The following is a 72,089-nucleotide window of genomic DNA, read 5'->3' on the forward strand; positions in this document are numbered from 1 at the left end:
TCATTGTTCCTCGACGTGTTAGTTAAGTTAGCCCACTCTCTGTCTGTTTCCTCAGGAAGAGGCTTGGAGGATGGAATCCTTTCCGCATGGAGCCTGATGAAGTGGAGGGTGTGACACAGATGGAGGAAAATCATGTCAGTGAGCTGATGGATTTGATTTACACAGCATCTGGCGTTTGAGAAGTGAACGAGCTGCAACCATGTTGGGTAGTTAAAGTCAACGTTAAATTAAAGGTACTGTAATAATCTTATTTGGGATGTGGAAAGTGAGAATGCGCTATCAAGTCTTTGCTTGTATTCTGGATCCTGTTCAAAGTTGCAATCACATCACTAGAGGTTAACTATGTAGACTGACTGCTATCTGGTGGTGAGCAGAAGCAATTGCGATTCCATTATTTGAAAGAATAATGTGTTGTGGCCTCTTGGCAGTTGTACAGAAGATGAATCATACTTTTTCCTGCCCAAGAAGGTTTGGCGCCTGCCTGTGGTCCTGTGATATAGAAACATTTGTGGTGCAAATTTAGCATGCGCGTTTGGACAGTTTTGCCAAGTGTGACGAAAGAGCTGTTCTAGTGCCCTAGTTTATTCACCACAGGTGGTCAAAATCTCAACGGCCCACGTGTTTGTTCAGTCGATATAATGTGAACTTTGTGTGTATATATCAAACTTCAGGTTAAATCATAATCTAGGTTTGAGAAAAGTAGCTTGAAAAGATTCAGCGGTTGTTTGTAAAGTGGCCGGAGTGGGTTGGAAATTAACTACTGCTTTTTAAAATCACCAAATGTGACAAAATTATCTTTTATGGTTCTAGAATTGATACAAATATTGTACGGTTTTAAGCGAAACTTTAATTTCTGACACTGGGACTGCTTCATATTTAGGTTAAAGCATAGATAAGTCATAGGAAACCCTTTTACCTGTTATCCAGCATATTCATGAATAGGGGAAAATAGAAAATTGTATGCTAAAAATATCTGAATAATGAGAATGGTGATTAGAGGGGAGTACTGATGGATGGTGCTTCATTAAATATTTTGCCATGTGGTTGGGGTGCAGTGGTGTGTGGTCCTGAGCTATTTTTAGCTTGGTGGGACAAAAATGGCTGACAAAATTTCCAGATGATCATCTAAATCTGTCCTCCTTATGGCACTTACCAAAAAAGAAACAAAAATTACGAAGGGGAATCGTCATATAGGCATGAATGTGGTAGTGATTAGCATGGCAACGCCAATCATTCCACCATGTTACATATTACCTTTTATTAAGGATTGTTTATAAATAATCTAAATTATGTTTTAATACTTGTAATAAAATGTCTGTGCTAATTAAAATTTAGCAAGAGTAGAAATCTATAGGATGTCTTCACAAGTGTTGTGTATGAATCAGCTGTGTCTAATGAATCTTTTAGGTGAGCAAATCATTCTTGACTCTCATTCAGGTTTGCCAGGTTTTCACAACAAAACCTGCCCAATTGCTACTCAAAAATAAACAAATCGCATTTCGAGGGGTTCCCCTGTTAAAAACTCCCTTGTATTCCAGGGAGTAAAATACACATTTTTGGTGGGGTTCCCCTGGTAAAATTTCCCTGATAGCACACGTACATCACGGAGACGTCCATGTGATGTCTGCATTTACATCTGCAAGATGTATTTTTTAGTGCTTGCTAAAAAGCGTTTCCTATAAGATGTCAAATAGATGTTTATTGGATGTCTTTAAGATGTTTTTGATTTAGAATGTATGTAAAATTAACATTTTAAATAAATCTGTCAGAGGTTTGTTCACAGCAGATGCTTTCCAGATCAAGTGATCTTTAACAGACCCTTGACAGCACATGTACATCATGGGGGCGTCTATTTGACGTCTGCATTTACATCTGCAAGATGTATTTTTTTGTGTTTGCGCATCTGCAATGTGTTTATAGGACGTTTCCTATCAGATGTCAAATATACATTTACTAGATGTCTTTGAGATGTTTCTGATTTAGAATGTATGTAAAACTGACATCTTACAGATGTCTGTCAGATGTTTGTACACAGCAGATGCTTTCCAGATCAAGTGATCTTTAACAGACCCCTGATAACACAAATACATCATGGAGATGTCTATTTGACGTCTGCATTTACATCTGCAAGACGTATTTTTTTTTGTGTTTGCGCATCTGCAATATGTTTACAGGACATTTCCTATCAGATGTCAAATAGATGTTTATTAGATGTCTTTAAGATGTTTATGATTTAGAATGTATGTAAAATTGACATCTTAAAGACATCTGTCAGATGTCTGTACACAGCAGATGCTTTCCAGATCAAGCAATCTTTAACAGACCCCTGATAGCACAAATACATCATGGAGACATCTATTTGACATCTGCATTTACATCTGCAAGACGTATTTTTTTGTGTTTGCTCATTTGCAGTATGTTTACAGGACATTTCCTATCAGATGTCAAATAGATGTTTATTAGATGTCTTTAAGATGTTTATGATTTAAAATTAATGTAAAACTGCTTTCCAGCTCAAGCAATCTTTAACGACCGCATTCCAGAGGCTAAATATCACTATCAGTAGTGGACTTGGCAACACTGCTCTCACTGAGGTGCTTGACTGTTTTTCTGACTGACTGTAGCAAAAGCCAATAGCATTAGAGAGTGGACTGTGAGAGATGCTCTTCATTGGTTCATTAAACAAACACGCCCCTTTCATTTTACCAGTCAATGTTGTGAAGGAGACCTTAGAGATAAACAAACAAAAGAATCACATTTGATGATTTCTATAGTGGTTTTATTATCATATATATATATATATATATATATAATTTACTCAAATGAACTAGAATCTCAGTCAAGAAGAGAAAGGGAATGAAGAATTATGAATGTGTACACATGACACATCTTATGACTGTGTTGCCAAGTCTGTGGATTTCCCACTTAACTGGGCTACTTTTACACTGTTGCTGCAGGGTTTTTTAGTCTGTGGGCTAAAGTGAAAATTATCTGAATAAAAAAACACTGAAAAAAATGCAATTGGGTTAATTTTGATTAGCAGTTGGATTGGGTTTGTTTCACAGACCTGGCAACCTTGCATAAGAACTCATTGAAACTGTATTTATTTAGTCAGTTTTTGTTGTTTTAGCTCAATAAAACTCAGCTACGGACAAATGAAGGAAAGTAGCTTACTTTTGCACTGAAAACTCGTATTATATTTCCCTCGGACTCGTTTTTTGAACGAATCGGTTGAGAGAATGATTCAGTCACTCACTTTGTCGCCACCTACTGGTGTAACGATAACCTGACGAAACTGCCTCTGAATGAATCTCGCTAGTGAATGAATTCAAAAGACTCGACTTACGGATGAATCAAAATACCCACCACAATAGTGAGACATTATCCGTGTGTGAATATCTCTTTAAGAATGAGCTGAAATTGGATCCTCTCGTTCCCTCACCTCCATAGCCACTACATACAGCCATCATCAACACACATCAGTTTCACATCATCCACAACATGCTCTCACCGACGCGCGTTTATAAAACTCACACGCATCGCCGATTGATATTATTGTAAAGACCACCCGTTTCTCCTTTTGATATGAAATCATGCATTTCATATCGCCGTGGAGAGAGGAGAATCATGCATGTGTCTGACTGACGAAAAACACGGATTTTTACCAGCCCATGTTTTCAGACACCATGCACAACTAACCAACAGAAACCATTGATGATCGATAAGAGGTAAGCATATGGTAAACGCATGCATTGCGTGTTATCAAGCAGGGTTTTAATGCACAAGCGTTGTGTTTTCAACCAGCATTGCGGTGTGATTTGGCCTAAAGAAAGCAGCAGGCATGTTGTTAACAACACGAGTCGATTTCCGTCCATCGCAATGTTTTTACAGCGCTGTAGCAGAGCTGTGATTCAGTATTTATTTGTGTTATCAGACTGGCAGTGCTGGATTGCAGTTTTGATGTATATTTGGCACGCAACCGTCTTCGTAAAATGCTCATCTAAGCATAAATGTACATATATATATGTGCATTTGTTACACAAGCAATGCGGTTCAATGCAGCACACCAGCCAGAGTTAAATGACCGAGTTTATTGACAAATAAAGGCTAAAATGATATCTAAAAAACAAGATTTGAGTTTAATGTTCCAATATGCATTTAAATATGTGTTCGATTCTACACTGGGAATGCATGTCAGTATGAAGGGAAACATTTGTTCACGTTTGCGACTAAAGAAACATTGATTTTCTCTGTATATAATGGAAATGCTAAATGCAGCACAGAAAAGATTTTTTGGATGTATCTGGCATTTTTCATAAGGAAATGTGTTGCTAACTTCTGAAAACTACTTTGTGCTGAGGTTTTTTTTTTCTCCTCTTCCTGATTTTGGTTTACTTTCAGTTTTAAGAGCTGTGATGTGTGTACAGTATATACAAATACCAAATGATTTATTTATGATTTAAAAAAATCTAGTTTAAAACGCATATGCCATTTTCTTAGAAATGTAATATTTGTAGTCAAATATGCAATTAAAAAAAAAAAAAATGCAATGTTAAAAATTCAAAAACAAAGACAAAAACGTATTTGCGTTTTCGTAAAATTATGTTTTTTCTAAATTAGTGCTAATTAGCATTTAAAAAATATTCATTAATATAATTTAAAACAAAATTGTAATAACCAAAGTAATTATAATAATTAAGGATTTTTCTTACTAAACTTTTTTTTTACATTGAATGTTTTCTTACGAAAAATGTATTTTATTTTTTTTAATTTAAAACACATTTTTTAATTTCCAAAAGTTGAAATTAATGTATGAATTTCCTTTTTAATGTATTTTTCTTGTATGAAATTAACAGATTTGCACTCCGTTGACCCTTATATGAAAGTGCCACGGTATTGACATCAGATAGCATAAAAATGTAAAGTTGTGGTTTCCAGGCCTTAATTTTTGAAAAGTAATTTATTTTTTTGTTTCTATATATACGTGTACTTTGCAGATTGTGTCTGGCTGCTTTTGCACTGCAGTTTCCTCATGGGTTTAATAAAGCATCCATTTAGCAGTCCATCCATTCTGCTGCTCTATGAGCCTTGCTTTTCCCCGGCCAATCTTTCATTCATAAGGCAGCACTGCTTCTCTTAATATATGATGCATTTACTCAATGCACTAAAGCATGCCAGCAATGCAGCTTTGTCAATGCTGTGATGTGCCACCCACTTGACAAACCAGCTCACCAGTATGGAAAGCATGTTAATCTACTCAATCATACATTTCTGAAAGTTTTACTGTATCGTGTTGTTTCATAAACTGCATGCTTATGGTCGAGATGCATGCACACACAGCAGAAAACGTGCTGTCACACGTGTTCATCTGTAAAAACGGCTCAGCTTCCTGTTACCATACATTGCTTCATGACTGCTTTGGGCACCTGCTTTTCATAACCAGCGTGAACCTGTATGGTAACTTTAAATACACTCACCCTCACCCCTCCCCTATGTGTGCATGTTGCCTATTGCTACATAAAGAAAGTCTAAATTTAGTGACCGCATGTTTTTTGACTCCTATCACCCCATGAGGAGATGTGCTGATGTCACAGTCTGTTAGTTTAGTAGTTTGAGCATGTTCTGAAATAATGCTGACTACTCTACTCAATAAAGTTTATAACCTCTATAATGCCTATTATGCACTTAATGGATAAGTTTGCAGATTTTTAACCAGCATTGTCAGTAGTATGCAGATGACTAATGTGTCTTCAGGTTAACTGTAGTGGTTGACTTTTTTTGATCGCTTATGGCTGATATAAAGCTGAGACTCATGATTATGGTATTACGCTATTTAAAGGAACAGTTCACCCAAAAATGAAAATTGTCATTATTACTCACCCTCATGTTGTTCCAAATCCGTAAGATCTTCGTTCATCTTCAAAACACAAATTGAGACATATTTCTTGTTGTTGTTTTTTTTTTTTTTTAAGATTTTTAACGTTTTTTAAAGAAGTCTCTTCTGCTCACTAGAAGAGACTTTCAGCGGATCCGTCTATATGCAGATGTATTAGGGATCTGCTGAAAGATGCGGCTTTCAAACGCTCCCGTTATGCTTATGTGTGAGCGCTCGGTGAGGAGTGTGAAGCGCTTATCATTGTAGCCAATCACAGTCATGTCTGTTGAACGCGTGAACACTATGGCCAATCAGCGATGTTTAAAAATCGCAATCAAATGTGAGCGGGAAATGGACGTTTTTAAAATTTCAGTACCGAACCCGGTACCTTTTGACAACCCTAGTTCAGGAAGCGGTATTGAAGTCAAGGTATCGGCATCGATATTGAAAATTTTTGAACGATACCCAGCCCTGTCGCTTTTGATCAATTTGAAGCAACCTTGCTAAATAAAAGTATTCAATAATTTATGTTACAAAACAAAAATGCAATTTCAATAGTAAACTGTATAATGTTACAAAAGCCTGAAAGAATCCTGAAAAAATGTACTCAACTGTTTTAAATATTGATAAAAATAATACATTTTTCTTTAATAGGAAATCAGCATATTAGAATGATTTCTGAGGGATCATGTGACACTGGAGTAATGATGCTGAAAATGTAACTTTGATCACAGGAATAAATTTCATTTTAAAATATATTCAAATAGAAAGCAGTTATTTTAAATAGTAAAAATATTTCACAATATTACTGGTTTTGCTGTATTCTGGATCAAATAAATGCAGGTGAGCAGAAGAGACTTTTTAAAAAACATTAAAAATCTTACTGTTCAAAAACTTTTGACTGGTAGTTTATGTATTGTACATATTTATTAAGTTAGAAAATGAATAGTAAAGTAAATCGATATTTGAACTTGATAAAAGGATTTAAAGATTACACTTGCATGTGTCCTGTTATTGTCAAAATAGACACTTCTTGGCCAGATGAAAATGCCAAAGATTGGCCAATATATTGGCCTTGGAAATATATCAATCTACTACTGGTCTCGTGCAAAAAAGTATTTTTCTTAGTATTTTGCGTCATCTGGAAATCTTTGGACAGCTTCAGGGTTTTTCTTTCTCTGCTTTGTTTAGTCACGTAGCAGCAATTAAAAAATATTTTTTGTGCATAGCCAAGTTTTATTAAAAGCCCATTTTGCCGGGGGTGAATTATTCCATCTTTAATTGTTTTAACCAACCCAACTTGGAATGAACCAGTGGCATTAGTTTGGGGTGTCCAATCATTGTAAGATTAGTGTCGGGAAACCTATAGTTTGTTACTGCTAGAGGTGCAGAAATGTTGGCATATCCTCATTTAGGGAGGTAGGATTATGGGCAAACATAATGCGCAAGTTAAGGTGTTTGATGTTGAGTGACTAACTTCCTGTGTGAAGCTTGTTTAATCTCCATCTCTGCTGATATGCAGATCTCCTGGTATGACTGTTGGCCTGCCATTGAGAGTCTGCATTTGTTGTGACATGTAGAAGCGGTAGAGACTTTGTATGTACGACAGTTTAACGGCTGTCTGTCATTGATGTGTCATTGTTGAGTGGACATTTGTTATCTGTATCTCTGCTGAAAGTTTATATCGTCAACTGAGTACTCTGCAGTTTTGATGACCTTAAAGCTAGTAAACAGACGGAAAGCCACAAAAATTTCATGGTTTTCAGAACTGTGTCAGTCTCTTCTCACTATACTCTCAGCGCAATGGCGGATGTTTTATATTTTTCTCTCGTCCTTTGAACACTTATAGCCTCAGGTAAGAGTGTAATTCATGTTTTCCATTAGCTGTTATAGACCAAGGGTCATGAAAGTAGATCAGCAGAAGATCTTGTGAGCACTTAGATACTCTGTGGAAGATGTCTTATAAAACAACGCTTCTTCTAAGAGTTTGGTGGATTTTGCTGGTGTCAAGGATATCTTATGTACTGATAGTAGCTGTGTGTGTGTGTGTGTGTGTCAAAAGTTTTTGAACAGTAAGATTTTTATTGTGTTTTAAAGAATTGTCTTTTGCTCACCAAACCTGCATTTATTTGATCCAAAATACAACAAAAGCAGTAATATTGTGAAATATTTTTTACTATTTAAAATAACTGCTTTCTATTTGAATATTTTTATAAAATGTAATTTATTCCTTTCAGCATCATTACTCCAGTCTTCAGTGTCACATGATCCTTCAGAAATCACTGTAATATGCTCTTTGCTGTATTATCAATATTTAATAATTAATAATAAATAAAAAGCTTTTGTAACATTATACACTATACCATTTAAAAGCTTGCAGTCAGTATCTTTTTTGAAATTATTGAAATGAATACTTTTATTTAGCAAGAATGCTTTAAATTAATTAAAAGTGATTATTATGGGATTATTTTTGTGCCAATAAGAATGAACGTAACTTTGTAAAACTGAATGTAACTTTCCAAGAAACGATCAAAAATATGCCACTGCAAAAGAAGAAAAACAATGAAAATGAAAAAATGAGCTCAGTCGCACGAATTTAACATGCTCTTCAAATATGCTTCATTCTTTGTTAATGATTTTCAAAGAATCGTTTTCGCGAATCATGGATTCTAAATGCGTTGCCGCAGCTTTCGCTTACACTTCGCAAATTTTCGTTTGCTGTTTTGGCACAAACCTCTCGTGGGGGCGGGCTTAACAGCGATCTACTCTGATTGACTAATGAGCTTTTGATGGACAGTTGCTCTCTGACCTGGAATCACAGACGGTGACGTCAGTGGCGCGCATATTGGAAAGTTGTTGCGGTGTGCAATACGTCGTGCTTTGTTTATATTAAGTATTAATGTTATTAGTATTTCACCTATGGTCGTCTCTTAGTTTCTAAAGATGAGCTCCCAGGAGAGACACGGAGCGGCATCATCTTCCACCTCAGCTTGTCCCTCAGGGCAGCTTGAAGTAAGTTCGTGTTGCTAAAGTAACGTTAATCAATAACATCGATAAAAGTTTTATTCATGTACAGTGTGCAACAGTTCTGATAGTTTCTATAAACAAAGCACGACGTATTGCACACCGCAACAACTTTCCAATATGCGCGCCACTGACGTCACCGTCTGTGCTTCCAGGTCAGAGAGCAACTGTCCATCAAAAGCTCATTAGCCAATAAGAGTAGATCGCTGTTAAGCCCGCCCCCACGAGAGGTTTGTGCCAAAACAGCAAACGAAAATTTGCGAAGCGCAAGCGAAAGCTGCGGCAACGCATTTAGAATCCATGATTCGTGAAAACGATTCTTTGAAAATCATTAACAAAGAATGAAGCATATTTGAAGAGCATGTTAAATTCGTGCGACTGAGTTCATCTTTTCATTTTCATTGTGTTTTTCTTCTTTTGCAGTGGCATATTTTTGATAGTTTCTTGGAAAGTTACGTTCAGTTTTATAAAGTTACGTTCATTCTTATTGGCACAAAAATAATCCCATAGATTATAAAGACTTTTATAATGTTACAAAAGATTTATATTTCAGATAAACGCTGTTCTACTGAATTTTCTATTCATCAAAGAAACCTGAAAAAATTCTATTCGGCTGTTTTCAACATAATAATAATAAATGTTTTTTGAGCAGCAAATCAGCATATTAAAATGATTTTTGAAGGATCATGTGACTGGAGTAATGATGCTAAAAATTCAGCTTTGAAATCAAAGGAATAAATATAATTTTAAAATATATTCATATAGAAAGCAGGTATTTTAAACAGTAAAAATATTTCAAAATTGTATTGTTTTTGCTGTACTTTGGATCAAATAAATGCAGGCTTGGTGAGCAGAATGTAGCTCGTTAAAAACATAAAAACAAATCTTACTGTTCAAAAACTTTTGACTGGTAGTGAGGGGAAGAAAAAAAAATATATCTATTAGGGGTGGGAGAAAAAATCTATAAATATAAATAAATAAATGAATATATATATATATACACACATACATACACACACACACACACATATACATACATACACTTATTTAATAATACAGTGAATTAAATGCTTGTTTACAAAGGAAAGGTTATGGCATAAGTTCAGCTAGCCATTTGAACATTAACCCCAGTGACTTTTTCTCCATTGAATAACCATATACACACAGACAAAGGGTACAAAAGTTGTCGCTGGGGCGGTACATTTTCAAAAGGTACACCTTTGTACCTTATTTATCCCTAAAGGGTGCATATTGGTAACTTAAAGATGCATATTAGTACCTAAATGGTCCTATACATATCAGTACCAAAATGGTATTATGAAAAGGTATTGCTCTTGTACTTTTGTGCCTTTTTTTTTCTAAGAGAGTACGAAAGACACTTTCTACAGGAAGTGCGAGCGTGAATGTGATCTACTGTATGTCTTTTGCTCTTTGTGCTGATTCACTCCTGCTAGACCTAGTTGAAACACTGTGATTATTTTGGCCCAAGGTTTATCATTATGGATCACTGCTTCCTAACTATGTGCTTCAAAGGGGACAGACTTGTTTTTTCTGGGACACAGTGACAGCACAAGACTGCGAGAGGAACTGTTTGAGCGTGTGATTAGGAGAAGGTTGACATTTAGATGTATGCTCAGTATGATTTGTGCCGTTATAAGGGATTACGTATTGTGCTGTTTATGACAACAGAATCCTGTTGTTTACTCCAGAACAGTTGTGCAACCGGGATGTGTAACATATTTGAGATTTTGGATAGTGTTTTGGAATGGTCAACCGACACTTGCATCACACCTGGCAGCATTAGTATCAACCAATGATGCTTTAAATAAAGTCTGATAATTTCAGTCCTTCCCACAGCCTGTGTTAGTTTTATTAGCTTCAGTTCAGATAGAGACGTGGGCTTTGCATCACCTCATTTACTTCTCCTCGCTAACACAGTAATGGCAGAGGGCATGTCTGTTAAACATTTACTTTACTTTCTCCTGTGAGTGTGATTTCAACAGGGCATGGGTGTTTGTGTTTTACTGTAAAGTGCCTTCAAGTGTTTTTCTGCTCTTTCTGTTGCAGTGGGGTCGGGTGGCCATGGACCCCTTCAGCCAGCTGATCCTGCTAATCGCGGTGGTGAGTTTTTGCACCTTCCAGTGGCTCTTTCACAGCGTGAGCCCCTGGGCGTCATCCAGAATCAGCCCTGGCTTCCTCAAACTCACCCACAAACAGAAGATCGAGTGGAACTCAAGGTACACAAACATGATCTGTGCCGCATTTCTCTTTGTATGTGTTACCTTCTTAAATACAATAGAGTAATTGTAAGCTGTATGAGGTGGATTCACTAAAAAGAACTGGCTCATAAGAGTAATTTGTTTTGGAATCTTTACTGATTGTGATTCATTCAAAGAACTGATTCAAAAGAGTAATTCATTTGGGAGTCACATAGACATAAATAGTTTGATGGTGTGTTTGATTTGCTAAAATGATTTGCTAAAATCCAGCTCAAAAGAATCATTTGTTTAGGAATCATTTAGAAGACTGATAAAGCTGTTTGCTTTTGATTTACTAAAAAGAATTGGCTCATAAGAGTCATTTGTTTAGGAATCAGACTGCACTGGTTGGACTGTTTGGTTTTGAGTCGTTAAAAAGAAAATCGCTCAAAAGACTAATTGATTTGGGAATCATTTAGACATAACTAGTTGCACTGTATGGGTTTGATTTGCAATCAAGATCCAACTCAAAAGACTCATTTGTTCAGGAATCATTTAGAAAACTGGTCAGATTCTGATTCATTACAACAACTGGCTCATGACTGATTCATTTGGAAATCATTTAGACATAACTAGTTGCATTTTGTGTATTTGATTTACTAAAAAAATCCATCTCAAAAGACTATGTCTGTATGGTTTTGATTCACTAAAAAGAACTGTCTCATAAGAGTCATTTGTTTAGGAGTCAAACTGCACTGGTTATACTGTGTGGTTCTGATTCATTAAAAAGAAAATTGTTCAAAATACTAATTGATTAAGAAATCATTTAGACATAACTATTTGCACTGTATGTGTTTGATTTGCAATCAAGATCCAACTCAAAAGACTCATTTGTTCAGGAATCAGACAAATTCATTTGGGAATCACTTAACGAGTTGCACTTTGTTTTTGAATGATTAATAGGAAAGTTAATCAAGACAAATTCATTTTTTGAATGATTAATTAAGTTAATGACGTTAAAATGAACTTACTTAAAACATGAATTTACTTAAGAATCATTTAGACAACTGGCTGCACTGTATGTGTTGGATTTACCAAAATGATCTGGCTCAAAAGAATAATTTGTTCAGGAATCATCTACATAACTGGTTGCACTGAATGGTTTTGATTTACAAAAAAAGATCCAGCTGAAAATAATTATTTGTTCAGGAATCATTTAGAAAACTGGTTGAATCCAGTATGGTTTGATTCACTTAAAAAAACTCATAAAGACTCATAAAGAGTCATTTGTTTAGGAATCCGACTAGTTTGATTGCACTGTGTGGTTTTGATTCATTAAAAAGAACTCACTCAAAGAACTAATTCATTTGGGAATCATTTAGACAACTGGTTGCACTGTATGTTTTTGATTTACTAAAACGGCCAGCTGAAGTAATTTGTTTAGGAATCAGATTACACTGGTTGTACCATATGGCTTTGATTCACTGAGAAGAACTGTGCCAAGTGACTCATTCAGTGCAAACAGGTCTGTCTAAATGATTCCTTAACAGATGTTTTTGATTCACTAAGAAGAACAGACTCATAAGAGTCATTCTTTTAGGAACTGTCCTGGTCACTTAGTTTTGATTCCCAAAAATGAACCGACTCAAAATATTAAGTCATTACTTAAGTCATTGTATGTTTTGAGCCTGCTTTGTAAGACTAATTTGTTTAGGAATCGGATTACACTGGTAGCCCTGTAAGGTTGTGATTCACTAAAAAGGACTCAAAAGATTCATTCATTCCAGAATCATTTAGATGCTTTTTGCACTCTGTTTTTGATTCACTGGCTCATAAGAGTCATCTAATCAGGAGTCAAACTACAATACAATTTCTCTTGTTGAATATCTCTGCTGGATTCGCAGCGGCGCTTCAAATATTTCCCTTCTCAGAAAATTATGCTGTGGAGAGCAGGTTGTAAGCTGACGCTCAAAATCACTAACGTCTGTATATGCGTAAAGAAACTGGCAAGAGATGAAGATGGCAGCGATAATGCTCATTTCAGCAGGCTGTCAAGAGGACAGCCAGCTGGATGAGATCTTTATATGTAGGACACACAGTGCTGATTTGATTGACAGCAGTCAATTGCTCCGTTTCGATTGTTTCAACTAGACATTGTTTTATGTGAGAAGCAAACCACTGTAAACACTGTTCCCATTTGTAATTAAACCTTTGTGTCTGTAGGACCGTGTCCACGCTCCACGCCCTGTTGGTCGGCCTTTTCTGCCTCTACATCCTGTTCTTCGATGAGGCCGTCAATCAGGACCCCGTATGGTGAGCGCTTTGCCGTCAAACCGACCCGTCACACTGCATGCAGGGCATGCTGGGAAAGCGCTGCTCTTTATAGATGAGCAGAACGCTTTCAGTAACTGTTGTTAGATGATCTTGCAGTAATCTCAGTTCCTTGTCCTCCACTTTACCACAACAGGGGAGATCCTACTCTGGTGAAGATAAACGTGAGCATTACTACAGGCTACCTCATATCTGGTGAGAGTTTACGGCAGATGTCTCATAGTGTTTGGAGAGCTGCATAATGCATGGGAATGGGAAGATATTTTGGGGACAGTTAGAGGTTTATTGATAATATTAGTACTGTATATACTATATATAATATTATAATAATAAGTTTGATATGAAAATTAATATTAATTTTTTAATGCATTGACTAATGCATTTATGTACTTAATGTACATAAGGTGAAATTTGACTTGTTCGTTAGTAACTGATCACAATAAGCTTTCATTAACAGTAATTTACAATGAACAACATTTTCTAATACATTTTTCAAATGAAAACTTTTGTGAACAAACAATTAACAATTATATTTTTATTAACTTTAACAAAAATGAATAAAATGCTGTAAAACTATATTGCTTATTGTTAGCCAGCCCATTAAGTAATATTAACAAATAAGACAATATTATTTATTATTAATCAAGTCTCAGTTTTTCAAGTTATATTTATTTCAGTTTATTAAAAAAATGTTTTATGGTAATTTATGGTATCCCTTTTTATTTTTGTTAGTTCATGAAGTATTTGTTAAAATTTTACAAAATTCACAAAATAAAATAATAAAGTCAAATAAAATAAAATATAAAATATTCACAGCCATCAAGTTATGTTTATTTCAATTTATAAAAAATATATTTATGGTATTTTATGGTATGCCATGACATATTTGTGTTAAGATTTTCTAAAAATAAATTAAAATAAAATAAAATAATCACACCCATCAAATTATATTTATTTCAATTTTATGGTATGCCTTTTCATTTTTGTTTGTTCAGGAAATGTTTGTGTTAAAATTAGAAAAATTCTTAATATACAATAAAATACAATTCAATAAAATAAAAAAATTCAATAAAATACTCACAGCCATCAAGTTAGATTTATAAATGTATAAAAAATGTTTTTATGGTATTTTATTGTATGCCTTTTCATTTTTGTTTTTTCTTGAAATACGTTTACATTTTCTCAAATTAAAATGTAAAATAAAATTAAATGTTTTATGTTATGACTTTTCTTTTTTTGTTAGTTCATGAAATATTTATGTTAAAATCTTCTCAAAATAAAATAAAATACAGCCATAGAGTTATTTTTATTTCAATTTATTACTTTTTTTATGCTATGTCTTTTAATTTTTAGTTAGTTAGTTTATATAATATTTGTGTTAAAATCTTCTTAAAATAAAATAAATATAAAAAATAAAACAAAATACTCACAGCCATCAAGTTATTTCAATTTATAAAAAATGTTTTATGGTATTTTATGGTATGCCTTTTCAATTTTGTTGGTTCATGAAATATTTGTGTTAAGATTTTCTAAATAAAAAATAAATAATGTAAAATAAAATAAATGGCCTTACAGCCATTAAAGGTATAAAACGTTGTTATATTTTCTCAAAATAAATAAAGAGAAAAATGACAAGAAAATAGAAGAAAATAAAGGTATGAAATATTTGTTAAAATTTTCTAAAAAAGAAAAAAAAATTAATTAATTAATTAAAATAAATCAAAATTAAAATAGATGCTATGCTTTCTTATGAGATATATTTGTGTTAAATTTTTCTCTAAATAAAATAAATTAAATCTAAATTAAAATAGATGCCATGCTTTCTTGTGAGATGTGGGTATATTATTGGTAGGCTGTATTGTTAGTAGTTATACTTCCATGCTAAATTAAAACAGTTAAATTCATATATCTTAAAGTAGTTCTGACTCTAATGCCTTTTTTCTGTGTTTTCCAGATCTGCTGCTTATATTTTACTATTGGAGAGCAATAGGAGACAAGTTTTTTTGTAATCCACCACCTGGCAGCATTGTATGCTTACTACTATGTACTGGTGAGTTCCCTGTTGTCCCATAACAGAACATGCAGGCAAGATGGGAAAGAGACAACCAAGAGTGAGCAGTGGTAGTGTCAGGTGTGCAGCTGGTGCTGAAAGCTCTGTGTTCCCTGGTTCACGTATAGTGCTAAACAGAGAAACAGAATAGTCAGAAGCTGAAAGTCCCTGTTAGTGCATGGCTTTAGTCATTCTGTCCCGTTTTGTTGTGCTCTGTCTAGTTTTGAACACAGTAACATCTCTTGTGTAAACAGCTTCTTAGAAACGAATCCCTATTTAGCATGCAGTTACCAGCCCAGATCTTTAACCACTAGTCTACACCACTGAGGCCACTACTGTTCACTCTTGGTTCAGTTGTACGGTTACCCTCTAGGTCACCAGGTTCTGTAGCTGATTGGTTATGATGATGATGATGGTATTTTTTGCATGGAATGCTCATTGACGGTTATGCAGAAGTCCATTTTCTCTTCCTCAACTCCTCCTCTACCTCACTGACCCCCTTCAGCAACTCTATCGGTCAGTTCTGGCCGGCTTTCGGCCCAGACTGGACCGGATTGGATTGCGTGCATGTGTCGATGCTCCTGTGGTGCCGTTGGAGGGTTTCCTGTGTGCATGCTCTGATACCTTCCCCTGCTTTGAGCCGATCTTCCTCCTAAACTATCTCTCTCTCCCCTCTAAAACCTAACATCCACGTCTCAACTGCAGGATGAGTAACAGCGAGAAAGCGCTTGTTTGTTGGGCTGATCCACACTCACGATTTGAGAAGGTTTTGCTGAATAACAGGTTGATCTGGTCCTCAACTGAATTCTAAATAACTGCACATTTAGTTGCACAGGTTGTTACTTGTGCCTAAAGAAATTAGTCAGAATTTAGGTAAGAAATGAAACTAAACACTTGAAATAGCATCAGTTGATGCTCAGTTGTTTGGCATGGGTCATTCTGGAAAACGGGTGCCTTAAAAAAGGTGATAAGTAATGGTTTACCAGATTGGTATACTGTAAAAACAGTAAAACAACATACCAGATGAAGAATGTGTTGTTAATAGGTTAATAAATTATGATAAGTAGTATTTTCATTTTAATCTAAACGAATGTGTATTAATATATGTTGTAATTAATAAGATGAAATTTCAGTAACGGGGTAACGGTTGACGCAATGGTGCTCCCTTTAAAATCAAGAATGATTTCCAATTAATTTTTGTCATTTTATTTTGCTTAATTACCCATTTATTAAAATTATTTGTAATGAATTATAAAATTATTTGAAATTATTGTAATTACTATAAAATTATTCATTAACAAAAAAAAAGCTGAAAATCGGGAAAAAAATTACGATTATTAAGTACTTAAATATTTCTTTTAAATATATAATGTAAATGTTTTGCACATATATTATGTAAAAAAAAAAAAAAAAAAAAAAAAAAAAAATATATATATATATATATATATATATATATATATATATAATACATATATAATAAAAATACATTTATTAAAATACATGTTAAATAATTGAATATATTTAAGAATTACTTATTTAAATTAAATATTTAAATATATTTTGCATATTATAAATAAATTTTTGAGTATATTTATTTAAATATTTAAATATTTTGAATATATATATATATATAAAATACATAATTTAAAATAATTATAATATTTAAATAATTAAACATCTATTTATTTATGTGTTATTTTTCAATAATTAAATATATGTAAATATTTAAATATTTGCATATACATAATTAAAATAAAGAATTAAAAGACATTTGAAATAATATTTATATATATATATATATATATATATAATATTTATTTAATAATTAATTTAAAATATTTTACACACACACACATATATATTTTATTAATCAAGTTCTTAGATAAGTAAATATATTTAAGTATACTTTTTGCATATTAGTTTGGTTAAAGTCTGATTAATAAATTATATTAATTTAATATATTAAGTTTTAATAGGTAAGAGCGACCTGGTATGTTAACTTGTTTTTCTGGGTTATGCTTGCACGCTGTGTTAACTAAATGCATGAATGAACATCAAATATATTGTACCGTATTATTACTCAAGATCAGCTGTAATTCTGCCATCTATATTAATAATCATTTTATTGCAGTCACAGATACATTACACACCTCTAGTTACAATACATACGACAATAACTCAAAAGGCACCTCCTTTGTGAAATGACCATGACAAATGACATCTAGTGGCCTTGTTTATTGCCCTTCCAAGTTCATTTCTGAAAACCCACGCCACACACACAAAAAAAAAATGCATTCCTAAAAATTCCTAAAAATGCATCTGGGGCAGCGACTGATGATATTAATGGCTTTACTGTTGCTTATATACCCTACAGTTACCTTGCACTGATTTAATGCAACTTTGAGGATCGCCTCAAACCTGAACGTGCATTTTGTTTGTCAGGATGTAGACCATACTGTCACTGGTCACTTTTATGACTGCCATTTCAAGCCTTTTTTCTAAATTACTGCAAGATGATAGATGTAATTTAACAAGGAGCTGGAAGTCTCTGTTGGGTCTCACTGAGTAATTAAGTCTGTCGTTGGAAATGTCATTCGTTGTTATTGTTTCCTGTGTTTAGAAATGCTGTTAGCGCTTAAAAAACTTTTTTTTTTCTAAGATTCAATTATAAAATTCGCCTTATTTTTAAAACGGCATAATAAACCTCATCAAGCTTTTCAGTGTTTAATAATTGTGCTTCATATTATGAAACAAACGCGTTTTGCTATATTTAGCACTGACATGTAATCTTTAACAGTCTATCAAACTGTTAGAGGTGTTTTTTTTTAAAGAAGTAGGATAAAATCGAATTAATTATGTGTCGTGCGATTTGTTTCTCATAGTGCATGTCCAACGAGTCTTAAATGTTGTTGCTGCTTCTGTGTCGTTCGTTCTTTTTGCATTTTTTCTGCACCTTTTTTTCCAAGAATCTGTCTGTCAGTCTGTCTCTGTCCCACCTAACATGACTTCTTGAATAACGCAGCCTCACTTCCTCTGACCAGCAAAACCCTTCATGCAAAAACTACCAGTGTCACTGTTAGTCGGGTTAAGAGATGAGGGCTATAGGCTTGGCTGATCTAGATGGACTCTCTCCTGTCTTGTCTGCTGTCCTGCTGTTATGGAACTCTGAGCAGTTACTGAAGCCCAGTTACAGTATGGACTTACCAGTACCTAGGGGTACCAGCATGCATCTGCTAGCCTACCTAATTTATTTTTTTATTCTTGTTTTTTTTATGGTCCATTTTGCAGTAAGTAGGCTAATGTGTGTTTTAATTGCAGCCCTTAAGGTAAGTGTGTTATGGAGATGCCAAATGTTTATTCTCTTGCTATAGGAATGATAATGTCAAAACTGGTTTGGAGAGGAACGTTTCATTGGAATAGGTCCTTGCTTTGCAAGGAAAGGCTGTAAAAGGCTTCATTTTCTGACAGAATGTGCATGGCTGACCCTTGCTGCACTTATACAGTGAGATCCGAAAGTCTGAGAACACATTACAAATCTGGGATTTTGTTTTTGTTTAGAAATGAAGTATTAGCATTTTGGAAAAATGACAAATGAAGATATTTTGAAGAATGTTGGTAACCAAACAGTTAACGGTAGCCATTGACTTCAGTAGTAAACTATGGAATTCAATGGCTTCTGTCAGTTGGTTACCAACATTCTTTTAAATATCTTTTTGGAACAGCTTGATTATGAGTAAATGGTGGCAGAATTTAGTTTTCAGGGGAACTGTCCATTTGAGATTCTGAACTATTTTTAAGTCATAATCAAAAAAATGTGACTCATCATGTAAACGTGAACAGGATGTTTTTTGGATCATTCTCAAATCATCCACAACTTGATCAGCAGGTTTTAAACAAACTTGTGGAAATCATGCAGCTTGGGAATTGCTGTTGCAAAAAAAGTTAACAAAATACTTTTCACTTTAAAGGGAACTCCAGATATTTAGACTTGCATGGTTTTATTATAACGTAAATGATGTCTCTTACTGAAATATGTAGTAGAAAACCCATGAAAGATTTACGTTATATAAAACATCCACATCGTTTTATACATATTTTGGACTATGGGGGGCGCCATTATTTCGATTGCACCAAATGGTGAGCTACTTGCGCAACACGACTCGGGAAAATAAAATGCTGATATGATGAGCACAGCTACTGAAAGAGCGTAGTCCACTTCCAGAACAACAATTCACAAATAATTGACTCACCCCCTTGTCATCCAAGATGTTCATGTCTTTCTGTCTTCAGTTGTAAAAAATTATGGTTTTTGAGGAAAGCATTTCAAGATTTTTCTTCATATAATGGAATTCAATTGTGCCCCCCGTTTTGAACTTCCGAAAAGTAGTTTAAATGCAGCTTCAAAGGGCTCTTAATGATCCCAGCCGAGGAAGAAGGGTTATCTAGCGAAATGATCGGTCATGTTTTTCGGAAAACAAAAATGTGTATACTTGAGCATAAAAGCTTGTCTAGCACAGGCTCTGGGATGCGCGTTTATGACGCTACGTATTGAATCATGTCGAAAGGTCACGCCAAATGTAGGCAGATCTACAGACCCAGTGTTTACAAAGCGAATGCCCAAAGACTAAGGAAACGCAAGTAAGTCAAACGCTGTTTACAAACAAAAAGGTACAATGTGTCGGACGATTCTGAAGTTGTAGGAAAATAAGATGGAGTTTTTCGCCATACTCAACTTTTTTTTTTTAGCCGGAGTACACAGACGATGAACTTAGACGTGATTCGTAGTGGTGATGGGAAGTTCGGATCATTTTACTGACTCAGACCTTTAAGCAAAATGTTCAGCAAAATGAACAAAACAAGTCATTTCGTTCATTTTAACAAAATCAGCATCACGTGACAGCCCCATAAGATGAACGAACGACTTGAAAAACCCGAAGACTCGAAACAGGTGAACTAATTCCAGTACAGAACCTAATAGGATGTTGCGTATGCGCGACTGAATGAATCACTCCCCCGAGATGACTCGTTCTTCGTGAGTCACATTAAAGATTCATTAAAAATGAACGAATTGTTCAAGAACGACCCGTGGACACGCATCCAAGAGCTGTGCTGCCCGAGCTTTTGTGCTTAAAAAGTATACAAATTTAAAAAAAAAAAGACTGATCGTTTCGCTAGATAAGACCCTTTTTCCTCGGCTGGGATTGTTTAGAGCCCTTTGAAGCTGCATTTAAACTACTTTTTGAAAGTTCAAAATCGAGGGCTCAATTGAAGTCCATTATATGAAAAAAAAATTTCTAAAATGCTTTCCTCAAAAACCATCATTTCTTTACAACTATAGACAAAAAGACATGAACATCTTGGATGACAAGGGGGTGAGTAAATTCTTTGTAAATTGTTGTTCTGGAAGTGGACTTCTCCTTTAACAAGTGGCAATGGATATAAGCGCAGGCTTAAACCAAATGCTGTACCATCGATTTTCCACGCAAGGAGTCTAAACGCCCCTGGATATCGTGTGAAATTAATGCTGACAAACTCCTTGAGTGGCTGCAACGTCATGACAAGCGCCAACATGTTTACATCCTGCCAGGATGGCATCTAGCATTTCTTGTCTCTGCCATTTGTAAACTCTTTCAGTAGGTGGTCTACTAAAAGCCTCAAAGGCATCAGGGCTGAACTGGAGAGAACAAAGACGCAGGTCTTTAGGAAGTTTATTCGTCCGCAGGCATCTTCACATTCTTTTCTCCTCTTCTTATCGCTACGAAAGCAGTAAAGGCTTGCGTTGCTTCTCTTGTTGCCTTTTGACTGAAAATTACAACTGAAAACCGAACAATCATACAGTCATTGTTGGAAAGGGTTCAAATACACAAAAATGCTGAAAAACTAAAGAATGAAGGATTTTTCTGAAGAAAAATGAACATGAACAACTGTCACTAAACAAAAAAACACAGCTGTGGATCATTCAGGTAACAACATAGTATTAAGAATCAAGTAGTAACAATGGCAACAGGTAGTGCCAGTAGCTCACCGAGTGCCATCATGTCATCAAAATAATGACACCCCCATAGTCCAAAATATGTATGAAGCGATGTGGATTTTTTAAAAGTAATGTTAATTCTTTTATGTGTTTTCTACTACATGTTTCAGTAAGAGCCATACAAGTCTTAATTCCTGGGTTAGCTTTAATTGTTATGTAATAAAATGTTATATATAACTATAATTTGTAGTGAAGAAGTCGAAATGGAAGTTTTTTCAGTAGTGGTATCAGACATTTGGACCCCACTGTATGTGCCTGATAACAATGTGGCTTGTTTGAAATGTGGACTGTTATTATTGACAGCACAGTTTTGGCTTTTAATTTTATAATTGTTAAATCTTTATTCTGTTATCCATTTACAATAATTAAAACAGAGACTTCAAAATGACAAAGGACGGTAACCTGAACAAAAAAAAAGTTTTGTTCAGTTTGAAATCTAATATAGATGAAGTCAAAAGTTACATACACCTTGCAGAATAGCAGTTTGGTATTTTATTTTTTATAAAATATTTTTATAAAAGAAGTATTGGTAAAATAATTGACATTTTGCATATTCTGCAAGGTGCATGTAAACTTTTGACTTCAACTGTATATTCTGTTTTAATCTGAATTTAATACACAATTGAAAATGACTTTTTTTTTCATGATGGATGTTTTTAACAAATTAATAGAGTTGACGTAATATTAACAATCACTTATATGATCATGCATTCTGCTCCTCCATACGTACAAGTGTACAATTTTACTTACATTGCAATAGTAAGTCATTTATAACTTGTACATATCCACTGAAAATAACAAACTAAATATAGACAAATAAATGCTGAAGGACATTGTTTGATCTTAAAATAATTCCTATATTAATAGAGTGACTATATCCATGCAACCCTATTTTCTATTTTCGTTTTTTTTTCTTTACTCTTTTGTTATGTCTGTCAGAGTGAAATATCATAACTCAGCACCAAAGCAATTACTGTGGGTGCCTGACAGCAGGAGATATTGAGAGTGTTGGAGCTGATTCATGAGGCTGTGCTTTTCTATAACTCGTGTCTGTGTCATTGTTTGTTTGTTCTTCACCTTGTGTTTCCAGGGTCAAGGAATGTTGCCTTATTTTGCTAACTTCCGTCTGCTTGCAGAGTTTTCCACACCATGTGTAAACCAACGGTAGGTATTTGGCTGATTCAAGTACAAAATATTTAACGGGCGAACTTTGTGGTTTTGCCCACCACATACGTCTTGAAGCCATTAAAGACAACATGAGATCGGAATTAACGCTATTTAGTTTCTTAAATGTTTCCCGTTTTATTGTGTGGATTCATTATTGTATTGATGTTATTGTAAACATTTTTGCTGACCTATTGGGCAGTGAAAAATACTTAGCTGTAATATTTCCAGGATTATTTGTTGTTTTAGCATTATTTGATTTATTTGTCTTACCAAAGTAAAAATCACAAAAATGAAAATTTGCTGAAAATGTATTTGGCCTCAGGCCAGTCAAGATGTAGATGAGTTTGTTTCTTCATCAGAACAGGTTTGGAGAAATTTAGCATTACATCACTTGCTCATCAGTGGATCCTCTGCTGTGAATGGGTGCCGTCAGAATGAGAGTCCAAACAGCTGATTATAAACATCACAATATTCCACACATGACTCCAATCCATCAATTAACTACTTGTGAAGCAAAAATCTGCAAATTTGCAAGAAACAAATCCATAATTAAGGCATTTTAAGTTTAACCAGTTGCTTCTGGCCAAAAAATGAGTCCATAATCATGTTTACTCCAGTGAAAAAGCCATCTCCTGTTGTTCTCTCACATCCATCAATATGCAGGGTTTGTGCTTAAGGTACTTGCTTAAAGGTACTTGAATTTGACTTTTTGAAATTGAAGGCCTGGAAAACCCTTAAAAATGACAATATTCCTGAAGAGGAACTTAAAAAGTGCTTAAATTATTGAAAGAAAATGTATCTAAATTAGCGTTTAATTTTGTCATTAAGCATACAAAATTCACGCAGTTCAAAAAACATCATATTTTTTTTGCTTATTTCCGGTAATGTCAGAAAACTATCACTATACTGACAGTGTTGAGTAAATGTGGTTAAAGATGTGAAAAGAGGAACAGATGAACCAAATCAATTGAGTCATTTATGCTGGAACAGTTCCAGTCGATTCACTCTGGTTACTTTGATCATTAATTTCAAGCGTTTTACTATCAAAAACACAATCACATTTGAAGAGCCATTCTTTTTCGAATTTTAACACCGCGATTTGTAACGATTTTAAAAAGTGATGGGTGAAACTGAGTTTTTGGAACTCTGAAACAGTTAAACCATTGTGTCGCAAAATGATTCAAAGTGCTCCATACGGATCGCTTATCGTTAATTCTTTGTTTCAGATCGGTACTTCAAATTGCGTATCGTGAATCATTTGATTTAGATTGGAACAGGTTTGTGAATCAAATCTGATCTAAATTGATTTCTGATCTACATCAAATGATTCACGATACGCAAAGTTCCAATCAAATTATTCGCGATCTGCGCCGAGTCCTGAAATGATTGTTTGCGAATCATTATTTAGATAGGGACTTTAGAGCATGGATTGCAAATAATTTGATTTAGATCAGAGCTTCGGAGCGGGTTCGCAAATCTTTTGATTCAGATCAGGATTTCGGAGCGATTACACAAATCTTTTTTTTTTTCTTAAACAGTAGAAAACATCAAACCATTAAGGGAGTACAGTTATCCAAACAAAGAAAAAAGAAAGTATACACAAATACAAATCCATTAAGAAAATTGCGTTTAATTTATAATACTTTAATAGTAATACTTCGCATGTGCTTCACTTTATTTTTATAATTTTTATTAGTATATTTATATTAAATATAGTATATTTATATTTATATTAAATATATTTATATTTTTATTTATCTATTTATTTTTTAGAATTTGAAATATCTGATTAAAGTCCTTAAATCAAAAAAGTAGTGCTTGAAAAGTCCTTAAGTCCTGGAATTTCATTTTATCTGTACGAACCCTGAATATATCTGCTTATTTAATCTTTGCATATTCCTCTTCTGATTCAGACTATACCAGCTTTTTCAATGGAGAATGATTTCAATGATTTGAAGTTGAAAAAAAAAAAAAAAAACTTAATGTTGGATTTATCACAAACTCACAAAATGTCCATTAATGGGCTGGAGTGATTTACTTATAAGTTTTTATCAGCTGTTTGGACTCTCATTCTGACAGCATCCATTCGCTGCAGAGGATCCATTGGTGAGCAAGTGACGTAATGCTAAATTTCTCTAAATCTCTTCAGATGAAGAAACAAACTCATCTACATCTTGGATGTCCTTTCGTTTTTGAGTGAACCATTCCTTTCAAATGCCATTTCATGTTATCTTTAATAAGAAGTGTGACCCTGGACCACAAAACCAATCAAAAGTAGCACAGGTATATTTATAGCAATAGCCAAAAATACATTGTATGGGTCAAAATTATTGATTTTTCTTTTATGCCAAAAATCATTAGGATATTAAGCAAAGGTCATGTTGCGTGAAGATAGTAATATGCATTGCTAATAACTTCATTTGGACAACTTTAGGTGATTTTCTCAATATTTTGATTTTTTTTTTTTTTTTTTTTTTTTTTCCCCTTTTCTAGATTTTCATATAGTTGTATTTTGGCCAAATGCTGCTCTATCCTAACAAACCATCATCAATGGAAAGCTTATTTATTCAGCTTTCAGATGATGTATAAATATTCAAAAAATGTAACCTTATGACTGGTTTTGTGGTCTAGGTTCACAAATGTCACAGGTTAATGTTGCGAAAGTACTGTAAACTCGTTTACAAGATATCACTTTGCTCACCTGTGTTTTCCAGCTGGTTCTTTGAAGTATTAGGTTACCCCAAAGCCTCCAAACCCAACATGGCAAACGGGGTACTGATGGCGCTCGTGTTTTTCCTGGTGCGGATCGCCGTCATGCCGGTATACTACAGCCGAATGTGCTCGGTGTACGGCACGGAGGCCTTCTACAAGGTCTCATTCGGAGGCCGTGGCGCTTGGATCTTCTCCAGCATCTGTCTGGACATCATGAACGTCATGTGGATGCATAAAATCGCCCGCGGCTGCTACAAAGTCCTGCGTTCCAGCCGGAAAGCCAAACCTGAGAGCCAGGAGAACGGAAAAACAGATTGAGGGAAAAGAAAGAATATTTGAATTTTACACCACTTGCTCACGGACAGGGTCTTCATGGGACGCTACAGCATGATAGTGACCGGTAAAGACTTCGAAAACACCCCAGAGCAATATTAAACAGAGTTAAGACCCAAAACTCTGAGGAAATTGAGATTTAGTGCACCAGAAAAGACTGGCCGTCCACTTTTGTTTTGTTTGTTTTGAACTGTACACCAGAAGTGCATAAAATGCACTGTTCGAGACCACCGGCTGAACTGTATTTTAACTAGTTTGGTTTTAATTTTAAACTGTGGGCAGGCAAACCACATTATTTATTCATCAAAAGTTCAGTCCCTCGCTCTCAATCGCTGTACTGTGCAAAGAGGCCAAGAGGTCAGTCACCTGATGTTCACGTTTACTTCAAAGCCGCGAATACTGACTGTGAACGATTCGTCCACACAACTGCACTGCACTAAACGAGGAAAATCAGCAATCTGGATCAGTGTGCTTAACAAGAATCTCTTGGAAAATCAATGTCACGTACTTGTGATGCATTAGATATTCTATTGGATGCACCAATGAGGTCCTACTGTGGGTTAAACAGGCGAAATATTTTATATATATACACAAAATGAGCAGTAATAGAAGCTGTTTTTAAGAATCAACCCGGTTTACACTCACTCCAGATTCAGTCCAGATTCAGTTCAGATTCCGCTTGAAACGGACGTCACACTTTGTTCGCACTGTACAGTTAATTGCATGCGGCGATGTTGTTCTCTGAATGTTTGCATTGTACATAGAAATTTTATTGAGCATACGGTAATTATTTTAATTACGTTGATGTACAGTGTATCCGATCAATGCTGAACGCAAATGATTATGATTTGGAAATGTTTTAAAAGGAAGCGTAGCTCGCGAATTCGAGGATGACTCAACGTCGGATCGTTTTCCTGCATCGTACCCTAATTTATTGAACCAGTGTTGCACTGGGACAGCATGGTAATGTTTCTACGACATATTTATTATTTTTTAACGGAGAGATATAAAAGTCGTCATTGTATCTGAGTAGATATACTACAGCGTATGAGAGAATTCACAATACAGAGATACTTTTATGAATTCATTTTAAAATTCACTGTCACTATGTATGACGAATTTAGTGTAGAATATTCTGTACACAAGCATTCAGTGGCGGCACGGATGTGAGAGCATGAGTTTTATTGATTTAAAATAGACTACATGAAAGACCGCGAATTGCGTGGAAACAATTTTAAAGCAGTTCTGTTTTTAATGAACTAAGTACTTGAATTTTGAAATGCGATATTATGAGAGCCAGAACTATGAAGACTTGTCTTTTATTGGCATGAGATATACAGGAATCCATTGTCTTTTTTTTTTTTTTTGCCTTTGTATTCAATCATTCAAAATGCCTTTTTTGTTGGTTTTGTTAAATAAACGTCTTTTATTTACTTCTTCCAGTGTCATTTTGTAGCACATGGTTCATTGTAAGGTCATGTATAGGATGTATGACTATCACTTTGATTGTTGTATCTTTTTGTTCTTGCCAATGTTACAACCAAAGGTCAAAAGTAAGAATGGCTGTACTTAATCGTACATATTTCCGTAAGTAAATAGAAAAAAAAACAGTCGGGCGAACACGCATTGTAACACTGTTCAAGTGTAATCTGAAACAAGGACAGGAGAAGAAGGGAAGAGTTCACTCAATGTAAATTAACTTTCAAAACCTTGCAGGTTGTTTCCAAGAAAGCACTTATGAATCTGTGAATAGTTCATGTCATGTTTTTGGTCGAAATGATATTAAAAAGTCTTTTAAATGCATAAAGATCCAAACCTTCAGTGTTCCGCAGCATTCATGTTTTATTTATGGAATGTGTAACTGCACAATATCATGACTGTGTGTGTGTTTATTACTGAAGCGTTCCATACACTAATGTCACAGGAAATTGTTGCCATATAAAGGTTTACATTTGTTACTACGGTGAACACAGGGATCAACTTCCCATATGCTGAAGGAAAGTGCATGTACCTGAGGAATGACACAACAGCTCTTTTCAAACATGTTTATTCTTTCACTTGTCTTACTTTTTCACTTTCGTTATGCCATTTGCCTCAATAAAGCAATATGTTCATTTTGATCCATGATGATTTTGTATGTCCTTTTTATGGTGAAGCCTTTGTGTTGGTTTAGTAGAGGGTTTGCACTTGCGTCACGATTTGGTTAGTTACCCGGATGTAAATAACAGCATGGACTGCACGATTAACGTACTACTGAATACATTCTGCTAATTTATTATGTCTAAACCACAGAAAAAATGTGTGGAAGCTTCTAAACTATATAGAGAATGGGAAGGAACGGGCACAACATTTTGACAAACTAAAGTTAATAGGTGGTAAAGATCCGTACAAGTAGTATTACTTAAGATATTAGCCTAATATTTCACCTACCTGACTGGAAATGATAAAAACAAACATGAATGTTGTCAAGATTCTTTGCCCTGGAAATCCTGGTTCAGTTTGGCCAACCATAAATGTCTTTTATTTCTTTAGACAATTATTCTGCACTCTACTTCTTGATTTCTTATAACTTTTGGAAGTCTATAGTACTCCAAATGTTTTCCCCAGCCTGATTGATTAGTACAGCCCAAAACATGACAATAATTGACCATTTGCAGTAGTAATAATCAGTATATGAGTTTAGCTCAGCTCAGTGGCATTGTTTACGTTAAGTGCCGCCAAAATAGCCAAATAATGACGCATTGTAGAGATGGGCGGATCGATCCTGAAATATCGATACTTTCGATACTGACGTTTCTGAAGGATTCTGGTTTCTGAAGGATCATGTGACACTGAGGACTGGAGTAATGATGTTGAAAATTCAGCTTTGGTCACAGATGCTTTTTAAATTACATTTTCCAAAATATATTAAAATATAAAATAGTTATTTTAATTGTTCATTTTCCCAATCTTGCTGTTTTTTATTTGTTTTGTTTTTTTCCAAATAAGTGCAGCCTTGGTTAGCATGGTTAAAGACACATTACAAAATCATACTGACCTCAAACTTTTGAATAGTATAGTGTACATGAAATATTTATTTTAATTAGGCTAGTTTGTGTAAGTAAATTTATTTAAACTGGTTGTTAAAAGTTCAAATTGGTTGTTATATCCTGTAATTGCTGTCTGTAAGAAACAATTTGTTCTAAAGTTTGACCTGGCAGCTTTTTACACACACACAAAAGAACACAGTTTGCAACAGTAACCACAGTATTTGTAGTAAAACTGCAGTAACAACAAATTTACCATGGCTAACACTCTCTCTTTTCGCTTGCTTCCTTTTACCATGGTTAACACTACAGGAACATTATTTCAACCATAATATTTGTAGCAAAAACCATGGTAATAAATAATAATAATAATAATAATTATTATTATTATTATTATTATTATTACACATTACTTATGTAACACCATGGTTGTTTTTCATCAGGTACCCTCCAAGGTACACCTTTGTACAAGAGCTAAAATACAAAATTTTAGTACATTTTATTTCTGACAGTGTTATCCAAAAAAAAAAAAAAAAATGCTTATGAAATGTTTAAAACACATGACTTTCAAATATAATATTAAGTAAGTATAATTACTGATTTTATTCTTTTAATAATTTAAAAGATCAGTTTAGTTTAGAGATATCGGTATCGGTATTGATATCGACGATACTTGGCTTGAAAATATCGGTATCGGATCGAAAAAAAATTGGAGGTATCGCCCATCCCTAACTCATTGTGAAAACCCTCTGTATGTCTTGCAATTTAAAGTGATAGTTCACCCAAAAAGGAAAATTCTTTTATTAATTACTCACCCTCATGTCGTTCCAAACCCGTAAGACCTTCGTTCATCTTCAGCACACAAATTAAGATATTTTTGATGAAAAGCTTTCTGACCGTGCATAGACAGCAATGAAACTGAAATGTTGCCAGACACAGAAATGTAGTAAGGACATCGGTCAGAAAACTCTCAGATTTCATCAAAAATATATTAATTTGTGTTCCGAAGATGAACCTGCTTAAGGTCATGGAACTTCATGAGGGTAATTAATGACAGATTTTTCATTTTAGCTTGAAATATCTCTTTAATGTATTATAATTTCATTAATTATTCTTCCAACTGACTAGTTTTAGTGCACACGTTGTTAAACGGATATTCAACAAATATATACAATACAGAAAAGGGAACGTGGTATTAAGCGAGCTTTTATAACCTCATTAATATTCATGAGCTACGTAACCTATTCGTCCCGCCCCGCACGCAGTGCATGCTGGATGAAGCGGAAGTAGCGGTGCACGTTGACATTGCAGAGCGTCCGATCCTCACATTAGACACAGAAAGGTGAGTTAAGCTGTCATATTTGTAAACCTTTAGTGAGCGATATTATTATATCTAGATATTTAAAACGCTGTTTACGTAATAATTAAAGGGTTTTTAGAGGAATATGTTGTTTGGTATTCAGTTACGTTGCTTTACATAACTGTATGAAGGGTGTTGAATAACTTATTTTGTAACTCTTACATTTTAGGTTTGGTAAAAGTCAGACATTTTTAAATATAGTATGTATGTTATCATATTTTATACGTACTCGCCATATGTCTGCTAAAAGAGTAATAAACGTAATGAAATGTTGTTCTGAATCTCTATGAAATATTTCTTTTTCAAACAATGAAACTGTATGGTGACCAGAGCCAAAAATGACTAAAACACGCTATAACAGAAGTTCATACCACATATTCCTTGTCATATGAAGCGTTGTGATAGCTTTGTATGAGGAAGATATATTTTTGCATATATTAAGATATGGTACATCAAATTTTCTCACATCATGTTGTAGTATTTTGTAATACTTACGTAGTCTGTTTTTGTGATATACACTACCGGTCAAGATCTGTAATGTTTTCTAAAGAAACAGCCTGCGCTTATTTGATCCAAAGTACAGCTAAAACAGTGAATTTTTGAAATATTTTTACTATTTAAAATAACTTTTTCTATTTGAATATATTTTAAAATGTTATTTATTTCTGTGATTTCAAAGCTGAATTTTTAGCATCATTACTCCAGTCACAAAGAAAAAAAAAAAATTATTATTTTTATTGTGTCGAAAACAGCTGAGTAGAATTTTTTTCAGGTTTCTTTGATGAATAGAAAGTTCAGAAGAACAGCGTTTATCTAAAATAGAAATCTTTTGTGACATTATAAATGTGTTTTTCATCTTTTTTGATTAATTTAAAGCATTCTTGCTTAATAAAATTATTAATTTCTATAATTGCTTTCCCAAAATAATAAAATAAAAACATATAAAGTCATACTTTTGAATAGTGTGGTGTATAATGTTATAAAAGCTTTTTATTTTAGATAAATGCTGATCTTTGGATCTTTGTATTCATCAAAGAATACTGAAAAAAATAAATAATGAACAGCAAATCAGCATATTAGAATGATTTCTGACGCATCATTTGTTTACACAAGTTATGATGCAACAGGATCTGCTTGATTCTCAATGTCCCCGATCTCTTGATCTCTTTAGGGTTGGTGTTCATCATGGGTGCATCTGTATCCAGTCTAGCCCCTACTATTCAGGCACAGTCTGCAATGCCAGTTCCTCATTTTGGTGGGGCATCCCCACCCCCTGGGTGTCCCATGCATCAAGAGCCCCCTAAAAGTGAGTCATGCACCATCTGTTATCATGATCTTGATATCCATGCATTTTATGTAATATTAATTCATAATGTGTAATACAAACCCAGGCTCTCCGCCTCCTGAGTGCCCGATGCATCAGGCTCAGACGCCGCCGCCCAGCCCAGCACATCAGGAGAGAGCTTATGAGTTTGTCGAATGTCCCATGAGAGCTTCTGAAGGAGCCATTGATCCCACAAACATGGTGAGTTGGGCATCCATCAGTAAGGTGACGCTCTATTAAATAGTTTCGGCTTGTGTGTGTTAATGTTGCTCATGTGTGTCCCACAGATGCCACCTCCAAATCAGGTGCCCGCCCCGGACCAGCCGTTCCCTCTGTCTGTGAAAAGAGAGGAGTCTAAAATCCCACGATCAGGCACAGACCAGCACTGGGTTTATCCTTCTGAACAAATGTTTTGGAATGCCATGCTGCGGAAAGGGTGAGTTTACCTTTATGTCTCTATTACTAAATCTATGTTTTCAGTACAACCAGACATGTGTCCTGTTTATGTTTTGGAGAGCTCTAAGTAGACCAGATATGCCATTTGGCTTAGCTTCAGGAAGCCTGTGAGTGCTGTAACTTGATTACCTAGATAGAAAAAAACTGTACATCATTTCCCAAGGCCAAGAAACTCCAACTCTACATGGCATACAAATAGATTAATTCCAGTATGATTTGATGATAGTATATTGTTGATGTTGTTTTTTGAAAGAAGTCTCTTATGTTCACCAAGGCTGCATTTGTTTGATCAAAAATACAGTGAAAACAGTAATACTGTGAAATATTATTACAATTTAAAATATCTGCTTTGTATTTGAAAATATACTACCAGTCAAAAGTTTTTGAACAGTAAGATTTATAATGTTTTTTTTTTTTTAAAAGAAGTCTCTTCTGCTCATCAAGACTGCATTTAAATTTAGAAATATTTTTACAATTTAAAATAACTGTTTTCTATTTGAATATATTTCAAAATGCAGTTTATTCCCGTGATTTTTAAAGCTGATTTTTTAGCATCCTTTCTCCAGTCACACCAAAAATTATTATTATTATTATTATTATTATTATTATGATAATGATGTTGAAAACAGCTGAGTAGTATTTCTTCAGGTTTCTTTGATGAATAGAAAGTTTATAAGAACAGCATTTCTCTGAAATAGAATTCTTTTGTGACATTATAAATGTGTTTTCATCTCTTGTTTAATTTAAAGCATCCTTGCTTAATACAATTATTAATTTCTATAATTGCTTTCCCAAAAAATTAAAATAAGAAATATAAAATCATACTGACTTATTTATTATTAAAAAAGTATTATTAAAAGCTTTTTATTTTAGATAAATGCTGATCTTTGGATCTTTGTATTCATCAAATAATACTTAAAAAAAAAAAAAACATTTAAAAAAATCAGACTGGTAATGCATGTTTAAGTGTAATTTATTCCTGTAAAACTTAATTTTCAGCATCCATTACTCCAGACTTCAGTGTCACATGATTCTTCAGAAATATATCACATTTGATTAATTTAATGCATCCTTGCCGAATAAAAGTATTAATTAAAAAAACAAAACATACTGACCCCAGACTTTTGAACGGTATTCAAAAAGTATTTTTATTATTATTATTATTATTCCTGTATTATATATAATTTACTTTATTCATGTTTTTACTTACTTAAATGCTTTTTTTTTAAGTAAAATAAATGTGTAAAATGTGTAAAAATATAAATGGTAATTTAAATAAAATATTTATAATTAACATTTTTCTTGGTTCAGTTGCATCTTAAATATTTTTTTTTTTTTCCCCACTTTGCTTGTTGCTGTGCATACTCTTGTTGTCTAGATAGGCACAAGTTTAAAAAAGAGCTATTGTTTTGATACTGTTCAGAAAAGACTTTAGAAGGAAAATCTGTCTTTTGTTGTTCTGAATTACTGTAAATAGCTAATTGCTATTTGTTGTTTTCCTAGGTGGCGCTGGAAGGATGACAGTCTTGCTCCAGAAGACATGACCAATATAATCCAGATCCACAATCGTAACAACGATCAAGCCTGGCAGGAAATCCTAAAGTGGGAAGCGCTGCACGCCAGGTGACTGCAACACAACTCTCACTTTCACATGAGCAATGACTGAGAGCATACTGTGTTAAAAAGTGTTTCTATTACGAGAAATTAATACTTTTATTCAGCAAGAATGCATTAAATCAATCAAAAGTAAAAGAAATCAAACAATTTTTTTTATTTAAATTTAATTATATTCTATTCATTAAATAATCCTGAAAAAAGTACTAAGTACTACAGGAATAAATTACATTTCAAAATATATTTGAGTAGAAAACTGTTATTTTAAATTGTAATAATATTTTACAAATTTTTTTTTCTCTATTTTTAAGAAACTCAACCTTAGCTAGCATATCAGACTGTATTACAACGTGGTCTAATGAAGTGTTTAAATTGTTAGCAGAAATAATGGTGATACATAATAAAGTAACTTGTGATGCCAAACACATTTTAATCAGTTAAAAGCTTCATCATCACCTCTGCAGCCCTGCTGCTGTCAAATAAGCGAGGTGATAATATCGTGTTAGTCGCCTTCTGTTTGTCATTTGATGGTCACTGTGATCACACTGTGATCTGCTTTGTTTCTACAAACTGCCAAGTACGCAAGAATCATCATAACGCCCTCGACTACTGTTAGTTTCAAACACATGTTTGTTTTTCTGGCAGCGAGTGTCCATGCGGTCCATCTTTGAAGAGATTCGGGGGTAAAGCCAAAGAGTTCTCGCCCAGAGCCAGAATACGTCACTGGATGGGGTGAGATATAAACATGTTTATATCTCTTTACGAGGATGTGTTTAAAAATCTGCAGAATGCTTGATTTCTCTGTTAACTTTCTCTGTAGATATGAATTGCCTTACGACCGTCACGATTGGATTGTAGACCGGTGCGGAAAGGAAGTCCGATATGTCATTGACTACTACGATGGGGATATTAATAAAGACACCTACCAGTTTTCCATCCTGGATGTGCGTCCGGCATTCGACTCTCTACAGGCCGTCTGGGATCGGATGAGGGTGGCCTTGTGGCGCTGGACATCATAAAATCCATCTTTATAACAGTTCTGCACCACTATAAGACATCACAGACTATTCAATACCAGTATACTAGAATCTGTGTGCTAGTTCTGAGTGTAAACATGAATCTTTGCAAACTATTGCACATTGATGGACTTAAAGGATGTGAGTGTTCTTTATTGGAGAGCACAGTGAATCAGTGTTTCTTATGAGGTTCTGAACTCATCATCAGCAAGCGTTTCTTTTTTTTTCTGCTTGTTGAGTGAAGGTTATCAAACTGGAAAGCTTGCTATCTGATATTACTCAGAGGTCAAACATATCCACTGGTTGTTTTTCTCTCTCAAAGGCTGATTATTGAGTCTCAGTTTGTTTGTGTGCTAAAGTGCTGCTAATTATGTTCTCTTTGAGTGAGTTTTTCTGAAATATTTTCCCTCGATTTTTTTCTGATTAAATGTCATTTGTTCATTTGTTTTAAATCTGACCTGCAACAAATTATAATTCCAACTTTCAAAAGCTGATTAGTGAGTGTTCTAGCTCATGTTGAGAGTGATTGGCAGCTGTTAGCATTTGATGTTCAGTGAAATGGTTCAGCGGTCTTTGCTTGTGAATATGATTGATCCGATGATGTGTATGAAATCCTGTTGTGTGTGTGTGTGTGTGTGTGTGTTGTTTTTTTTTTTTAAATTAAAAGCCCTTGTTCAGCTGGTCATATTCGTACTGCAACTGGGTTTAGCTTTAAAATGATGTAATATTTCTCATAACCCTGCTGAAAAACCCCCAGCTAAAACCAGCATAAGCTGGTTGAAGCTGACCAGCTATAGAAGTTGTCAAAACCCCCTCTAAAACCAGCCTGCTGACCAGCTAAGACCAGCCTAGGCTGGTTTAAGTTGTTTCTTTCAGCAGGGTACTGTTTGGGTTTAATTATTTTGCTTGAACTGATTTATTATTGTATGTGTTTATGTATGCTGAACTGCTGTCTTTGAGTGAGAGTGTTTTTTTAAATATTTTCCCCTGATTTCTCAAATTCTTTAATAATTGTAACCCAACTCATTTGTTTTAAATATGACCTGTACCAAATTTTAATTCCAATAAGTAAACTGACAGTCTTGACATGAGTAGCTACATGTTTCACTTAGTTTTACTTGGCTGTCACTTTCCAGATTACTCCAGCAGGTGGTGCCCTTGCCTCAAAAAATGTGATCAGTTTTAGTGATAGTGACTACTAGTGATCATATCCATAGTCACCCATGATTTAAATGAGGGTCATGAAGGTTGCACCATCATGCTCAAACACAAATCCGCCTGTAACAATTTTATGAAAAAGTCATGAACCAGTTTGCATTCTTACAGTAGAACTTAATGAAGTAACTAGTATACACTGGAGTGGCATTTACAGCTGATGTACTGTATTTGAATATGATACATTGTAAACAATTTTAACATTTTTATTTACTTTGATGCAATCTGGAGTTTGAGGAGTCATTTTATTAGGTCTTTTTAAAAATGTAAAGTGTCTGAAACTACCAGCCTTCAGTGCATTGATGTCAGTGTATCTAAAACCCTTAATCAGGACCCTTTTGGTCTATTGTAGTCCATTGCATAATGCACAGTGAATAGTTATATGGATTCAGACTAATTATAGCCTAAATAACAATTATTTATTAGGTTGAAATGTGAGATTTTATAATTTAGCAAAAAAATAACATTTATTGTATTACTTGAAGTGTAACGTTGTATAACAATTACAGTGGTAATTTTACAGGGCTGGGTTTTGACACAAACTTCACAATTTCATTAGATTCTGATTCACAAGATTGTGATTCGACTAGATTTCCGATTCAATTTGAGTGTTTTCACGACGCGTCATCAGTTGGCCATACTGGCAGTGCTGAATGTAAAAAATGCCACTGAACCGAACTAAACTCGCATATTTTGCTGATTATCACTGCTAAAAATAGTCAACTATTGTCATGTTTTAGGCTTTACTAATCGGTCTGACTGGGAAAAACATTGGGCGTACTATAGACTGCCAAAAGTTATAACATATCGAGGAGAAAACTGCAAAAAAAACTGTCTGAGGAAAAATAAATAGGCATTTGTAGTTGGCCAAACTAAACCAGGATTTCCAGGGCAAGAATCTTGTCAACATTTGTGCTTGTTCTTATCATTTCCAATCAGGTATGTGAAATTTTAGGCTAATATCTTAATTAACACTCCGTGCACTTATTTTTTACCACCTAATAACTTTAGTTTGTTAAAATATTGAACCCTTGTTGCTTGCTAATCCTTCTCTATATGATTTGGCAGGTTCCACACATTTTTTCCGTGGTTTAGACAGCATAAATTAGCAGAACAACATAATCAGTAGTGCATTAACAGTGCAATCCATGCTGTTGTTTACATCCGAGTATCACCGATATGGCCGCGCATCCAGCCAAAATCATGAGGTAAGTGTTGAAACACGGATTGAGCGATTACATGAGACACGATATCGGTAAGTTGTACTCTTTCTTTTAACATACCTTTAGATGTTTATTCATGTTATTTTGTGCTGAAACTGGTATTAAAGTGGAGGAGATGATCAGATGATCACGGCTGTCACGTACGCCACATTAAAGAGCGCCAAAACGGCATTTATTGTTTGACTATTATATTAAAATGTACAGAATTTGAAATCGTGACTTTGTTTCGTATCAAAACTATCAAAGCACAAAGCTTAATTGCGATTTGGATGTTCCATTCATTAACGTTGTAAAAACAGGCTGGACTAATCGATTTGATAGTTTCGTAAAAATGAAAATCGATTAAAATCGAGAAATCATGTGTGTTGTTGGTTCTTCAGACCTCCTTGAATCCTTTGTAAAGATATAAACACAGATCTAAAGACAAACGGCAGTTTCAGATGACGTCACTTGGTGTTTAACAGTGTGCTTATCCTAAAAGGTGAGGAAGTCCCTCCTGTGAGAGCTTTTTTGAAGCACCTAGAGGGAAAATAGAGGTTCCTCATGTCTGTGAGTAGGTGTGGGAAAGAAATCTTCACTCACGGCCCGGAATAACCTCATCCACTGGGGAAAGTTTCCGCCTCTTCGTCCTTTACAGATGGGAAGCTGATTTTGTGTTATCAGTTTTAGCTGTGATCGATCATTACGCTGTATTTAGGGTCCATTGCCTGCTTTTGAATAATGCATGTTTGACAAAGATACTCTATGTTTGTTTTTGGTTTTTCGGCTGGGTTTCTGTTTGGCAGGGAACCAGAAAAGCCCCTTGTAGTGCACAGAGCAGATCTCCAAACAGCCCGTGGCTGTGGAGTCTGGCGGGGCGATTCAAGCCCCCTGCAATCCTTCCAGTCTGTTTCATTTACATACCAAAAGATGCCCAGCTGTGCCAAGTACAATAACAAGGCTTTGTCTAGATTCCAGAACTGTAACATTAATTATGGGAAGGAGTAACAGTTGGAAAGTTTCTGGCTTGTGGGTCACTGGTGGACGTTCAGATGTCGGCTGATGTTTTTGCGGCTGTATTGTTTGTACTGCATCCAGAATGGTGCTGATGGAAAGCCTTGTGTGTTGCCAATTCAGTCCTACTTATTTTAAACAGCTCAGTTAAGACAAGCTTGTTACAGAGGGGAATGTTTTTAAATTAAACCATAAATGTTCTCATTACTTGAAATAATGTAAACATTAACTGAAGTAAAATATAAAATCTTAAACTAAACAAAAATTGGAAGTTTAAGTTTAAGTACTTAAATGACTAAAAAACAAAAACTTAATGCAAACTATATAGACAGTATATAGACATATGAAATATAAAAATACATTTAAATTAAAATAATGAATTATTATAATAAAATAAGTGTATCAAATTATAATATTGATTGAATGTCACTGTGAAAACATTTTACCATCTTTCTGTTTGGTTATAAGATGAATGCACATCTTTAGTAAGCTCGGTTGACAGAATTTGTGAAATTATATTGATAACCACAAAAATGATTTTTCATTTGTCCCTGCTTTTCTTAAAAAAGCTGAAAGATGGGTTATATTGAAACACTATAGAGAATGGATACAATCTGTAAATGTTAAACTACTCAATTATATAGTATAGCCATAAGTCATGAAATTGACTGTAAAAATTATTTAAACAAATCTGTAGTTTAAATAACAGAAAGGTTCAGTTAAATGGAATTTTATAGAATTAATAGCTTCACATTTCTGATTTTAAATCTTCCAAAAAGACAGTTCCATTTAAGTGTTTTAGTGCTTTAATTTTTATTTTATTTTATTTTTTTTTTGAAAAATGTATTTTATTTTCTGAAAAAAAAAAAAAAAAGAAATCTGACTTTTTTTTTTGTGGTTTAAATTTTATTTTATTTTATTTTATTTTTTGAAAATGAGGGCTCAGCCCCTTTTTGTGGTAACCAACATTACATCAGATTTACATTTTATTTTATTTTGTTTTATAATTTTAATTTATTGTATGAAAATGAATGCTTTTTATTTTATTTTATTTTATGAAAATGAGTGCTCAGCCCCTTTTTTGTGGTAAACAACACACAAGCTTTAAATTTTTATTTAAATGATTATTTTATTTTATTTGTTTATTTATTTTTCATTTTATGAAAATGAGTGCTCAGCCCCTTTTTTGTGGTAACCAACATTACACAGCTTTAATTTTATTTTATGAAAACGAGGGCCCAGTCCTTTTTTTCTGGTAACCAACATTACACCACAAATGCTGCTGATTAAACTCAATTTGTATTAAACCCATATAATTCCTATAGGCCACACTTAAAAATGTATAAATGTCATTGAATATCAATCCAGGTGGCATTTATTGGTAGGAAAGACAGCGCGAGCACACTTTTGTGTTATATAATGCAGACATTCATACATTTTTTAGTGGCATAAGTGTCCAAATTGGTTTTGGGGTCACTGCATGTTTATACAAAATATGATTATACCCTATCTGGAGCAGTGAGAAATCTGAATCTTCATGTATGTTAGTGTCTTATCCCTAGTTGTAAGTGTAATTGCTTGTTTATCAGCAGCTGTTTTAAATGCAAATCCCATCCATGATTTGCATCCAGACCACTTCTCCCACACACTTTACTGTTAACACACGGCAGTAACAAAAACACACTGGAATAGGTAATTGTGCTCTTTTAACATGCTAATAATAAAGAAAACAGCATTATGCTGAAACTAAATGAATGCATGCATGGTGTTTAAGGGCTGTCAGTCTGAGGCCTGCAACAGGAAGACAACACAGTCCCACAGGAAGCTTCACTGCACTTAAGAGTTTGATTTAAAAGTGAAATGCGGTAACCATGGAGATAGTTTTAAGACACCCCAGCACTATTTTGTACAATCAGTGTGGGTTTATACTGCATACATCATTCATTTTCTTTTGGAGTTATATGATACATAGGGCTGTTCAAATGCACTTCTCTAAATGTCCTTCCCAGTGAAGGTTTCAGTGGTTGAAATGCTGAATAAAATTAAATAAGCAATATTTATTTAAGGAACATTAATAGTATAATATAAATAAACAAAATAATAGAATATTTCGAACTAGATTTTTTATTTATTAATTTAGAGTAAGTTATTTTCTTATAATAATTGATTATTTTAATATAAATTTATTTGTTATAAATGTTATAATACCTTGCAAAAGAAAAATATACCTTTATACCTACATTCATTTCTAAATAGTCTCTCTGCTCATTTATACAATATAAAATCAGATACAATTAATACATTTTTATTCATTTCAAAGCAGATTAGAAGGAAACATTAACAGCTAAAATACTTTTTATATATTTGTATATGTGTTTTTAGCTGTTAATCTGTTTCCCTTTGCTTTGAAACCATTTAAATAGTCACTAAAGAAATTATAAATTAATTGTATCCAACTAATTAATTTTGATTAATTTCAATGCATATTAGAAGGAAACGTTAACAGCTAAAAATACAGCTAAAAAATTATACTATATATACTTATTTTAATAAGTATTTTTAGCTGTTAATCTGCTTTAAAACCATTTAAATAAGCATTAAATAAATTATAAATGAATTAATTGTATCTGATTTTATACTGTATAAATCAGAAGAGATAAATTAAGAGTTGTCTAAAAATGAATGTAAACATGTCTGAAAATATGGTATCTTTTTTATTTTGACCAATTGTCATTTTATGCACACACAAAAAAAAAATAATAATAGAATAGAATAGAATAGAATTTTGAAGATTTTGAAGTTAACATCAATCAACAGAACACATTTTCAATTGTTGTGATTAAAAATCTGGGTATTTCCACCAAATATTGATTTCTTAACTCTTCTGAAGTAAAAACATTGATACTGTGTTGTCTAAAAATAAATGTAAACATGTCTGAAAATATGGCAGACATTTTTTCTTATTTTGACCAATAGTCATTTTATGCAAAAAAATAAAAAATAAAAATAATAAAATAAATAAATAAATATATATATATATATAGAGAGAGAGAGAGAGAGAGAGAGAGAGAGAGAGAGCGAGAGAGAGAGAGAAATAAATAAGTAAAATAAATATAAAATTAATAAATAAATAAATAGCGATTTTTTTTTGTAAATTATATATATATACACTTAATGAACTAATATACTTATATATAATACAAAGTTTGGAATAAAATACATAAACTACTCTTAATTTTACATAAAATAAAATAAATAAGGAAATATAGTATATGCAATATATATAAAATAAATAAGGACATTATTAAATACACACACACACACACACACACACACACACACATATATATATATATATATATATATATATAAATACACAATTAATACATGTATAATACACTTAAAGGTAAATATTAATTATAGAATATTGCATATAAAATACATACAGTACTCTTTTTCACCAACTTCAGGTGCTTTTTAGGAAAATAATTGTATTTAAATGTGTAGCCAAACAACATTTATGATATAATTGATTTGCTTACAGAGGTGTGACTGTTAAAGCTGTAACACTGTGGCTAATTTTCCTCTCTGAGTAAACTGCCCAAAAACAAGCAGGTAAATATAAGAAATCTGACAATTTCCTCTAGCCAAATACGTGCAGCGCCGTGCAACAAGGCGAAGCAGGACCGATAGATGCTTATCCTTGACACAAGAAAGTTAGGGAGGTCTTTAAGGCGTTTACAACATCAAGTGTGCTCGAGCAGCCCTTAGGCTGCCGAAATCCACAGCCGTCAACATTCAGCATTCAGTCTGACTTCCTCACCTCAGATAATTTATGCACCCAGCACACCGCCAGAGGGCTTTTGAATACATTAGGCGCCGCGACTGGACCTCACACTGTTAGTTTGTGCGAGCACCACAGGTCATGTTCTGAAAGGACCCTACTAGTTTGTGGCCAAAGGATTGGCAAGGATCCATCTCAGACGTTCCCTCGGGGAGATTTGATACGCAGCCCGCTGGAAACCGAGAGGGAGGGCGAGAGGCTTCCACGAGGCCTAATCAAACCGGTTTCAATTTGTGCCGTGGGCTTATCACAGCACTGGAAGTGATGAGTTCTTGACTTTTATAGTGCAGTCAACCAGCACGCTGAGATAGGCAGGCCTTCTGCATTGTTTTTTAATGAGCTTTGATGGAAACAGGTAGAAATCGGAGCCGCTTAATAAGTACAGGGGGAAAGCAGCTCATGCATAATGACTAGCGCAATGATCAGACGTCCCAACCTCCGCCCAGATCAATAAACTCACCCTCACGTGCGGCGTCTTATCGTGGCGAGAACAGATGAAATATCAGCAGCTGTGGAATAATTGTTTCGTCTTCGATTGTTTGTGCCGTCGTGACCTCATTTTCTGTCCCATCTCGATTGGTTGGATGCTTCATCCTGTCTGATTGGCTTTGCTCATGACCAGCATCCGACCCAAAAAATGCTACACTAATTATTTCTTAGATTAGTTGTTGAAGTCATTAAATGTAACTGGACATTTGGAGCCCCATTGCTTTATGTGATGATGTGCTAGTGAATGTTTCTGAAATCATTGGACCCCTGTCATTGGGTTAAAGAGTTGTTAGGGTTTTGGGTATTAAAGCACATTAATGTAGTCTATATGAATTGCACACCGTATTTCACATTTTCAGAAATCATACAGAAGATTTGTGTGACTTTTAACTGTAGCAAACAGATCACTGAGATCAGTCTGCTTAGTAAATAAGTAATTCAGTCAGGTTGTGTGAACTGGATCAATGATTCATTGAAAAGATTTGACTCAAATGAACATTCTGAAATATTTATCTAGATTTTAATTTCTCAGACTGTATGGATCCCACCCACCATATATAATAATAATGATAAAAATAAAGATAAATAATTTGAAAAAATAAAAATAAAGTATATATTTATATATTTAAAATATGTAAATATTATGATTTATATATACTTTGTAAGACAGGTTGTGTGGAAATTCTGAAATATTTTATATCCACATTAAAATTTTTTAGGCTGTATAGATCCCACCATAATAATAATGATAATAATAGTAATATGTTGAACAATAATGATAAATAATTTAAAAAAGTAAGTATATGTATATATATTATATATTTAGAATATATAAATATACTTATATATATATATATATATATATATATATATATATATACACACTTATATATTTGTAAGTATAAGTATACTTTTTTTTTCCAAATGATTGGCCTATTTTTCTACAATTGTTATAATTATTTTTCAAACTATATTCAAATGATATCATTTCAGACAGGTTGTGTGAGCAGAATCAATAATTCATTGAGAAGTTTTAACTCAAATTAATCATTTATTCACAAATGGGATATTGCTACTTCCTTCATGAATTAACAAATTTTTATGATAATTTTTTTTTGTTCCTAATGTTTGTCCCCAAAATTATATTAAAAAAAAAAAAAAAAAAAAAAAAAAATATATATATATATATATATATATATATATACATATATATAAAAATGTAAGTATATAATTAAATATTGTTAGTGTATGTATAAGTATATTATTATAATTATTATTATCTGTCTATTTTTCTACAGTTTTTATAATTATTTTTCAAATTATATTCCAATTATATTAATACAGAGTAATTCAGATGTTTTGTGTACAGAATCAATGATTCATTAAAAAGAGTTGACTCCAATGAATCATTCATTCACAAATTGGATATTGCAACTTCCCTCATGAACTAAGAAATTTTTATGAATTATTTTTGGTTCCTCATGTTTGTCCCCAAAATTTTAAAATATTTTACATCCAGATTTACATTTCTAAGACTGTATGGATCCCACCCACCATATATAATGATAATATTAATAATGATAATAATAATATAGAAAACATATATACATACTTAACATATACTTATATTTATATTAATATTAATATTTATATATATATATATATATATATTTACAATGTATGTTCTATAGTTATATATTTGTAAGGATATATTTACTTTGTTTAAATTATTGGTGTATTTTTCTAGTTGTTATAATTATTTTTCAAGTTGTATTCAAATTATATTATGTTCATATAGACTGTATCTCCCATGCTTTATATACAGTACGCATTAATTAACATATGTGTTATATTGAATTTTTTTATTTTATATTTTTACATTTATTATACAGACATGTTTTTTACAAACTTTTTGATAATCAATTTACCAGCCCAAATAAATAAATAGATAAATACTTATATATGTTATATAAATGATATATCTTAATATAATATATCTGTTTAATTTATAATATACTGTACATCTAATTATATTATTCTGTATGAAGTATGGAGAATTTTTTATATATGGCCATATATAAAAGTTTCTTTTCCATTGCTCTCCACACCAACCATACGTCTAAATCACACTATCCGTCTCTTTCCACCTTCCAGCGTGTTTTAGTTAAATTAATTCTTGATGTTGAATTAAAATGAGCTCTTTTGGGTGTCTGAAGAGCATAGTGGATTAATTATAGCCGTCTCATTGTAATGGCCGACCATGGTGCTCCTATCCGGCCATGAGTGGTAATAGCTTTTGATGATGATCTTTTATCCAATTACTGACTGGTGACCTGTGAGGCTACCTGTGTTTGCGGGCTCAGGTTGGATTCATTAGCGGGATAAATCCGCTCCTGACCCGCTGGATTGGACTGGATTTTGAGGCTGCGGGAGGCGACGAGCAGCCCGTGTTTTCTCAGGAAAAGGAAACGTGAGATTGACACCCCTCCTCCCCCGGTTCCCAGATATCAGCTCTGTGGCTGTGATAAACGGTAACGGCTGAGGGAACCTCTGACCCCGTTCAACGGGGACCCGGTCTGATAGACAGAGAGAAGACAAACAGCACAATGGAGAGGAGGAAAGACACTCCTGCTCCCTCAGGTTAGGAGCCCCGGTGGCCCCTGGGAGGAAAGATGTACACATAGCCATTTCCGAGCACGGCTGCTATTATCTCCGCAGGTCTTAAATAATAACAGTGTGTGTGAGAGACAGAGGCTGCGGGGAGATTACTGTAATCAGACCGTACAGTACACGAACGGACGCCCTGCGGCACGGCAGTAGGTGGGATTCTGGGATGCGCGCTGGATGTTGTCTTCCCAGAAACTCAAAATAAACCTTTTTTGCTAAGGTTCAACTCACTTTCTCAGCTCTACGATGGAGAATGAGAACTTCAACTTCTTTAAAGTGTAGGTTTCTGATGTTCTCGGTGAAATTACTGTAAATGGATGGCCTTTAAAATGATGTAGGCGGGTTGTTAACGTGCTTTATTAAATGTTTTTATGTGCTGGAGGTGAAGGGAAGCGATTTATGGTTTTAAAATTAGTATTGTGTTTACATCAAGTTCACATTCGCTGCTCTCTGCTTCATTAGTTATATTATTAGCTTTAATCTCATTTACACATATCATAATGTATAAATTATTTTAAACACAGTTGTGAAGAAAACTAATTATTTATGCAGTAATACAGTGACCCCAGAAGTGTAGAAGGATATCTTCATGCCTAAAATATATAAATGTCATTGGCTTAGGTAACATTAAAACAAACTAACAAATTGGGTACTTTCACTGAAAAAAAAAAAAAAAAAAAAAAAAAAAAAAAAAAAAAAAATATATATATATATATATATATATATATATATATATTTCTCATTTCATTTAGTTTAACTTGTGTACTATACTATATGCAAAATGACATGATGTACTTGATGTAAAATAACTAAAACTAAAAGAATTAATTAACAGATACTGCAACTGAAATTTTGTATGAAATGTTTATATTTTTATTTCAGAAACTGAAACATAAAAAAATGAATGAAAATTACAAAAACCCCAACAAAGTTACTAAAACTGAAAAAAAAAAAACCCTGAAAATATATAAATAAAAAATAAAAATAATGCAAAATGCAAATTTTGTAATTTTAATAAAACAGTGTGTCTTAATGATCATAAAATAACAATGCTGCAATAAATAAATAAATTAAAAAAATCATTTTACAGTGATTTTATTCAACCTTTTAGTGGATATTTTAGTAGTAGTTTTTTAAATGTCTGCATGTGCTATCTATGTGTAAAATAAACGTAAAATAAACAAATTTAAATAAATGAATGTACTTAAAAAAATAAGCTTTTATATTGTGTCTAATGAAATGACATTCATACAGCCAATTGTAGTAATTCAATAAGTAAAAAGCAAAACATTTTTTTAAATCTCAGGAATAATATAATGGTGTTGAACTGCATTAGTCTGTTTGAGTATAGACTGATTGATGCTTTAAAAATCCTTTAAATACCATGTTAGTTAAAACATTTCTTCTAAGATGCAGTTTGGAGGTTTTACAAACTTCCTCCCACAACTGTATGTATTTTATTGAATTGAGGGTTTGCACTTACATCAGGAATTGTTCGCAGTCATCGCAGTCGTAGATTGCATTGTAAATGTACCACTGAATATGTTATTCTGCTAATTTGTGCTGTCTAAACCATGTATAAAAATGTGTGGAAGCTGGAAATCATATGGAGAAGGACTTAGTAAGCAGGAAAGGGCACAATATTTTGACAAACGAAAGTTAGTAGGTGGTAAAGATATGTACAAGCAGTATTAATTAAGATATTAGTCTAATATTCACCTACCTGATTGGAAATGATAAGCACAAACATGAATGTTGTCAAGATTTTTGCTCTGGAAATCCTGGTTCAGTTTGGCCAACCACAAATGCATTTTGTGTTTTTTTGCACTCTTCTCCTTGATTTGTTTATACTTTTGACAGTCTATAGTACTCCAAATGTTTTTCCTAGTCCGACCGATTAGTACAGTCCAAAACATGGCAATAACTGACCATTTTCAGTAGCAATAATCAGCAAAATATGCGTGTTTTAGTGCCGCCAGTAAAAAGTGACACATCGTGAAAACCCTCTATACATTTTAAAGTATTCCTTGAATAATCTGAAAATTTTTGACAACGTATTACCTATATTTCTAGAGTCTGAAGTCTCACAGTGTTTTTATACCAGCAGTGTCCTGCAGCTCGGTGCGTTTACAAGTCAGTCCCCTGCCCTTGTCAAATTAGCATTACGGTTTCTTAATTACAAAAACAGCCAGATTACAGTAGCTCATTAGCATGCACCCTCCTGCACTCATGAATAATGTATCAAAGGTGTGCAGATGTCTTGTATTCACTCAGAGGAAGCAGGTTGTAACCCGGCAAACACCTGCATTTGCTAAATGAAGCTGGATAAGGAAGATCTGAAATGATTGCAATGTAGTTTACTGTTAATGTCAGAGATTGTGTCCAATCAGTGATTTGCCACATTCATCTGTCTTTTATTGTAGAACTTAGTCGTTTTAGACATAAGCCACGTCCAGGTTACATTTCATCCTTGAAAATAAAACTGTTTTGTAATTCTCTCAGCTCATTTATAATGATATAATAATGTATATTTAGGATTTAAAAGTTTTAGTTCACTTCCAGAATAAAAATTTCCTAATAATTTACTCACCCCTATGACATTCAAGATGTTTCTTTCTTTCTTCAGTCGAAAAGAAATTAATGTTTTTGAGGAAAACATATAGTGTGTTTTCATGACGTGTCACCAGTCGGCCATATTGGCGGCACTGAATGTAAACAATGCCACCGTGCCAAACAAAACTTGCATATTTTGCTAATTATTCCAATTACTGTCATGTTTTAGGCTGTACTAATTGGTCGGACTGGGAAAAACATTTGGAGTACTACAGACTGCCAGAAGTTATAACAAATCAAGCAGAAGAGTGTAAAAAACTGCCTGAGGAACAAAAGGCAGTAGATGTCAGGTAGATGAAATATTAGGCTAATATCTTTATTAATACTGCTAGTACGTATCTTTACAACCTGTTAACTTTAGTTTGTCAAAATATTGCACCCTTTCCTGCTTACTAAGTCCTTCTCTATATGATTAAACATCTTCCACATATTTTTTTCGTGCTTTTGACAGCATAAATTAGCAGAACAACATATTCACAGTACATTAACTGTGCAGTCCATGCTGTTGTTTACATCTGAGTATCACCAGTATGGCCACGCATCTGGGTAACTGACCAAATCGTGACGTAAGTGCAAACTCTATATGGGAGCTAATTAGTTGAAGGTCCAAATTCCAGTTTCAATGCAGCTTCAAAGGGCTCTACACGATCCCAGCCGAGGATTAAGAGTCTTATCTAGAAAAACGATCTGTCATTTTATATAAAAAAATAAAAGTTTGTATACTTTTTAACCACAAATGCTCATCTTGCACTAGTTCTTACACATTATGCAATCATGTGTCCATGTACTTTGGTTCAAAAAGGTAGGGTAGGGCATGGGCGTCGGAACCATTGAATGCGGGTGGGACAGGACCCACCCACTTTTGAAGACCAATGATATCGGACCCACCCACTTTTACCGTCTCTAATTTGGCGTATGTGTCTGTGCACTTTTAGAGCGCCTTCAGTCAAATCCATTCCACATGACGAATACGTTAACAGATTAAGCTCTATGCTTACGCGTATGAACAGGCAGCATCTGGGGTGGACGGAGCGGGCGCATCAGGCGCAATCATCAAACATATTTAAAAGGAAGTGGGCACCACGGTCCTGACCGCATCGCTGTCTTTACTGGGTGTGTTAAGGGAATATTCGCGCCTGCTGCACTCCTGTAACACAGCAAAGTAAACGAAGCATCTGAGCGTATCTGCTGCTCAGATACACCTAAGCCTACCCGATACTTTATTCAAACTTTTCGATTATTTCCCTGATTTTTATTTTTATTAAAAACAAATGCCTTTCCAATGTAAACCCTGTTGAAAAAAACAGCATATGTTGGTTAGGTAGGTTTTGATGCTGGTTTAAGCTGGTCCTTTGCTGGTTTATGTTGGTCCTTAGCTGGTTTATCCTGGTCCTTTGCTGGTTTATGCTGGCCTTTAGCTGGTTTATGCTGGTCCTTTGCTGGTTCATGCTGGTCCTTGACCAGCAACATGACCAGCAAAGGACCAGCTTAAACCAGCAAAGGACCAGCATAAACCAGCAAAGGACCAGCTTAAACCAGCATCAAAACCTACCTAACCAGCATTCCAGCATCAAAACATACCTACCAGCATATGCTGGTTTTTTCACCAGGGAAATGAGATGTGAAAAAGCAAAAGAACGATTTCGGCAACAGGTGGACGCGAACTCGGGTCGTTTGCGTCAAAAAAAAACAAAAAAACGTTCAGCTCGCTTAACCGCTTACGCCACTGGAGACGTGGTCAAACAGCCGTCTTTTGTAATATTGTCACGTTAGTGGATAGGTGGATAGAGGTAATATACATAATAAAAGGCACCAGACTACAGAAAATGGCATATACTCCAGTCATTTTTTGGAGGGGGGGACCCACCCACATTTATTTTGCTTCCGACGCCCATGGGGTAGGGTAAAAAACTCTCATTTCCATCTTCAAAATCATCCGATATCATTGTTTTACCGTTTTTTTGTAAAGGGCGTTTGACTTTCTTTACACACTCACTTTGTAAACAATGCGTCAGTAGTTCCGCCTACGTCACGCGTGACTTTTCCAACGTGCCTACGTAATGTAGAAGTTAGAGCTAGTGTAAGACGAGAATTTGTGTTTTTTTTTTTTTATAAAATGACCGATCGTTTTGCTAGATAAGACGCTAATTACTTGTCTGGGATCGGGTGGAGCCCTTTGAAGCTGCATTGAAACTGCAATTTAAACCTTAAACCCGTTGGCTCTCTCATGGAGAAAAATACCGGATGTTTTCCTCAGAAACCTTAATTTTTTTTCGACTGAAGAAAGATGTGAACATCTTGGATGACACGGGGGTGAGTAAGTTATCAGGACATTTTGTATTATGAAAATAAACGAACATTTAAGCAAGATTCAACACATTTGGTTGCTGTAGTGTCACGCGTCGGCCACAAGAGGACACCGTTGCCCTTTACCAAAAGCGGCTGCTTTCTCTGTGTGGGTGAATGTATGTCACATCTGATCGTAAGTCTCTTTAAATATAAACTCAAATTAATGAGAGTGGATAGACACATTATGCACTGAATTATGCTTAATTGGACTTCTTTAAATAACACTTACTGTCAGACTGTGTATAACCCTGTAGAAATGTTTATTTCTGCCTTCCTCCGCTCTTTCACGATGGCGTCTTCTGTCAACGAATTAACCGAGCTGTCATTAGCAATTTGATGAAGCCTTTCAGATACACATTTCTTTATTTGTCTCTTCTGCTTTGGCTTTTCAGATTCACTTTATCAAGCGCACTTTTTAATTTACGACGTGTGTTACGGATTATTTAAGTGCTCAGGTTTTGCTACAGCAAACATCTTTCTTGGCTCGAAATGTATTGTGATGTTTTCTAGCGCTGCATTGCGCTTTCTCCGGTTCTTGGCTGACACATGCAATGGCCTGTATTTGTTTGGCACCGTGCCCTCGCATGCCCAAGCTCAGCCCTGGGTCTATTGCATTTCGGCCAGAAATCTTGACCTGGTAATTCCCAGAGCGGCCAGCTGAGATCAGTTGGGGAACTGAGGAGTGCAGGCGCTGTACAGCATCAAGTGAGCAGAAAACACTGTTTAGAGATGCAGATATCAGACATAGAGCTGGTTGGGGCATAAAGAGGACAAGGTTTGGCTGGTTAGCATGGTCAAGCTATCCCTTGATAGTGAGTAGACCATCTGATATATTGAAAAGGTGTTTTTTGGTCAACACAATGAAAATCAATGAGGTCCAATGTTGTTTTATTATGTTGCATTATTCTTTAAAATATCTTCTTTTGTGTTCTGCAGAAGAAAAGAAAGTCATCTTTGGAACGACATGAGGGTGAGCAAATTATTTTTTGTGTGAAGTCAAAAGTTTACATACACTTCGTGGAATCTGCAAAATGTTAATTATTTTACCAAAATAAGAGGGATCATACATGCATGTTATTTATTTAATCCTGACCTGAGTAAGATATTTCTCATAAAATGTTTACATATAGTCTATAAGAGAAAATAATAGTTCAATTAAAAAAAATGACCCTGTTGAAAAGTTTGCATATGGTTGGTTCTTAATACTGTGTTGTTACATGAATAATCCACATCTGTGTTTTTTTGTTTAGTGATAGTTGTTCGTGAGTCCCTTGTTTGTCCTGAACAGTTAAACTGCCTGCTGTTCTTCAGAAAAAATCCTTCAGGTCTTGCAAATTCTTTGGTTTTTCAGCATTTTTGTGTATTTGAACCCTTTCCAACTGTGACTGTATGATTTTGAGATCCATCTTTTTACACTGAGGACAACTGAGGGACTCATGCATCTATTACAGAAGGTTCAAACGCTTACTGACAGTGTTGGAGAAAGTTACTTTTTAAAACTAATGCATTACAATTTTACGTTACTCCCTGAAAAAGTAACTAAGTACGTTGCTTAGTAACTTTTTATGGAAAGTAATGCGTTGCGTTACTTTTTAAATCTGGGCAGGGCTTGCTACTTTGTTTTTAATACAAAACAATTCTAATGTAAAAGCCCTTTTACACCAAAAGTGAAATAAATTCACCTCAGGCTGAAAGAAAAGTACATTTATGCAGGAGATCACTCTTCAGCTATAAAAAATGAAGCACAAATGTTAGTTTATCTAAAGCAATTTTTGCTTATTAGTATGGTTCAATTGCATCATCGAAGGTCAGCAGCAAAGACACTGGTTAATAAAATGGGATTAAATACATAAAGGATATTTGTTTTATTTAACATATTTTATTATTGCAGGTTTGCATTTCACTGTTTTTTATTCATTTTGAGGAGTGCTGAATCTGTTTTTTGTGAGTGAGATGAATTAATGCATGTTCACATTTAGTCCAGAATACAGTAACATCATGTTTACTCCCAATTTCCTGACAGGAGACTTGTCAATCAATAAATGGGGAAAAAAGTAACTGGCGTTACTTATTTGAAAAAGTAACTCAGATATTTTCTTAGAAATTCAAAAGTAATGCATTACTTTACTAGTTACTTAAAAGTAATATTACGTAACTCGCATTACTTGTAATGCGTTACCCCCAACACTGCTTACTGATGATTCACAAGGTAAAACAATGCATTAAGAGCCAGGGGTGAACACTTTTGAACAGAATGAGGATGTGTTCATTTTTCTTATTTTGCCTAAATATCATATTTTTTTTATTTAGTACTGCCCTTTAGAAGCCCCACAAAGTAAGTTAAGTTTATCTTCGATTTCAAAAGTTTTCACCCCCTGGATCTCAGTGCATCGTGTTTCTTTCTGGAGCATCAGTAAGCGTTTGAACCTTCTGTAATAGTTGCATATGAGTCCCTCAGTTGTCCTCAGTGTGAAAAGATGGATCTCAAAATCATACAGTCATTGCTGGAAAGGGTTCAAATACATAAAATTAACATAAATTAATTTTCATAAATTAAACTATTATTTTCTCTTGTGGACTATATGTAAACGTATTTGATGTGAAATATTTTAGTCAGCTCCGTACTAAATAAAAAAAATAACATGCATTTTGAATAATCACGCTTATTTTAGTAAAATAATAAACATTTTGCAGATTCTGCAAGGTGTATGTAAACTTTTGACCCTGCTTAGACAGCAACACATCTAACACGTTCAAGGCCCAGAAAGGTAGTAAGGACATTGTTAAAATAGTCCATGGTTCAACCTTAATATTATGAAGCTGTAATGAATACATTTTGTGCACAAAGAATACAAAAACAGCGACTTTATTACGTTTCTCAGCACTTTATGGAAACTCAAATGTGTGTGTGTGTGTGTGAATTCTTTGGTTTGACGTAACGTCATTCATCTGAGGTCCTGGTTGGGTTCATCCTGCCCTTTGCTCGCTAATACTGATAGATGATGTCTGTCAGAGGGGTCAGTGGCCTCCCGTCATGCATCAGGGGCCGGACAGAAGGCCACTGAAACAATCAATGACAAACCAATCAGAGCGGCTTCATTTAACTATCTGTGCAGACTCAGCCAATCAGAATGCTGCTCTCTCTCTCACTGCCTGACAACATCAAGCTTTCATGCCAGTTTTTTTTTTACCTACAGGTTACCAATGCAGGTGCCCAATCTGAACCCGTTTCACATATTTCCACCACAGAATAGTGATGACAAAAACCAACTCTGCATCAGCCCCTTAAAATCAGCTAGTGATCTTTTTGTAAACAATACTTTCTTGTCTTTTTTTCTAGTTTATAATTTCTTTTGATCGCATGTCATAACTCCATCTTTTCTTTAGTGACATATGCTGGACTTGTCCAGTGATTTAGTTTGCTTAAATCCCGCCTCTTTCTACATTTCACTGCCAGCTTGTATTCAGATCTGACTACCGTTCAATCAACAACCAATTCATAGAAATCCCCACCCTACTTTTTTTTTTGTTTGATAATGTTTCACTTGGATGTGCATCACAATATAGAAGAAATGATTTGTTACATTGTGACTTTAAAAGCAGTTCCAGCTACTTTATTATTTCCACAGATTTAAAGTGGTTTTATACATTCAAAATATAGTCATCGTTTTTTATGTAAGTATTATTTATGAAATTTTTATATGTTAAAAATGTACATTATTAATTTCAGTTTATTAAATATTTAAACTTATAAAAATATACATTATTAAATTAATTTCTATCAACCTAGGTTGGATGTTAAAATATGTTCTCAAAACTAACTAAGATTTATAAACTCCTGCCACTTTTTTATTTTTCCCAACCTTCTAAACTTAAATGTCATTTGTGAATTGATTGCTCTGCATTTTATTTGTTATATATTTATTAAATGATTATTTATTTAAATATTTATATTTATAAAATAAACATTTTAAAATTAATTTCTATTTATTGATAATTAAATTGATGAAAAAAAGTGAGTTAATTAAGTCAATTAAGTTAATTTCAGTCAAACTAGGTAATATTAATTTTTAAAAATTAATTTTAATTTATTAAATATGTATAAACATGTACATTACATGTTACATGATAAAATATATACTATATAAATTCAACTCAACATAAACTGAGACTTTTTATTTTCCTCTCCTGTCTAAATTTAAATGTCATTTGTAAATTGATTGCTATGCATTTTATTTGGTATATATTTAAATAAAGTTATATAAATAAATATTTATATTTATGAAATATACATTAATTATAAATTACCTTTAAATTGATTTTTATTTATTAATATTTAAATGTATTATAATTAACAATAATTTTAGGTTAGAATAAATAAAAAATATAAATTTAATATTTAATTTAAAATTATTTCAATTTATTAAATATTTACAAAAATGTTTATTAGTAAATTAATTTTAGTCAAGGGTAGGATGTTAAAATAAGTACTATATAAATATAAAATATTTATATGAATATAAATTTGTAAGATTCATCATAAACTCCTTCCACTTTTTATTTTCCCCACCTGTTTAAACTTAAATGTCATTTGTGAATTGATTGCTATGCATTTTATTTGTTATAATTGAAATAAATGATTATTTATTAAACGTTTTTATTTATGAATTACACATTTTTAAATTAATTTCTATTTATTCATATTTAAACGTATAAAAACAAGTTAATTTCCATCAAACTAGATAGGAATAAATTTACTAAAACATTAGTTATTAATTATTTACATTTATAAAAATATACATTTTAAAATCAATTTTACTTCATTAAATATTTATTCAAATGTACATTAATAAATAATTTCAGTCAAACTTTGGATGTTAAAATATATACTATATAAATGTAAAATACATAAACTCCTGCCACTTTTTATTTTCCCCATCTGTTTAAACTTAAATGTCATTTGTAAATTGATTTATATGCATTGTATTTGTTATATTTAAATAGCATTAATCTAAAGTTAAAATATGCATTGAAAATCATAATGCACATAGGCAGGTTGTGTAGTAACATAATCTTTAGTGTCAAAATGCTAGTGCCTCATATCGGACAACATCATTTTGGTGGTAAATATATGATATTATATGAGACTTTACCAAGCAATCCCTCCAAAGCATTAGCTCTCACTCTGAAGCGGTCGCTTTCTCTTTGGCGTTTAGAGTTGGTGTGGAGTTTGCAGTTTGTTCCTGCATAGTGTCTGAATCACTGCGTTGTCTATGCGGTGGTCCAATTTTAATGTAGAATAGTTGTATGTTTGTGAGCTTGATTAAGCATCTAGCAGATTGCAAGAGCTTTCATTATCCCTGCGTCGGGCGCCTCTGCGGCCTCTCAGACCATTTTTTTACACTTCTGCAATAATCTAAGTAACAAGCTTGTTTTGAACACAAGGATAACACATCTCTGCTGGAACTGGTCTCTGGAAGTAGAGTCGAGCAAAACCCTCCCTGCACAGCTGAGCCTGACATCTTTTATAACAAAAATACTTCTGATTAATTAATGCATCTTTGCTGATTAAAAACATGAATTTCTTTAAAATACCTCAAAGTGTTTGGTAGTGTATTTTATGCTTATGCTGTGTTCTGTTCACCTCAGAAAGTTAAAATTTGCAGCTTCCCTCTTGAAAAAGTGCAATGAAACACTACAGGTGTGTAAAGCAGTGTAAATGGTCTCTGTTGATAATCATACACCTGCAGAACAAATGCTAACATTACAGACAGTAGCACTGTTTATCCTCCAATTTGGTAGCTAGGAGATTTCTTTCTCCACAATCAAACACCTGCAAAGCTAACAATCCCATAGATGTCATCTTCCAATTGTTAGGATGTGAACACCTTTATAGTTTGAAGTTGGAAACATCCCACATAATTTATTATTTTAACTTTTTGAATTTTAGATGCATCATCCGCGGGAATGCCACTATCTCGTGTGCATGCATACGACAGTTAGCGGAAGATGGAGATTATGGTTTATAAAGTTTTAAATATGAATATTTTTTTTCTTCCAGAAACACACTGATTCATTTCAGAAGGCCTTTGTAAACCCCCTGGAGCCATGTGGAGTACTTTTTATGGTAGATGGATGCACTTTATTTTGCTTTAAAATCTCAACACCCATTCACTGCCATTATAAAACTTAGAAGAGGCAGGATATTTTTTTATATAATTCCGAGTGCATTTGTCTGAAAGGAGAAAGTCATGTACACCTAGGATGGGTTGAGGGTGAGTAAGTCATGTGGTGATTTTCATTTTTGGGTAAACTATCCCTTTAAAATGACTGTGTTGTCACTCGTAGAAGCAAGGCATCTGGCACCGATTGCACCGATTAGCAAACATGAAATTCAACATGTTTTGAACACATGAGGTATAATTGCTGTTTTGTTTGCATTTTTGATGGAATAATAGTAATTATTTCTTAAAACTAATTATTTGATAAATATGTAAATTTATGTAAATTATATTTTCATTGAATAATTATATTAAATTTAATCTCAAAGCCATTGTATAACTTCTGAAATCTTTTTATACTTACAATGAGTGAAAAAAAATAGGTCAGTGCAGACAAAATATCTGCTTCTCAAAGAGAAATTCATCTTTCAAGAATTTTTAGATAATTTAAGTGGACCGAGACAAAAATAATTTGACAAAAAAAGAGGACAAAAATTAAAACAAACAACAAATATTTTAAATATTTTAAATACATAATGTCTAGCAATAATGTTAATTTTTATCCTGTTTCAAGGATTTTTATATTTTTAGTGGACCAAAAAAGACAAAAATAATTTAACATCAAATTTAAAAAAACTTAAATAATTAATGTCTCGCAATAATGTTACTTTTTATCTTATTTCAAAGATTTTTTAGATAATTTACTAATCTGTCTTTTGTCTCATCAAATCTGTTTTTGTTTTAGATAATATACTTATCTGTCTAATCTGTTTTTGTCTTGTAATAGACAAAAGACAAAAATCATTTGACAAAAAAAATATAGTTTTTTTTTTTTTTTTTTTTTTTTAAATAAATAATGTCTAACAATAATGTTAATTTTTATCTTGTTCCATGGATTTTTCAATAATTTAAGTGGACCAAAAAAGACAAAAGACAAAAATAATTTAACAAAAGATGGATAAAAGTTAAACAAACAATATATATCAATATATATATATATATATATATATATATAATGTCTAGCAACAATGTTAATATTTAGCAGCAGGGAAAAGGACATCTTATTTGTACTAACCAAAAAACAAACAAACAAACAAAAAAAGGTAATTAGCTAAAATAAGCTGAAACTGAACCAAAATTAGTGAACATAAAACTGAAATAAAAATAGAGTTAAATAAAATATTAAACAAACAAACAAAACCTAAATGTGACAAAAACATAACTAAATGACTAAAACAAATTAAAATAAAACTGAAAATACAAAATTAAAAGCTAACTCAAAATATTAAAGTATATAAGTAATATTAAAATAACACTATCCAGCAGTAGACAGCCCTACAGTGACCTGGTGACCTCCAGCCATAAAATCACTCTCAGTGCGAATGCTTTAAAAGGCATCCTGCTCATATTGCCACTAGACAGCTCTCTAGGTTTAGTACCGGAGCAATAGTGTCTTGATGAATCTTATTACCCTCACGCTCACCCTTAAGAGCGGAACAAAGCAGCCCTGTTAGAAATGATTTTATGTCACATTGTAATTTGTTGTGTTTTAGTCCAAGTTCCCTTGCAAAGGAGTCTGGTGTCATTAAAGCGAGACGAAAGCGTGGCTCAACCCGGCACCAGGGTGGAATGAGCTGTTTGAATTCTTAACAAATGTAATTTGTCAGTGTTTATTATGGCAGGTGGGGAGGCTTCGCTCGGCGAGGAGGGGGTAAATAGGTACATCCACATGGATTAGCGTTCGAGACGGTATCCTGGGCCTGGCAAGCATGAGCTGGCATCAACCACCAGCAGGCTGTCTGGAGTACAGTCCGCTGATTACTAAAGCGGGAGAAAGACAAAGGAAACAGAGAAAACGGTAAACAGGAAGTGCCCCCTCTTGGCGACCGGCAAGAGATCCCCAAACAATCTCAAACTTCGGACTCCAAAGGTGACAGCAGGGTGGACATTTGGGAAGGATTAGACCTTGGTATAATCCAGCTCTTAGCTGTGTGTTTGAGAGGTTTGTTGCCATCGTAAGTGTGTGTGTATGTCGGCGTAAGTGCGTTCGGGCTCACAGGGGTGTGAGGATTACAGCACTTTTTCAATTTCCTCACGAAGCTTCGTAAGCTGTTTCTGAAAGCTCACATGGACGCCGTGTACGAAAGCGACCTTCGGCGTGCCACGTTGAATAGAGATCAGGCCAGACCCCCACATTTCCCTGGATTAGAAAGCTCACGGGCAGCCAGTAGGACACGACACACTGCGCTGGTCATCTACTTATAACACAGCATCTATTAGCTCAGACAAAGCAACCCTGTGGGTAAACACATCTACGGCGAAGCGACTTAGAGAGGAGAACACCAGGGAACCTAGAAAGAACACTTGATAATACTTTTAAGTAACAGATCTCTTGATATTTTCATTTACTCACTCTGTACAAACCTTGTTTATGAAATATGCTCAAAAAGGTTCCAGAAGGGTTTTTGCAGACCAGTTTAAGTTTTCTAAAGAAGCTTCCATTGATCAGCTTTTTTCGTAAAGGAGTGGACTTCACTTCCAAAACAACTACTCACCCCATTGTCATCCAAGATGTTCATGTCTTTCTTTCTTCAGTTGTAAAGAAATTATGTTTTTTGAGGAAAACATTTAAGCATTTTTCATTTAAGCATAATGGACTGGTATGGTGCCCCGATTTTGAACTTCCAAAATGCAGTTTAAATGCGGCTTCAAACGATCCCAAATGCAGCTGTAAACAATCCCAGCCAAGAAAGAAGGGTCTTATCTAGCATAACGATCGGTTATTTCCATAAAAATAATACAATTTATATGCTTTTTAATCTCAAACGCTTATTTTAGCTAAAGTATTTGTATCAATACTGTGTGCCTTTTGCTCCATGCTGGTGAGCTTTTTACCCCATGTGTGGGGTAATAGGCCCCACTTGCCACCTCATTCATTTATAAGATTTTTAATCAAAGTAAACGACTTGTATGATTTATTTTTTACAAAAAATCTGTTGCTCCATAAATGTTCAGTACAAACATATATTTTTTTTTCTGCAATTATGCATTTTTGGTGCAATGAAAAGCACATTTTTTCTTAAGGTGTGCCTTTGGCACGTGGTACCCTACTTTTTAACCACAAATGCTTATCTTGCACTAGCTCAACCCAGTGTTTACAAAGCAAACATGCAAAGAAAGTCAAACGCTGTTTAACAAAAAAAGTACAACAACAATGTCTGACAATTCTGAAGTTGGAGGAGAAAATTAGATTTTTTTGAGATTTTCGCCTACCCTACCTTTTTGAACCAGGGTACGCAGACGAAGAACTGACCGTGCAACTTTTCCAACGTGATTAAGCAATGCATGAAGATGCGGACGTGCATTGCAGAGCTAGTACAAGGATTTGTCGTTAAAAAGTATATAAATTAGCTTGTTTGTTTTTTTTCCAAAAATGGCCGATCGTTGCGCTAGATAAGACCCTTGTTCCTCGGCTGGGATCTAGAGCCCTTTGAAACTGCAATTTGGGCCTTCAACCCGCTGATCCCCCTTGATGTCCACTATATGGAGAAAAATCCTGGAATTTTTTCTTCAAAAACCTTAATTTCTTTGCGTCTATAGAAAGAAAAACATCTTGGATGACATGGGGAGTAAATTATCAGGAAATTTTCATTCTGGAACTGAACTAATCCTTTAAATGGAACCACAAATGCCAATAAAGAACCTTTATTTTTAAGAGTGTAGAATATGCTAGAATTAACCCTTTGCAAAGACCCTCCCACCCCACTTTGTTACTGTTGCTACACTGCTCTCCAAAAGTTTGGAAACACCCCTGGCAAAGTGTCTTTTTTGGACGATATCAGCATAAATCCTTATCGTTTTTTGGTGCAAATATGTTAAAGTAACTTGACATTATCATTGTAGATAAGCAATAATAATTTTCATTTTGATTACATAATAATGGCAGTATATACATGTCAAAGTCAGACATGCCCCTTTGCCAGCTGTGATGCCTGGTTACTGGTTTAAACTTGGCCCAGGTTTTTAAAAGATTTTTGGGTCAGCACACCTTAATAGCTTTAACAACTGATTGCCAATTAAGTTTAGAATACAGTGAATTTAGGCCCAGATTATGCAGATTATGTTTGTATTTGTCCCTTATCAGGGCAAAATGATCACAAATTAAAAAGGATTCATGCCAATATTGTCCAAAACCCCACTTTTCTAGGGCATTTCCAAACTTTTGGAGGGCAGTGTGTGTCTGACAAGCCATGGCACTCTCATGCCACACATCATGATCTCACCATCGTTGAGCAAAGAGGACAATGCGCCGACAGACAAGACAGAGCATGGAATTTTTTGTATGAAACAAAGCCTCAGCTTTCAAATTTTGTCATTTTGTAAGAAATTCAAACAATAAATATTATTTTGTCGCTCTTTAATGTGTTGACAGATCACTGTAGCACCTTCAAACGGCATGTGAACTGATCATCTCTTCCTCTTTATTAGTTATAGCACAAAATAAACACAAATGAACATCAGAAGGTATCTTGCTTTGAATGTGGAAAGACGTCAGTACACACCATTTTTCAAGTACAAGTCCACGGACCTAAATCTACTCTCTTGTCCGGTTTGTTTGTTGGGCAAAATGGCAGATTCACCATTATGACGCCTGTCATCGTCAGATCGCCTGTCAATCAAACTCCCAGCAAAGAGTGAATTGCATGTTACACTCTTAAAAATAGAAGTTCTTTATTGGCATTGATGGTTCCATGAAGAATCTTGAACATCCATGGAACCTCTCAAATGCAAAAAAAGATTCTTTACATTTTTTTTTTAATGTTCTTAAAAATGGTTCTTTTAAGAACTGTTCACTGAAAGGTTCTTTGGGAAACCAAAACTGGTTCTTCTATGGCCTCACTGCAAAAACACCCTTTAGGAACCTTTATTTTTAGGAGTGTACATCAATAGTTTCTGTGTGAAAAATACCATATGGAAACAGTAAAATGCTATTCAAATTAGAAACTGCACAAAAATTTCTTGAGGTAGATAAATATTTAGTTCAGCAGTCATTGTATGCAAAATCATGCGAAAGAACACTTGAGACATTCTGCTACGACTTCTTATTTGTGTTGTGTGGTTGATAGAAACTCATACAGATTTGAGATGACATCAGTGTGAGTAAATAATGACAGAATTTCCATTTCTAGGTGAACTATCCCTTTAAGCCAGCAATACATATGCTTTACCTTGCTTCCACATTTGCAATCTAATTCTCTGCGAGACCTGCCTGTGATCTGCATGGGTAAAGGGATTCGGGGAAAATGTATGTTGCATAGATTTTAATAGCTGTAATCATATAACCCTACACCTGACAATCTTGGGGGGTGGATGAAATTTTCCCACTCAATAGGAGACATTTTGTCTTCAGCTGTAGGTTCAATAATGCCGATCTTCAAACCCATTGGAGCAGACGAATGCTGCTGAAAAGAAGAAATAATAATAATAATAATAAGTGAGGGAAAAGGACTACACTTTAAAGGTGACATACATTTTTGATGGAAAAATGCTTTCTTCTATCTCAGTTTAATGTGCACTACAGTATAAATAAGACAAAAAAATTTTGAACCAATGACCTGAGCAGTAAATGACGTAGAACATTGTAAATAAATACGAATTAGTGTTATATTAAAAAATGTCCTGCCTCTTCCAAGATTTATATTGGGATTGATAGGTGGTCTAGATTTTGAAGCCTTGTGTTTCACTTACTATGTTTAAAAAAAAAACAGTATCAGAATTTGCATTAAAAAAAAAAACTTAAGGATAGCGAGGTTCTCTTTTTTTCTTTCAAATGCACAAGCAAACTCTCATAGACTCGTTTGTTTGTTTCATGATTCTAAAACTGATTATTAAAATGAGCAGACAGTAATGCCCTCCCATTTTGGTTCAAACAGACTTATTTTGATTTATCCAATATAATATAAATACATTTTGCCGTTTCTTTTGGATTGTACAGCCCTGAGCCTTTGGATGAATTCTCCACTGGTTATTAGGTTAAGGACGGTTCTGGCATAAGACAATAAACACTAAATTATACAATCACTCATATTATCATTTAGCAAATCTCGCTGTGCTCACTGGATGGTTTTTCCCATCTCGAAGTTTTTAACGTGAATTACGATCTCCACCATGAGACTGTGGGTGGCTATTCTTGATTATGATCTGAATTTATTTAATTTGTGTTCCTCTCTAGAGCCTATGAGGATTTCAGCAGTCTGCCTTTATTAGAGAGGTCCACAGATCATAGCCCAGCAGCTAATGTATTCAAAGCGCCTGAATGCTGCATAAACCCATATCATTAGATAACGAGGCTGCCCATCAAGGCTGTTTTTTACAGAATAATTTACAAATCAACAAGAATTTCAAAGCAAATATAACTTACATGGCTTATTAATGAGAGCGGTAATGCATGTGTTAAGGTCTGCTTTAATGAAACTCGTGTGCTGGCAGAAAAGCTGTTAATCGTGATTTCATATGAGAGCTAAAAATAATAACTAGTCATTAGCTAAAAAAAAATCAATAATTTACATGCATATGTATGTGTGTGTGTGTGTGTGTGTGTTTATGTATGTATATATAGTTAAATAAATGTCACTTACACTATCCAAAAAAAAAAAAAAAAAATCTATTTTATATTTTTGCATTAATATGTAATCAATATAATATTTATTAAAGCCAAGTATGAATCTCATCAAATTAGTGTTTTTAAGCATTTAACATTTATACCAAAATAATAACTCAAGGCAGTAACAATTTAAACAGTAGATGTTAACAGTGTTATTTTAGTATTATTTAGGTATTATAATACATTTTATAAACACTTTGAATTTATACGGTTTTCATTTTAATTTCAGTTATAGTAATACTGTTTTGTAATTTTTTTTATTTTTTATTTTTTATTCTGTATAGTTTTTATTTTAATTCCATTTTTTGTTTTGTTGGAAATAAAATGAGTTTTTTTATTTTATATTATTTATTTAATGTATTTTATATAGTGATAAACTTTTTTATGATTTGGTTTTAGTTTACTACAATAACCCTGTTTGTTAAATTGTCTTAATTGTTTAAAAAAATCTTGTTAACTCAGATTTAACTCAGTTAATTTCAGTTCTTAGAATCGTTTTTTACAAAACTATAGGTATTTCGTATTGCATGGAGGGAAAGTACCTTCTCCTACAGGAAAGCCTTGAAACTGCTAGGTCTGATTACTTCTTGTGTCTTTTAGAAGAAAACAAACACAACCCTAGGTATGTATTCAATACAGTGGCTAAATGAATGAAAAATAAAGCATCAGCAGGCGTTGACATTTCCTAACTTCCTAACCTGACTTTAAAATGTCTATATGATAAGGTAAGCAAATGAAAGAAAGTTTTGCAGATTAAACTAGACCCTGATGGACTTTTCACAGCCCAGTCTGTCAATAATTATAGTGTAACCTCTGGTCCAAATGGCTCAAGTGATTTTGATAAAACCTAAAAATAAATACCCAATAAAATGATGCAATAAAAGCTGGACTGAGATTCGCCTGTCTGTGATGTGCGCGGGAGGAAGCCTTTTGAATATTCACATTCAGAGCTCATCCGTTCAGCTCTGCCATTCTTTACATAAGGAAGCGACAGAGTTGATTTTTACAATGTCAGGAGAAAATGTCAGGGCCACTTTCCATAATGTTTTTTGACAGAGGCAGTTGCAAAGAGAAAGACAGCCAGAGAGAGAGAGCGAAATGCATACACACAAGAAAGATTATTCCAGCTAATCAATTTTGAGATTTTCAGCAGTCTATTACTAGTGTGCGCACACACACAATGCTCCATTCAGAGCACTATAGTGAACGGGCGTTCGTGGAGGGGCCCCCGAGATCGTAAGGAGGTGGAGGGGAGACGAACAGACTGATAGCACAGATGGCCCAGTCCATTCCCAGTACCAATTAATCCCCAGTTAAATCTGACACATCTTAACCTGCGCTGGGTCTCATTCAGCACTACAGGAAAACGCATATGGCAAGGAGACACTTTCAGGCAGCAATTTAGACCTGGCAGGGTGCCACCACCCCCCTTTCCCGCTAATAGACATGTTTGTTCTACACGTCTAGTCAGCATGCGGTAGTACTGTCCGCATGTTTTAATGAGGGCCAGTTTTGATATCACCTTGTCTTACATTCGTTCGTTCGGCCATTGCTGTGAGAGTGGATACGGTGCGAGAGCTTTATCTGAAATAAGTCTGAAAAAAAAAGCTGGGTTTTGAAAGTAAAAATGGCATTTAAAATGTCTATAGCGAAAATGTCATGTACAAACCTTTCAGGCAGACCTGCAAAGAGCTCCGGGGTGGTTAAACACTATGTGCTTAATAGAAGCTATGCATCAGTGTGACTTCATCCTCATTTTTTTAATAAACAGTCTTTAATTGCTGAATTTCCAGTTAAGTATACATTAGCCACAATCCTGAAATGAAATCCAGGCATGTCATTGTAAACTTGGAAACTGCTGCACTCTATATAAATGAGTTTTTACAGACGAGCCAAGGTTAGCAAGATAATGTTAGTTACCTAATATGTTAGTTAACATGGAATGCTGTTGCTAGATAACTATAGCTAATTATATCAAGCTTTCTAATTAGCTTGCACTCAATGTTTGTTCTTTTTTATGTTGCTAAGCAATATTAGCTAATGATAGCTAGCTACATATCTAGAAAAATATTAAATATTTCAGCTGAACAATTCAGCTGTTATCTGTGTTTTGGTACCTGATAGCTAGATTAGCATGAACAGCAACTTGTATAAGCTAATGACCAGTTTGGACTAGATTGGGCCTGATCCCTGTTGAAAAACCAGCATATGCTGGTTAGGCAGGTTTTGAAGCATGGATGCTGGTTTTAGCTGATTTTAGCTGGTTTAAGCTGATCCTTAGCTGGTCCCGTGCATACCATCTACCAGCTTCTACTTATTTTTTTATTTTTTTATTTTAAATGTTATAGCTAGGTAATGTTAGCTAATAATAGCTAGATACATAAATAGCAAACTATTGGATAGTCCTGCTGAACAATTCAGCTGGTATCTGTGTTTTGGCCCTTGATAGCTAGTTTCCCTGTTGAAAAAAACAGCATATGCTGTTAGGTAGGTTTTGATGCTGGGATGCTGGTTAGGTAGGTTTTGATGCTGGTTTAAGCTGGTCCTTCGCTGGTTTATGCTGGTCCTTAGCTGGTCATGTTGCTGGTCAAGGACCAGCATAAACCAGCAGAGGACCAACATAAACCAGCTAATAAACCAGCAAAAACCAGCTGGTCCTTTGCTGGTTTATGCTGGTCCTTGACCAGCAACATGACCAGCTAAGGACCAGCATAAACCAGCAAAGGACCAGCATAAACCAGCAAAAACCAGCAAATAGTTTATGCTAGTCCTTTGCTGGTTTATGCTGGTCCTTGACCAGCAACATGACCAGCTAAGGACCAGCATAAACCAGCATAGGACCAGCATAAACCAGCAAAGGACCAGCATAAACCAGCAAAAACCAGCAAATGGTTTACCAGCATTGACCAGCAACATGACCAGCTAAGGGCCAGCATAAACCAGCAAAAACCAGCAAATGATTCATGCTGGTCCTTTGCTGGTTTATGCTGGTCCTTGACCAGCATAAACCAGCTAAGAACCAGCTTAAACCAGCATCAAAACCTACTTAACCAGCATCCCAGCATCAAAACATATCTACCAGCATATGCTGTTTTTTTCTCCAGGTTTAGCATGAACAGCAGCTTGTAAGAGCTAATGACCAGCTTGGACTAGATTGGGCCTGATAATTTTCTTTAATCAGCTACTACTAAATATTTGTTCACTTTAAATGTTGTAGCCAAATATAATGTTAGCTAATGATATCTAGCTAGCTACATAAGTAGCAAAATATTTAGTTTTTATTTATTAGAACATTTAGATTTCAGCTGGTTTTTATGTTTTGCAGCATAATAGCTTGGCTAAACCAGTTATTGGCAACTTGGAAAAACTAATGACCAGTTTGGACCAGCTGGGTCCAAATGAATCTTAGACCAACTAGAAACCAGCTTCTAGTTGATGTTTGTTCATTTGATTGATTAAATATTTTTTATTTTCTTTTATTTTTTTGGTAGATAAAGTGTGACAACTGATACTTATTTGCATTTTATCCTGTTTTACTGTTAGAAAGATTTCAGTTACATTCTAAGCTTTTTTAAATTTTTATATATATATATATGTATGTATATATGTGTGTGTGTGTGTGTGTGTGTATAATATTAATATTTATTTTTCTGTTTGTTTAATTGTTTGCTTGGTTATTTAAATTTTTCTGACTAGGCCCATACAATCTTTGTCTTTTTTCAGCTGTCAAATAGTGTTTGATTTGAATCAAATGTTGTGATACATCTTGCAGCTGGTTGGACTCGTTCAACTCTGCACACTCAACTCTTTATTGAAGTTTTTTCTGATATTTTCTGATCGTGAATGTGTCTTTCCATAAGTCTGCGCTGCAGTGAGTCACACTGTGTCGTCTACTTCACATGCCCGAACATTGTCGACATTTTACGCCCGTTCTGGAGGAAGAACTGTGACGAAGTGAATTACAGGGTTGCACCACCAACTCCTAATTGTGATAAATTTGTCACATCTATCTAGACAATGAGCTGAAAGGCAACATGATCTGTTAAACTGGATTTAATTTCACAGGCGTTTGGCAAAGCCGATGCGATTTTTACAAATATCACACTTCTGTCGGCCCCTCTCCTGGCAGAGGAGTTTCCTCCGTTCCCACACACTCATTCTTAACAGTGCCAACATTTATTTACAGGAGCGTCCAAACCTTGAGGATTTCACCACATTAAGCCCGTAATATTCAAACAATTGCTTTATCTGTTAACACCTCCGTTGAAGTTGCGTCGTGAAATCGGGATGTCTCGCTCAGCGGAACGTGACACTGTCCGATTGCTGTCCTGCTTGAATGAGTGCAGTGTAATTTTGTGCGTGTTAACATATGCAGGTGAGCTCTGTCACGGATGCAGATTATCCCCCTGCCTACCTGAGCGTGAAAGGGGGGACGACGCAACTTCAAGTGACCCACGGAAAGTGGATATCCAGCTCTTTACAGAGGCGTTGAAGTGTGCCGTAATTGTAATGACTTCGGCTGAACATGCCCGGCAGATGTGCTCAGACTGTAATATGTAGTTTGCTTCTCACGGGCGTGAGCCATCCGTTTGAATTCAGGTCGACGCATCCCGTGGAAGACATGCCTTGTTCTGGTGAAGAGCTGCGTTTGATTTGAATGCTTTTTTCAAAAGAAAAATAATCTTGCTGAAAGAGTGTGCAGTGTGGGTAATGAGATGGAATCCAAAGAAGTGTCGCACAGGCCTTCGAGCAAAGTTCACTCCTTTTATTTATACAAAACAGCAGTACAGCAGGAAGTTGAGCTCTAAATATAGTCCATGTGTTTCCTGTGCATCACTAAAACTAGTATAAGCGAAATATGAAATAATCTTGTACGGCTCTGTTTAGCATGATCTAGTTAGTCTCTGCTAGTAGATGTTGTAACAACATCATCTGAGGGAAAATCTATGTTCTTAATACTGTGTGTGGTTACCTGGATGATCTATGTTTTTTTTTTTTTTTTTTTTTTTTTTTGTTTTGTAGTGGTTGTTCATGAGACCCTTGTTTGTTCTGAACAGTTAAACTGAGCACTGTTCTTCAGAAAAATCCTCCAGGTCCTGCAGATTCTTCAGTTTTCCAGCATCTTTTGCATATTTGAAAAATATGCAAAAAAATATGCAGCTTTCCTGCAGTGACTGTGTGATTTTGAGATCCATTTTTTCACGCTGAGGACAATTGAGGGAATCAAACACAACTATTAAAAAAGGTTCAAACATTCACTGATGCTCCAGAACGAAACACGATGCATTAAGAGTCAGGGGGTGAAAACTTTTGAACAGGATGAAGATGTCCAAATTTTTCTTATTTTGTTGAAATATCTCTCTCTATATATATATTTGTTGAAAGAAAAAAAAAAAAAAAAAAACAGGAGATACTTGCATGTTTCCCAGAAGACAAATTAAGTACAATTTATCTTCAAATTTTCATCCCCCGGCTCTTAATTCATTGTGTTGATATGTATGTAAACATATGTACATACATATTTACACACACATACACACACACACACACACACATATACATATATATATATATATATTACATTTTCACCTTATTCACCAATTTTATTTATTTTTATGATTTTTATTTATTATTTCTTATTTAGTATTTAGTATTTGTTATTTAGTATTTTTAGTGGAACCTGTGATACTTTATCCTGTGATTTTTTGATGAATAAAAATGTAAAAAGAATATTTTTTCAAAATAGAAATCTTGTAACAATATACGCTATTGTTCAAAAGTTTGGAGTCCGTTTATTTATTTATAAACATGTTTATTTATTTGTTTTTTTTTGTTCTATTTTTTTTTTTAAAGAAATTACTTCTTTTATTTAGCAAGGCTATGTCAAAACTGATAAGTGAATGAGGTAGTAAAGACTGATATTGGTACAAATATTACGTTATATTAAGATGTGTGTCTGTATGTGTCAATCTGTCTATCTGTCTACTCTATCTATCAATGTATCTATCTATCTATATCTATCTATCTATCTATCTGTCTATCTATTTATATATATATGGCATCAGTTTAGGGTATTTGCTATTAAAGGACTAATTGGTTAAATGTCATTTGCAGCTTGGGTGAATGGAAAAATAATAATAATAAAAAATGTATGAGAACTGTCATTGTGAATCCAGAGCGCTTGCTCACCGCTAAGTGAGTTAATGCTGATTTTCAATCATTTTCGAAATATAATTTACTACATATGTAGCTGTAAATGCAATTAAGGTGTAAATCATCTACCGATACGTTAAAATAGAGAATAAAGAAGTGATATGAAAATTCTCGCACATCCTTTAATTACCAATTAGTGTAATTACTGATTCCAGAGGAATGTGTGCCTTCCACCGATTAGGACTGATTTTATTTCATGTAATTCCATTGTTTTTAAATTGTCTACCCTTCATCAGGAGCCAAGTCAACTAGTGCAATGGTGCGGTATCAAAATCTAATGCAATTGTAATCTCATCTGTTTTAATCACACCTAATCAGATATTATCTAAACTAATCACATCACAGATCACATTAACTCGCTCTAATCTAATCCTGTTGTCATGGTGATTTCTGCTATCCCTGAAGTTTTCAGAGAACATTCTTGGCTTCTGGTTTTTGTTGTCAGAGGGTTTTTTTTTTTTTTTTTTTTTTTTTTTTGCTCTGCCAGGCATCTTAATTTAGAAGGAAACATTAAACTCATCATTCCTCGACAAACATGTAACACTGTTTTTCCCCATTTTATGTGTTTTTCGTATAAATGTAACCTCCATTATGTTAGAGTACCACTATTTGGCAGGATTAGTTCACCCAAAAATGAAAATTTGCTGAAAATGTACTTACTCTCAGGTCATCCAAGATGTAGAATAATCCTCAAGTAATCCACACGACTCTAGGCCATCCATTAGCATCCTGTGAAGTGAAAAGCTGTGTTTGTAAGAAACAAATCCATCATTAAGATGTTTTTAACTTCAAACCATTGCTTCTGGCTAAAACACAAGTCCTCTATTCGTAATATTGCTTTCTCCAGTGAAAACATTGTCTGAATCAGGAGAGAAATATGCATTTTTTTACAGAACAGCTCTAAACAAATATTTTAGTGGAGCACAACAGACTGGTGGAACTATTATTATGGATTATTTGCAGAAGTATGGCACTGCAACACTGTCATCTGTTTTAAAATGTTGAAAGGTTTAAACCATAGTTTGTTTTTCCTCCGTCAGGATGAACCACCTCGACAAGGCTCGTTTCAGATCACCTGCTGCTAAATAAATGACTCGCAGCAAAAATCATCCTCCTTCCAAAAAACCAATCAAGCCTGTGCTGACACTTCATCCAACACAGTGTGAGTCTGGACAACAGCAAAACGCCTCGAAATCCAGAACCTTAGCAATCATAAACTAAACTCAGTAACTCTTTTAAGGGAACCTGAGGGAATTATAGGAAAATGTCCGAACTGTTGTATTCCATTCACAGTGAAAGCAGAGTGAGGGAGAGTAAATAGGGCCCTGTGATTTTCACAGTGAGGAAAACATGGACGGAGTCATGGAATCCAGTCATAATGTCATGGAATTTGCCAGATTTGGGATGAAAATATCAAAGGTAGGTCAGTACACTTACATCAAAACGCAATATGGACTAGTGTCTGAATATTAAGCTGCAAAAGTACTATTTAAATATGAATCCTGCATGTTGCGTGTGTCTCTGTGTGAATGAATGGCGCAAACGTGCAATTTTGTTTACTACACACATACTGAAGTGCACTGACACTTGAGGTGATTATAGCCTCTGCCACCTCAATATATGAGTACATTAACACATAAACATATGTGACAAGATTTATGTTTTTTTAAAGAAGTCTCTTCTGCTCACCAAGCCTGCATTTATTTGATTTGCAGTAAAAACAGTAAAATTTTGAAATATTTTTACTTTTTAAAATAACTGTTTTCTATTTGAATATATTTTAAAATGTAATTTATTCTTGTGATTTCAAAGCTGTATTTTTAGCATCATTACTCCAGTCTTCAGTGTCACATGATCCTTCAGAAATCATTCTAATATTCTGATTTGCTACTCAAAAAACATGTTCAGAAGAACAGCATTTATCTGAAATAGAAATATTTTGTAACATTATAAATGTCTTTATCATCACTTTTGATCAATTTAAAGCATCCTTGTTAAATAAATATATTAATTTCTATAAGGATCATGTGACACTGAGGACTGGAGTAATGATGCTGAAAATTCAGCTTTGATCACAGGATTAAATTACATTTTAAAATGTATTCCAGTAGAAAGCAGTTATTTTGAATAGTAAAAGATATTACTATATAATATTTTACCACATAATATAATACCACAATATTACTGCTTTTGCTGTATTTTGGAACAAATTTTAAAAAAATTTGTTTTATTTGAAAAAAATTTGGAAAAAAAAAAAAAGACTTTTAAGTCATTTTTTAAGTCAAAAAAAAAAAAAAAACATTAAAAATCTCACTGTCTAAACACGTTTGACAGGTAGCGTAAATACACAATGCAGTATTTCTGGAAAAAATTAAAATTAATTAAATAGAGATGCTTTTGATTATTAAAATTTAATGAAACCATTAAAATGGAATCCATAAAATTAATGGAAAACAGAATTTAGTAAAAATAAAACTGAATTTAAGAAAAAAAAAACAAATGTATTTCATAGGGCCTTAAAATTTTTTGTTAGACTTTTAATAAATTGCTGCGAAATTGTGCAGGTTTCATGATTTCAATTAATTAGACATGTTTTTGATTACAGTTTAACATTTAAACATCAAAACAATGTATAGAAAAATTAAAACAGAAAAAAATGCAATCCAGAAAATTTAAAAGGGAAAAAAATAAAATGGATTTCATTTAGCGCCCTAAGTAAACAATGACACAGAATTTTCATTTTGGGGTGAACTATCCCTTTAAATGCTCCAGTAACTCAATCGACAGTAACATGTTTCTGTATCGAGCAGGAACATTCAAGGCGCCAGGAACAGCAGCTGCTATTGCCTCCAGGTCTGAAGCACCACATCAGCTGCAAAGGTCACGACCCCTCTCGTCATTAGCATCATCTGCTGCTGTTTCAAACGGAATCGCTAAATGAAATCGGGCACAAGGTTTGGGATTATGCAGGGCTTCCTGACCAGGCCGTAGGCGAGGTGGGAGATTTGGGAAACAGGATAGAGGATCGCTCCTCTCATGAGATCCTCCTAACAAAGAGCGCTTTTAGATCACTCAGAA

The 72,089-nt window shown here is 34.1% G+C and overlaps 2 protein-coding genes across 2 annotated transcripts; both read left to right on the forward strand.

Moving 5' to 3' along the window:
* Positions 1-10,779: 10,779 nt before the first annotated feature.
* Positions 10,780-27,844, forward strand: tlcd4a (TLC domain containing 4a). Its single transcript, XM_051098005.1, is given in 8 exon segments — positions 10,780-10,836; positions 10,967-11,136; positions 13,321-13,410; positions 13,565-13,623; positions 15,383-15,426; positions 15,428-15,478; positions 22,603-22,676; positions 25,394-27,844. Coding segments are annotated over 7 exon segments (789 nt in total). The 5' UTR covers positions 10,780-10,836; positions 10,967-10,981; the 3' UTR covers positions 25,710-27,844.
* Positions 27,845-29,995: 2,151 nt separating this feature from the next.
* LOC127156162 (holocytochrome c-type synthase) lies at positions 29,996-35,614 on the forward strand. Its single transcript, XM_051098901.1, has 7 exons — positions 29,996-30,092; positions 31,282-31,416; positions 31,502-31,635; positions 31,722-31,870; positions 33,394-33,513; positions 34,150-34,236; positions 34,325-35,614. Exons 2-7 carry the CDS (start codon positions 31,296-31,298, stop codon positions 34,521-34,523), a joined length of 810 nt encoding a protein of 269 aa, XP_050954858.1. The 5' UTR covers positions 29,996-30,092; positions 31,282-31,295; the 3' UTR covers positions 34,524-35,614.
* Positions 35,615-72,089: the final 36,475 nt, after the last annotated feature.

This window comes from Labeo rohita, chromosome 24, assembly GCF_022985175.1.
Source record: "Labeo rohita strain BAU-BD-2019 chromosome 24, IGBB_LRoh.1.0, whole genome shotgun sequence".
In the NCBI taxonomy this organism is placed as follows: Eukaryota; Metazoa; Chordata; class Actinopteri; order Cypriniformes; family Cyprinidae; genus Labeo; species Labeo rohita.

What these genes read in the sequence shown, in the direction of transcription:
- LOC127156162 (XM_051098901.1), top strand. Translation starts at nt 31,296, where the DNA reads ATGGGTGCATCTGTATCCAGTCTAGCCCCTACTATTCAGGCACAGTCT. An exon ending in AATGCCATGCTGCGGAAAGG is followed by an intron (nt 31,871 to 33,393) that starts GTGAGTTTACCT and finishes TTGTTTTCCTAG; the next exon opens with GTGGCGCTGGAAGGATGACA. An exon ending in TGGGAAGCGCTGCACGCCAG is followed by an intron (nt 33,514 to 34,149) that starts GTGACTGCAACA and finishes TTTTTCTGGCAG; the next exon opens with CGAGTGTCCATGCGGTCCAT.